The following is a 72,089-nucleotide window of genomic DNA, read 5'->3' as shown; positions in this document are numbered from 1 at the left end:
GGGAAGTTTGTCAAAATATAAAAAAGTTTAAACCAGTGGTAATAAAAGATCTTAATGGCAAATACAAATCACTTAAATTCACAATTACCAAAAGTGGTTCAACGATTACCAAAAGTGGTTCAACATTTTAAGAGAACTTTGTACTCTTTGAGAACCAGATTCAGGTTCTGTACCATTTGACCTTTAACATTCATTTTCTTAATTAAATTCAATCTAATCTTAGCCAATCCTGACCATGCATAAAACCCTTTCAGTGTTCTTCCTCCGCAAACCTTCCACAATTTTCTGTATCCATACTAATCTGTCCCTCACTTTCTTTTCCATTCAGAAACAACCAGCTCGGGCTTGCCTGGTGGCGCAGTGGTTGAGAGTTCACCTGCCGATGCAGGGGACACGGGTTCGTGCCCCGGTCCGGGAGGATCCCACATGCCGCAGAGCGGCTGGGCCCGTGAGCCATGGCCGCTGAGCCTGCGCGTCCGGAGCCTGTGCTCCTAAACGGGAGAGGCCACAACAGTGAGAGGCCCGCGTACCACAAAAAAAAAAAAAAAAAAAAGAAACAACCAGCCCGAGGACAAAACCACCTTTTTCCCTTTAACAAAATACATTTTCATTCCTCATACCTTCTTTGCTGAAAACACACATCCTACTTCTTTGCATAGTGAAATGTTTCCCTCATCATTTTACTCTCAGTGAAAACCAAGAGGCAAGTAATTGTAAACTGTTTATCATACCAGTATCTCCTGATTGACAAACTTATGCTTTCGTCTTCCTCCCTGCCCAGCAACTAATGTTTGAATATTTTATCCTATTTGAAATGACCCAGATAGTCAATGAATTCTCTTCCTTGAACTTAGTTTAAAAATTTCAAGTTGTGAAAATCTGGAGAGACTATTTTAGATAGACATTTCCAAAGCATAAGTATTCCTAGAGAGTTTACCTAAAACTCTTACCTCATTTACCTCTATTTTGTTTATTTAAAAGCTTTGTCATTTTGTTATTTTTCTTGCTGACAAACTTTGTAACAGGAATAAGGTCTTATTTAACTTCTAGTAAACCTAGGCACAATAAAAGTATTATACTTAATGTTGACTACTCAAAAGACATGTCTGTATTAATCACACCAACAAGCTTAAGCTAACTTTAATACCAGATATTAATACAATACTGAATATTTCCTAGATCATGTGAACCCAAAAGTCTTTCTGGTCGGTCTCCTCCATATTTGAACATGAATATAAGCACTTAATTTCCTTCAAGCCAATCAAACAGAGCCCCCACCCCCACCCCAAATCAATTGTGGCAATGTCGCACATCTACAACTCACGTACAAACTCAAACACAGGGACCTCTCAGTTCCCATTCCAAAATTTCAGCCATGAATCAGGTACAGCAATATAAAATCCATCAGTTACAAAAGAGGTTGGATTCAAATTGGGTTTCTGGCAGATGGGACAAATCAAGGTCACGTGTCTAGATGGCTCAACCCTTTTTACTAATATTTATGGAAAAGGCACTTCTATTTCTATCTGTAGCATTTGGTGATTTGGGGAACCAAGTGGAACCTTTCTCTTCTTCCTGGGAATGTCCCACTTTTAGCCAAGAACAGACAGGGTGTTTTGTTCCTTTCCTCCATTTGCCATCAGTAAAAATTTTAAATATCAAAAAACTGATTTGATATCAATTTTAAATATCAAAAAACTCTAAATGGAGAAACAGTACCAAGCAAAATGAAATGAAAAAACCCAAAGGACAAACAGAAAATCCTAAATGAACCCTCAGGTTTGGTCTTCGGGTTTTACATATACCAAGGACACAGGAGGCCACAAATGACAGAATTAACACAGCAAGGGTAGCAGCGCATGGTGCACAGGGTCCCAAGGTAACCCTGCCTAAACCCCTTGTGCAGATCCTAACAGGTACTCTGGCCACACACGGTTACAATAAAATATCATCTTCCTCTCACCCATGGGTTCATGGCTGTTATCAGATCACTTACCCAAAATGTGCCTCACAGCACTTCAGGGATAGTTGAAACATTCCCCATTTTTAAAGACAGAAGTTCAACAGAAACAAAACACAAACTGCACACACAAATGCTAGCATACAAACAAACAAACAAACCAGTTCACAAATCAGGGAAAAGTCCAACAACTCTTTCCTCTCTCCAACAGGGCACCCCAAACAAACTGACTTATTCTGGGGAAAAAGCCTCAAACAGAGAGGAAATGCAACTATCTCCAACAGGGTACCTCAAACAAGTTGGCTTATTCCGGAGAAAGAGCCCCAAACGGAAGGGAAATAAAATTCCCAGCTGTACACAGGGGAGCGACTTACCCTACTGTATCGAGCCCATCAGTTCCCAAACGTCGATTCCTTCCTCCAACTGCCAAGCGCTGGGGTAGCTGGTGCTGCTGGTGCTGCTTTGGGGAATTTTGAAGGGTAGATGCTCAGGACAAGTGGTCCCGGCAGCTGTTGGGGCCTTATCTGAATATTTCCAAACCAGGGCCGGCTAGCCACGAGTAGCAAGGCTCCTGGCTGGCTGGCTGGCCAACATTTGTTTCCAAGTCCAAGCTCCTACTGCTTGCTGCAGGGCAAGCCAATAAATCGAGAGACGAGTTGCTGGGGCAAAGAATGGCGACTTCGGTAGGGAAGCCAACAGACCGAGAAGATGGTGGACTTGTGTCCCCAAAAAACATCTTGCCTGAGTTGGAACTCAGGTTTCTTTCAACTAAAAGGAGAGGGAGTCGAGTCAAATGTTTCCTGCCTCCCGTCAGCCTCCGGTGGGGATGTGTTACTTTCTTCCTCCCTGCAGTCATTCACAGGTGGGCCTGGTCAGGATGATTCCTGTGAGCTAAACAAGGGTATTTTAGCTTAATGCTTGTTACCTACCTGGGAGACAGGGTTCCCAGAGATGGGCCAGAATGTTTAATTTAAGCTTATAGGCAACATCCCTTTACTGATTAACTTGTATAGAATACAAAGGTTTTTCCCTATTACACAGGGACTAGGGCAAGGAAGGACACTGCAACAACTGTGGATGAGGAAGGAGAACTGTTAAAGTGTGTCCAGTGGGACAGAGGGACTTATTAAGTTGTAGATTCTCATCCTGCACTCCCAAAGATTCCCAGCAATTACCAGGACTCACCATTTCCAAAAGATTCTCCAGGTGATTCAGATGCAGGGGGGCCTATGTAAAAGTTTTTTGGGGAAACATTTCTTTAGAAACGCTACTGGGGTTCCCTCCAGGCTTGTTGTCTAGAGTGACAGAATCAGGATAAGAGATGGGAGTGGGGGGGTGGAGAGAACAAAGGGATTTGAGTAGCATATAAGTCATCTGTTGCTATATAACAATCTATCTCAAATCAACAGCACTTATTTAGCTCGAGTCCACTGGGCGATTCTTTTCACCTGTGCTAGGCTCAGCCAAGCTGCCATGGATTTACTCACATGTCCGGGGTCAGGTGGCCAGTGGGCTGGATGATTCAAGATGGCCTCTCTCTCAGCTGGGTCTTTGGGGGTCCTGGACCATGTCATCTAGCAGAATAGTCAGGGTTTGCGCACATGGAGGCAGATTCCAGGAGTAACAAGAGATTTTCAAGTTTCCTCTTGCCTCACCTTTGATATCTTCTTCTTGGCCAAAACAAGTCACCTGTCCAAGCCCAGCCTCAGGAGGTGAGGGTTCCCCAAATCGTGGATATAGGAAGGCATGAGCAAACACAGGGGCCGAAGTCTACCCCATGGAGGAATGAGAAGACCCAAAAGACAACTAATTATAAAATAAAAATAAATAGGAGGTTCCTGAGATTGAGTGGGGCAGGTGATCTCGACCCTGACTTCAGAAGGAAAGAGTACTGGCCAAGGCACCTGGAGCCCAGCTCCGCTGGAGTGAGGGTTTGGAGGAAGAGCTAGGGGAGCCTAAAGTCAGGGAAGCTCCCTCTCCTAGTCCTCCACAGCCTCTAAAACTGGAGCCTGGACTCAAACAGGTCTGAAAGAGCCACAGTAAGACGGGGAACTGGGTCCAGTCCAGGATCCCTCGCTGCTCCTGTGGGTGCAGGGCTGAGGCCGCTGGGGCTTCTGGGCTCTCAGCAGGTGCGGCCCCGAACCCGGGAGCCAGCTGAACTCCCTGCGGGCCCGACTCTCCCAGGAACAGTCGAGGGGCCTCGGCCTCCTCCGTCCACCAGACCTACCCCTCGCTGGAGGCCGCTACCCGCAGCCGGCCTGGAGGACGCTCAGGAGCGCCCTGGCTCTTGCTTATCTCCTGGTCTCGGTCTTTCTGCGGCTGGCGGGCAGGCGGACTCCCTGTCGTATTCCCTCACTCCAGGTCCTGGTCTAACAGGGCGCCTACTCCTTGACTTCCTGGTTCCGTTTGCCTCAGCTCTCTACCCTGGACATAGGCGGGACCTCTCTCTGCAACTATGGGCAACTCCAAGGGCCTCAGCCAATCCCCAACTGCCCCAGCCAATCAACAAGGGATGCACCAATCCCTCCACCCCCCCCATGGCTCTAGCCAATCAACAACGGCCACAGCCAATCAACAACAGCTCTAGCCAATCCACAACGGCCCCAGCCTATCCACAACGGCCCCAACCAAACCCCAAGGCCTGCTTCTGGCCCCCAGTGACTCTCAACGACCCTGGATCTTAACCTCTTTTTCTGGCGGGGTGGGTGCTGATGCTGGGCGGGCTCCTTAGAGGAGGCAGTGTTGAGGGGGCTGGAAGCTGACAAGTGAAGACGGTCTTCAGGGTGTCGTGTCGTAAGCTAAGGATAAGGACGACGTGATATCCTGGAGGGGTGCCTGGAGAAGGTCGTGACTTTGGAAACCTTTCTGGTCACTAGTGTGCGGCTGGACCTTAGAAGCAGAGGAGCAGGTGAAGAGAGACACGAATGGGTAGGAAAGTAGAGGCTAGATCCTGAGGCCTCCATGTCCGGAAAGAAGAGGGCTGAGGGGTGCCATCAGATGTGTGATGTAGAAGGAAGTTCTGGGAACACTGAGGGCAATGGACAAAGTTCTCAGGCAAGTATGTGACAGGAAGCTGGCCAGGAGATTGTGTGGGTGATCTAGGTAGAGGGGAGCACGACCTGGGCTAGGGATGGTCCTTACGGTGGAGAGTGGCCGACTTTTTTTTTTTTTTTTAAGCTATAAACAAGAAGTATGAATATATGTCACAGACCAATCATTCTGATGGGGGTGGGGCTGGGAGGACATCCAGCCAAGGGTGAAGATGGCTGAGTTTAGTAGCTGGCTTATCCCCTGCCCTTAGCTGAGATGGGGAGGCAGGGGTAAAGGAAGTCGGGGGTATGCTGGAGAGAAAGGGGTGTGTACAGTTCAATTTGAGAGATGCTTCATTTGTAAACAGAGATACTCTGGGCTCACCCAAGATTCACAGGGAGAGGGCCAGCGTGTGGACAGGGCATCAGAAATGGGCTGGACTCACCAACATAAATGTGGAGCCACAGAACTAGATGAGATCTGAGAGAGGTGAGCTCAGAAATTGGTGGGCAGCCCCATCCCAGGGCCAGGTAGAGGGAGAGAAACTTCGTCGGAGTCTGAGGAGGTCAGGGGAGAGCAAATGAAGAAAATCCTAAGTAAAGTTGTCTTAAAGGCTGATGAGAAAACCATCAAGTTTGGAACAAACATTTGGCAACACTCATGGAAACTGAAATGTGATCCCACTTTTCCGTATCTACCAGGAAGTAGGAGGCACGTAACAGCAGAGGTGGAGGGGAGGGCAGCAGTCTACTCCCACCGGCAACAGGAGTGCGTGGTGTAGACTATAAAAAGTCACCTCACTTAAAGCCTTTCCACTAATTATCATCATGAGAAAGAAATTCTAGAAGTCCTTGATAAACTGCTTCTCTCCACTGTAGCCAACTGCTGCCATATACCTCTCCAGCTTGGCCTGGCACTGGGTACCAGCATTATTGCAGCAGCATTTATAAGAGAGGAACTTTGGGGAAAACCTTCATGTCCATCCATAGGGGAAAGGCAGAATCACAGATGATATCTACATGTGATGACACAGGACATCCAGCAGTTAAAAGGAATTCACATACCTGTACATCTGAATAGATCCTAAAAACACTGCTGAAAAAGCCAAAGTGCACAAATATATTCATGTTGACCCCTACTAAGAGGCAGTACCTCACATGTATTAAGGAATAAACATACAAATCTGAATGTGTAATGAAAGGACTGGAGATCCTCCACGTAGCAGTTACTACTGAGAAGGACTTGAGGGCTCTGGGGTTGGGAGTGGTATTAAAGAGGACTTGACCTTGGAGTTAAAAAAAAGAAAAAAGACAAATGTAAGTTACTGGTATAATTAAGTGATACAACTGAAAGTAAACAATTTTTTTCTAAGTACTTATGAAGAATAATGGCCTAAGCCTCTTACTCCACTGTTTAGAAGTTTAGATCACTGTTTGATCCTCCCTTGTGTTTTCCTTTGCCTTTATCTTGTGGATAATTGCAAATTCATACCAATCAGGTATTGTGAACAGCAAGCAGAAATGATAAGTTCTGAAACATTTGAAAGCTGGGACTCATTGCACCAAAAAAAATCCATAACAGTATTTTTTATGCTTATTAAATGAGGGTGGATATATTTTAGATAGTCTGCTAATTTCTGGACTGTTCGATTTTGTAATTATTTTTGTTAACATAATAAAGACCTTTTGGTCTGGCATGACTAAATGCGCTAGTTAGGATTTTGCTCTGAGTTTTGCAGGCTGGAATCTGGATTGTATAATCAAAGGCAGGTTTTTCATCTGAAAGCATGTTGAAATGCTTTGGCTAATAAAGATATCCCTCAATAGGATGGGTTGCATTTTCTTTATCCCGTAACTCAGTATGCTTTACAAGGTTCTCCAGCAAAGCAGCCCCTCCCCTTTAGCCGGGGAGGAAAAGAGGAGCTTGCACTCAAATCTAACAGGGTCTGGGAAAGCAGCCCAAATAAAGAAGAATAGTATTTCTTTAAAAGCTCTTGTTTCTTTATAAAAATAAGAAAATTTACTCCATAATACATCTGAGTAAAATTGACACTGCATGCAAATGCATCATTTTATTCCTGAAATCCCAAATACCCCTGGGGTCCTCTTATGCTCCACCACAATAAACACAGCACGAACGTATTCTGGAAACTGTGTGTAGAATCCTAACATTGTTTGAGAATTTACAAAACATAGCTTAAACATCTTATTTAAAATCAGGGATAGGAGAAACTTTCTTTCTATGTAGCTTCATCTTAAACAATACTAAATAGAGGAGAAATTCAATGGTTTTTTTCCCCCAAATTCACTGAATTTGCAGAAAAGATTAGCGGGTGAATTTGAAACAGAAGCAAAATCCTGTGACAATTTGTATTTTTGAAATAACAAATAAACTACCAGCTGAGTTCTTTCTTACAATGCCAATTTGGATTACTCAATATCAACAATAATCACTAATGAATTATCATGTTAGCTATGGAATTACTATTAAATTGTTAGGTATGATAATAGCATTTAAAAAGTCATAATTTGTTAGAGATACATACAGTACATAGTGCAGATTTGTGGGTGAAATATGATGGCTGAGATTTGATTTTAAAACTTCTGATCCACCCCCAGCAAAAAAAAAAAAGTGTATGTGGGAGGGGAGAGGGTGCGTGAGGATTAGGTATAAATGAAACAAGAAAGGCAAATGTTGATAGTTACTGAAACTAGGTAAAAAAATACGAAAATTCCCCTCCTAATCTTGTGTACATTTAAAATTCTTCATAATAAAGACAAACTACCAAGTTATGTTGAACACTGTCATTCACTAAAATTTCCTAAGGAAAAAAATAGAATTAACCAATATCAAATATTTAAATAAAAATACTCACCATAAAACACAGCCTGCACAGTGGGTTTCCTGAAATATTCTGTTTTCAACCGAAGTATTTGTGGGATCTTGGTTTTTGGCCTTTTGGGTGCTTTTTAAAATCAACCACCGCAATTAAATAATATTCAAAATGGTAATAATTTGTGAAGAGATTAGAATCCCATGTCATAAAATGATTATGATTGCGACTTGCTGGGCTCAAATCTGTACAAAGGCTGATGGCACTTGTAATTAGAATGCAAAATCACACTTTGTATGATTAACAAAGACACTGCAGATGCAGAGAGATGCAACAAGTTCCTTATTTGCAAGCCTGGATGCCCGGCCTTTCAGTGTTCAGTTCTTCCAATCACTGGTTCCAGGAGACCAAGTCTATAGCCTCACATGTGAGGACTTAACTGCTTTACTTGTATCACTGGAATTGGATATGCACTTATTTGTAATCTCCAAATGGTCAAGCATAAAGTTATTTTCCTTTAATAATCAAAACGAACATTACATATTTACATACATATGCTATATATTTACATATATACTATACAATTTAGTATACACTGTATGTATAATCTGTTCATATTATTTTAAAAAAGAGTATTTTTTGACGCTAATAAACTAAAACTGAGTGGCTGGGTAATACTTTCATAGGGAGATGTCCTGAGTTTCAGCACCTGTTAACGGACTTGCTAAAGCAGAAGCTGCTAATAGGAACAAGGCATCTGATTTGGCAGCAAACACTTGCCTAAATCATGCCAGACTTCAGGATGACCTGGGGCTAGGTCAGGGTTCCGGATGGGGAAATCTGACTTCCCATACAAGGTAGATACAGACCCCAAGTTCGATGAGGCCCCCAATTATATGAACAAATAAAGGGCAAGGCTCACAGGAAGACTGTCCTGTGGTCTAGCCTTAGATTGGGTCCCACCAGGAGCAGACCCAGGGACAAGGAGTCTAGTACAAGTAAGTTAGTGGGGAGGTGATGGCAGGGGGCCCCCACAAGTAGGAGAGCGGGGAAGGGAGACGGAGCTGGGCACCTCACTGAGCAGGCAACCGGGGCTGCAGCCACTGGGAACTGAGAGGCAGCGCAGAAAACGAGTATCTCAGCGGAAGTGTGATGGCGCAGGGGAATAACAAGTTTCTCGGGTTTAACGATAACTGTGATTTGCTGAAACTTCAAAGACAAGTTTTCAGTGCTCCATTCTTTGAATATTTTACTTAAGAAGTTCTAATTCATTTTGAACAGAACGCAACCAAAATTTAAAGTAATTCATTTACGAAAGTGAGTAGGGACACAGTTTGATTTATAAAGTAGTTTTTCAAAGGCTCAAACTTTTCTAAAATATGATTACCAGCAAATTGCAAATGAAAAATGAGCAAACTGAAAAGGGCAGTCATTTGATCTTCACAGAATGCTCTGTAAATGCACGTCCTGTAGCTGCACCTGTTTAACTGCCATTCTAGGACGCAGTCTTCTTAAAATACTTACTTTTGAAGTGGACACTGATGCTTTGTCAGCGGATTTCTCTCATTTTTGGGGGGTGTGGGAAGATCAACGACATTACCACAGAGTCTACAGTGGTACGTAAATTCTTATATACATTTTGTGCAAGTTACAGATTCATCACCACCTTTCTGGAGAAACTGAGATTCAATGCTTAGTTTTCTATTAAACCTTGGCTTTCATTTATTTGAGCTCTTTGTCATCAAAAACTTTACTGCAAAATGCAAAAGCCATTGCCAAATAGTTAAATAGTTGCATATTTATATCATACAGAGAAATCTAAAAACCACTGTAGCAAAAGCCATCAGACTGCTCTTTGTCACTGTGCATCTGGCTGGTACTCAAGTCTCCCGCAGAGGCAGCAGCTTGGAGTACTTCTCTCACCATCTGAGATAAGTAGGTATTGACTGTCCCCAGGTCCTCGAGTCCCAGCTCACTATACTTTCAGCAAGTGTCCTGATGCTGTTCTTGAAAGGGAGGTGTTAGTTAAGCTGCTGTTTCTGGAAAGAGTAGAGAAAAGAGAGATAGTTACTGGGATCATCTTTCAGACTTAAGCACGTCTAAGCGAGAGTTCCTTTCGCTGCACGCGTGTCTCACACGCCAGCAGGAGAGATCATGGCAGAATCGGATGTACATGGTGGAGGCCTACCAAACTCGTCCTGGCTTATTCCAATGTAGGGATTAAAAATAGTATTTTGTTAGAAAATAAAAATTTCACACACATGATAAACCAGAAGGGACACAGGGAAAGGAGACACAAACTACTCCTGCCCAGGCCCGTGGGGATGTTTGCTCACCTGTCAGGCATGTCTTCCAGCTACAGCTGCTTGTGAGCCTTGGTGGAGTGAGGAAGGTGCTTTGGCTAACACTTCACCATTTCTGCCAGGCTGCAATCTAGAAAAATCCCATTCCCAAGCCAGTAATAATAAGTACTCCTTATTCCATACATTTTATCATCATCCTCCTGGCAGTGATGACTTTCTGCTGTTTCTTCCGGCTCGGCCTGGTCACATCCCATATATATAGCCAGGCAGATACAACCTATTATAGCCATGTTCCCAAGATAAATGATAACTGGTCCTCAAGTAAGAGGGCTTGCCAGCACCTCTTCAGACAGACATTTGATAAAAAGGACATTTGATTCTTGTCAGGGGTGAAATATTTCAGAAGAAAGAAAATGACACTGTCCCAGAACTTTCAAAGATATCACAGGCGCATTTGGTTTGTGGACTTTGTCACACACAGTTCATCCTATATTCAGCTGGTAATTGGAGTGACCATCCGTATCAGCTAATTGGCTTTATCCAAAGGAAAAATAAAACTTCCTGTATCTTTATGAGAGGAGGTTGGGGCGCCATCTTCCTTGGTGACGATATTTCAAGAGTCGGCTCCCAGGTCCCCGAGGAAGACACTCCTGAGCTGGAAAGCTGGCAAGAGGCTTAGTGAGCTTTTAAAAGGATTTATATACATTTTGAAGAGACAGAGAAAGAACGTATATTTACACATTTTCTAAAGTAAATTCTCTAAGAAGAAGGGGTGGGGAGAGTCCTTTATTTTCAACAAGTAGAATTAAGTCTCTTAAAAAAATCTGGGACTTCCCTGGCAGTCCAGTGGTTAACACTCCACGCTTCCACTACGCGGGCCTCTCACTGTTGTGGCCTCTCCCGTTGCGGAGCACAGGCTCCGGATGCGCAGGCTCAGCGGCCATGGCTCACGGGCCCAGCCGCTCCGCGGCACGTGGGATCTTCCCGGACCGGGGCACGAACCCGTGTCCCTTGCATTGGCAGGCTGACTCTCAACCACTGCACCACCAGGGAAGCCCCTTGTTTTTAATTTGTATTTATCCTTACACAAGTAATGTAGGCAGCCTCCTCAAGGAACGCAAGCTGGCAAAGGTAAGGGAACATTTTCTTCCCTAGGGTCTCCAAAGGAATGGAGAACTCTGGAATGCCTTCCAGAACTGTAAGATAATAGATTTGTGTTGCTTTAAACCACTAAGTTTGAGGCACTTTGTTACATTAGGATTAGGAAACTAATAAACTCCTAATCACATGATAAGAAAAGAAATACTATGTATACAGAATAGATCACTATTATATTTTATATATTTAGAATCTATACTAATATATATATATATATATAACATGCTAACATAGTATATATGAAAATCACTTCAGAAATATATTTGACATTTTTGTGATTGCTAGTGTTTTCATCATCGACTCTGTCTGCTGAAGTAGATCACAGAGTTTTAGGTGAGATACATTTAATTTAAAAATTGATGTATTAAAGTTATATAACACGAAAAAATTTGGGTTTTTTTTTTAACATCTTTATTGGAGTATAATTGCTTTACAATGTTGTGTTAGTTTCTGCTGTATAACAAAGTGAATCAGCTATATGTATACATGTATCCCCATATCCCCTCCCTCTTGCGTCTCCCTCCCACCCTCCCTATCCCAACCCGTAGATGGACACAAAGCACCAAGCTGATGTCCCTGTGCTATGCGGCTGCTTCCCACTAGCTAGCTATTTTACATTTGGTAGTGTATATATGTCCATGCCCCCTCACTGTTTAAGTTTTATGACATGAATATTTATTACACATAGGAGTCAGTTCCAACCATGTTGCCTCTCTTCCATTCCCCGTGGAGACCAGCTTCTATCACCTAGAAATTGTTTAGCTGCTAGTTACAGAGGCCTCAAATAACTGTGCCTTAATTAAGATGGGGACATATTTTTCACTCTTTTAAAGTGACTTCCAGAGCTAGGCAACCTGGAGATTGTTTGGAGGCTCTGTCTGGCTGCTTTCAGTGTTCCAGGGTCCTCCTTTGTTGTTTTTGGGGGTGTTTTTTTTTGTTGTTGCTGTTGTTTTGTTGCTGTGTTGTTGAACTGAGCGGCTTGTGGGATCTTAGTTCCCTGACCGGGGACTGAATCGGGCCCTCAGCAGTGAGAGGGCGGAGTCCTAACCACTGGACCGCCAGGGAAGTCCCCAAGGTCCTCCTCTTTGCGCTCTGCTGCCTTGGTTTTTATTCCCATGGTTGTAAGATGGCCACTGTGGCTCCATTTGAAATACCTCAAGTTACAGGCAGGAGGAGGGGGAAAAGGGAAGGGACAAGGGCGCCTGCCAGCTGAGCAAGTCCCCGTAAAGAGCCCCCCGAAGCCCACCAAGGTGTCTGCTTCCACAACAGGGGACCACCACGGGTGGCAAGGCTGGGATGTGTAGGTTCTTTTAACAGCTGAGCACATGGCTGCTCCGATATTAGAAGGGTTCTGTGACAAAGAAGGAAAGGTGGAGGAGGTCTTGGGGGGCAATTAGTGGTTTGTGGTACAGGGTTCCTCCCAGGTAGCCCAGGACATTTCAGATGCTCTGCCCTGCCCGCCAGCTGTCACACCCAGGTGGGACTGATGTGTCTGGATCAAGGGTTTAGAACAATTCCTGTCTGTTAGTTTTTTGTGCTGTTCTCTGTGTTTTTCATACTGCTGCTCTAGGAGGAAACCTAGGGCTCTTCAGAGTCGCTTCAGGGGTTCCACAGATAATACACATTTTTCTAGTAAAAGTAAAGACAACGTTGTGTGGCACACCTCTCTCATTTTTGTGTTTTATATCAGAAATTCTTGAGCATCTCGGTTCAAGGAGCTTTTAGGGTTTCTGTAATTTTTTCACAGCACCCATAGGCCAAAAGAAATCCCTAACAGTTCTTTTTATGAAACAGTTAGGCCCAAATAACTTCATAAGAATTTATGTTCTAACAACTAAGCAGCAATTTGAAAAATACACATAAATTGAAAAGAACAGTAATATTTTTATTTTATTCTTAGATAACCACAGTTACCTACTAACAGGCTATGTGCAGGAATCAAATTGTGACAATGCCATTCTCATTTCCTGTTCCACGTGACTGGCCTGCAGTACTTGCTTTTTATCAAGCAAATATCTAAAAACCCACCTTTATAAAGAATATGACATCATCTAAAAAAACACAGTACAGGGAATTCCCTGGCAGTCCAGTGGTTAGGACTCCGCACTTCCACTGCAGGAGTCGCAGGTTTGATCCCAGGTTGGGGAACTAAGATCCTGAAAGCTGCGCAGCGTGGCCAGAAACCAAAAACACCACAGTGCAATGTACTGTTAAAATGGTGAACTATCTCAAGCTGCTGGTCCATGGGGTGTCGGACAGAGGTCTGTTGAGTTTTTCTTGACATTTTAAATGTTCCATGGCACACTGTGAGCCTGCTGTGCACACCAGGGATTCCTGCAGTGTTTGAGAACCATGGGTTTTATACATAGAAGTGCTCTGTGACGTGTTACCTGGGATCCTGCAGTGGCCCATCACAGCTTGTTGGCTTGGGAGGAGCAAACCCTGAATAAAGGGCACACCGCGGAGGGGTGAACAGGACGTGGCCACGAATGCACCCGTGTGCAAATAAATCTTTACTTTCCAAACAAACTTATTGTACTTTCTAATACAACTCTAAACCTGGACACTCACTCCATTTGCCCTTGTCACTGTGAAGATATGGACAGCACTGTGTGAGAGAAGAAAATGCCACCCAATGACAGGACTCAGACAAAACCAGAGGAGTTAAGTCCCCACCATTATTTTACTTGGAGTGAATGAGGCTCTTCTTTACAAACAACAGCTGCTTGTGACAAATGTTCAATATATGAGTTTGACCAAGGACAGAATTTCATTCTGCGATTTCTTTTTATGAAGTGGAGAGATGTTGCTCTTCTCTTTACTTCAAGTACTGTGTGAAATTCTCTCAGGTGCTGAATGAGTTCAAGGTGTGGTATGTCAGGCTCCCAGCTCTTACCTTCCTCAAAGTTATGGTGAAATAACTACTGCACACGATCTGTGAGGAATGATTGAACGTTTTCCCCTCACATAGCACTTTAAAAGTAACTGTCCATTTAAATTTTTTTTTTCTTTTGGTGGTGCCGCGGGCTTGCGGGATCCTAGTTCCCCCACCAGGGATCGAACCCGTGCCCCATGCAGTGGAAGCCTGAAGTCCCAACCACTGGACCGCCAGGGAATTCCCAATAATGGTCCATTTAATTCCCTCTCTGGGATTCAGGGCACACTCAGCCAAATTTACCGGAAATGTAAACCCACTGGTAACTGGCCTCACCAGGCACTGAACTTTGAGAACAATTTCGATCAGCGGGGACCCTTTTAATTAAAAAGAAATCTTGCAGAAGTCTTGTCATACTCTTAGCCCTCTTTGAGAATTCTGCCCAGTGGAACTGATGAGGCAGGCACTGCTGAGAGGAGGGGGAACCTGAGAGGGAGCAGACGAGGACGGTGGGACGGAGGATTACCACAGTGAGATGGTCTTCTCCCTGGAGAGCGAGACTGGCACTGGTCCCGTCTCACCCTAGGACAGGATGCAGATCTTTCTCACACCAGACCACACCAGCCGAGAAGCTGAACTTGACATAAAAGGAAGAGAGTCAATGGGAACTTTGGGTAAAAACTTCAATGAAGGTTATATTAAATACAGGCTGTTTTCAGTTTAGTCACATGTGTGCTGTCTACACTTTATTATGGATTTCAGATTAACAGGATCAGGAATCAGATTTTTAGTTTGTGAAGGGGCAACACATTAGAGAAGGTAGCTTCTATTATAGAGATCTTACTGTGTGTCAGGCAGTGTGATGGGCATTATTATTACTTTTTTTTTAAACTGAGCCTGATAATGAATTCCAATCTATTAACTCAAATGGTGACAGATCACCCAGGATCTGTGCTTTTCTCAAGGCACTTTCATGATGAAGGGGAGCAGAATATAACACTCTAAAATGTGCCACCTTGGGGCTTCCCTGGTGGCGCAGTGGTTGAGAGTCCACCTGCTGATGCAGGGGACACGGGTTCGTGCCCCGGTCCGGGAAGATCCCACATGCTGCGGAGCGGCTGGGCCCCTGAGCCATGGCCGCTCAGCCTGCATGTCCGGAGCCTGTGCTCCGCAACGGGAGAGGCCACAACAGTGAGAAGCCCGCGTACCGCAAAAAAAAAAAAAAAAGTGCCACTTTGGCTTGTGAGTTATTTTGATAACATAATGATAGGTGCTTGGCAGCTTGGTAAGCACAGAACTAAAACAAAGATAGTTCTCTTTTTTCAAAGATTATTTCCATTAATAATAATTAATATTATTAATAATTAATATAATAGTTGAGTCCTTCACTTCACCCTTGTCTCTGGATAACTGACATCAGGATTTAGAATCAAAAGGTTCCGCCACTACAACATGCTGACATCTGACAAAGACCCTCCTGGACCAACTTTAGTCAGGCCAACTCTGAACCCTCTTCCCAACTAGGCCTTGACCTTGGGACCTCAATGTCTGTCTTTGTATCACTTAGTTTTAACAAGAATCTTGCTAAGTCATCTTAGCAAGAATCCCCCACCCTCAATATCAGATCATTCTCAATATCTGGTCCAATTCCTCATCCCTCATCATCCACCAGACGATGTCTGGTCACCCTGGCCTGATTTCAGCAAGAATCCTATCAAGTCAGTTTAGCTAGAAATCCCCTCCTTACCACTGATATTTCCTCTTAGTAATTTTCCAACCACCAGCTCCTCCTCCTCCAACGTGCTCCTTGGCTCTTAACCCCCACGTGTCCATACTGTATTTGGAATTGAGCCCAGTTTTATAGTGAGATCTCTTTTTTCCTATTATAATAGCTCCTGAATAAAATCTGTTTTTAACACTTTAATTACTATTCAGCTTTGGTTTTCTTTAACACATCACAACAATATATTCTTATTCTGAATCTCTCCTTTTGCTAGAATCCTTGCATATTGCTACCCTGTGTCCACCCTTTCCTTTTCTAATGGTAATATTACAAGGGATAAAATCGCTGGGTTAGGTCCAGAAAGTTGAACAGCAGAAGCATGTCTTGTATAGAGTTGAGTTTTAACACAGCAAGTTGGATAAAACCCAGTCCCTTAAGTATGGAACATAATGTACATTTACACAGGTCACCACTGGCCAGAACACAATTGTAACTGAGCCCAAGCACAGTAGAAAGAGAGAGAGAGAAAGGGAGGGAGGGAGAGGGAGGGGGAGGGGGGAGAGAGAGAGAGAGAGATTCGGTGGGGTTGTGGAGCTTGGGAACACACAGAGGCTTTGTCTGAATGGCTGGCAGCTCAGAGGGTGTCTATTCCTCTGATTACCATTGAAAGCTGGGGACTGTATAGCTCAGAATCTGTGAGATCCAGGTCAAAGTCTTAGAGGAGACAGATTTGCTCTCAAAGTGAGGATTGAAGGGCAAAAAATGAAGAAACGTTTTGGTTTCTCTCAGATTTGATCAATTCATTATTATTTACCTTGCAATAATTAAATGGTCTTATAGCTATTTATAAAGGTCATTTTTTTCATATTTCTACAGGAAAAATACGATTGTTGTCATTAATCTGAACATCTCTTGGCCTTTTAAATTTTAATAAAAAACACCATTTACAACACATATTTTGGTACGTAATTTTGTTAGGTAAACAACAATTGTCTGATTGTGGATATGAGTTTATGCACATTTAACTTTCTAGGAAGAATATGGAGATGTCCTTCTCTCACCAGTGTCTTTCCTAAGGTAACGTTTTTCTGTGGATGATTCACTCACTTTGTACTAACTTTCAGTGATTCCCCCTAACACGATGCTCGCCACACCCTCTAACCCCTTTTATGCTTGACTCTCTATGTGCTGATATAAACTAGTATTATGTTTCACTGCTACAGTATGGATTTATTTTTAGAGTGATGAAAATGTTACGGAATTAGATAGTGGCGATGCCTCCATAACCCTGTGAATTTATTAAAAGTCCCTAAATTTTACACTGTAAAATTGTGAATATTATGGTATGCAAATTATATTTCAATAAAAAGCAATTACTTCTTTTTTTTTTTTTTTGGTTCAAAGTGGCAGGTTAACTACACGTGCTTATTTTATCTACTTTTATCTCCCCCCAAATTACTAAAATTATAGTAGTAAAATATTTTTAAAGGTAAAGAATTAAAAACAATTTTTACTCCCACAGGGGCAGTAGAGAATTTTCAAAAAGGTTTTAACCCATCAAAGAAAAGGAGACACCAAAACATGAGTGATTATAACACAAGTTGGGGGGTAGAAATGAGTGGAGGGCAGTAAATGGCTTGGCCGACTGGAGGAAGTTCCATTTTAAGAGCTGGCAGGGGCCATGCCCGAGAAAAGCATGTCAAAAGGATGTGTCAAAAGACCAAGCGTCTACAGGCTTGGGGGACCAGGTATAGTGGAAAGCAGGATTAGGTGTGGGGAAGGTGCACATTCTGAACAAATTTCCAACTTCACTGCACAGCTTGCCCTAGTTCCTGGAAGTTTATTATGCAGAAATTTCTAGACTCAGAAACTGTGGAGAGCAGTGTGATGGGCAGGGCTTAGAAAAGGAAACATCCACATACTCACGTGGGTCCCTTGCCCACCCTGATCACAGAATATCAGCAGTAAGATATTCAAACTCCTCCACCTTCCCTACCCTGCCAGGCTGGAAAATGGATTGCTCTTTCTTGAAGAAACTGAATGACCCCAGGGGAAAATCTTCCAGCTACTTGGATTTTGAGGTCTGCCCATGTGAAGGCCAGCATGGCTGCCCATTCCACCACTCATCAACAAGCCTCGGGCTTGTACTTGGAGTCATAGTCCTGTGACCATCCAGTGTTCAGGACCACCAGAGCCCATGCTCTGAACCACCTCACTCCACGTAGCCCTCAAGCACATCCACGGCAGCACAAGCAAAGCCCTGGCTTCATCGTAGGAGTGAATCAGCCAGCACACATTTATAACGCGTTAACTTGCTACTCAGAGAAAGACGTTACCGTACAATGAGATTTCTACTGGCTGTTTGTAGTCTCATTGGATGCCTTTTCAGGGTTCCCTAGGTGATTCTTTTTTGCATACAATGAGACGAGAGTCTAAAAGGAAACTTGATGGCAATGTTGGCATTTTTACCTCACCCTCAAGCAAGGCGTTCTGGGAATTCAAGAGGCAAGGCTGCTGTTGGTTGGATTAGTTTCAGAAGTGTCCTTCCATCTTTCAAATCATTAGCGTGTAGTTCTGCATATACAAAATGATGTTTTGCAGAAGCACAGGGTTATAGGACCCATGAAATTTAACAGAGTCACAGAGCTATAGGACTCAATAGTGTGATCCCCAAATTTTAGGACAATGATAAGAAAATGCAAATGTCTAAGACTGAAGCCAATATTATCATGTTAATTGAATGAGATTCATCATTTACAGAAATCATGTACCAAAAGTGGTGATTTTTTAAAAGTTTTCATATATTTGAATGCAAAGGGTAATTGTCACAGAATCTTCCAAATCCAATCTCAATTGTGACTAGACTGGGGTAGTCTTGCTATGAGGGTATGTGTATATGAGGGTAGGCGTGTGTGAATGTTAGTCTTGGGGGCATGTGTATGTAGGTGTGTTAGCGAGGAGAGTGTAGATGGGTATTTAATCTGCATAGAGTATGGAAATAGAAGCCTAAAAATAAAGATCTGTCAGTGTGACTCCAACTCTGTTCATGGCTTGTGGGTTTGGCATGTGGTGTGTGGCGTGGCATATAGTATGGTGGGGTGAGATGGTTGCTGTGGTGGGGTGGTTCATTGGTGGAAGGGTGTGTGGTTTGCTGGGGTGAGTTGGTGTGGACTGAGCTTTAGTGAGGGGCTTGACATGGGGTGTTAATTATGTGGGCTGTGGGAGGTGGAAGACCGAATATGCGAGTGTGTGTGGGGATAGTGTGTAGATATGGTGTGTGTGCGCGTGTAGATATGGTGTATGTGTGTGTGATACAGTTGTAGCTTAGCTTAGCTTTTGTTTAGATTTTCTTTTGCTCTTTGTTTTGGTCTTTGTTTTTGTCTTTGTTTGGCCTTTGTTTTGTCTTTGTTTCATTCTTTGTTTAAACTTTCTTTGGCTTTTGTTTGGTCTTTCTTTAGCCTTTTGTTTAAACCTTGTGTGGCCTTTTTGTAGTCTTTGTGCAGCTTTTGTTTTCAAGTGGATCTTGGCTGAGAACTCATCAAAAACACCTTGTGTAATGAAAACCCCGGATATATAATCTGTCCCTATATATTCTGCATGCATTGAGGTAGCCTCAACCCCCCCAGGGACCTGGTGCAGACGTGGAACCTGTTTCACACAACTGCTACTTGAAGGTAAGGTGATGCCACTGGTTTTCATCTCCCTTCATGTTCTGCTTCATCTTCAGGTGGCAAGTGCACATTTTTGTATGGGCTGTTTCTTTATATCCCAGGGGAAACGAGGTAACAACAGTCAAGAGTGGGAGGAGATAGAAGAATGGAGGAGATAAGCACAGAGGACACCAAGGTTATTCCACTGCGGGCAGAGGGCCTTCCTGGAAGGTTCTGGCTAGTGTTCGGGATTGTCTGAGACTCAGGAGAGTCTCCGAACCTTAATCCAAGTTCTCCTGGGTTTAAAGTCTCATGTTACTGGAGCTAGATCAATAGCATTTACTGGCTTTTTCTTCTTTCCCCCTATTTCTTCTTTTATTGCTTGTCATAATTTGAAAAAGAGTTTTTCTTCTTATGTAGGAAGAGTTTCTTTCCTCATACAGCCGGGTTTATGTGTGGGGAGTACTAGTGGAACAACAAAGCCTAAATCTTGCTAGAATTTCGATCCCTGTAGACTCGCAGCCTTCAATGGAAGGATGCTAATGCTTTGTCTTGTACAGAATTTCCTGAAAATCACAGAGTTTTTCAATGTTGTGGTTGACAGAAAAAGGAATGAAAAGATTATGTGTCAGGGGAATAAAGTAATGAACCTGGCTAGAATACTAGGAGGAAAATGGGGGAAAGTATTTTGAATGCTTTGTGAATAAAACATGAGAGAGAACAGACCGCCCTCAGATGTGCAGCTATATGCCATTTTACGTTCATCTAGAAAAACAGGAGAATGCCTTGGTGGGTGGATTTAAAAATTTTGTCGGATTTACAAAAAAATTACCAACAGTACAAAAATTTCAGATGTACCCCCATCAGCCAAATGTTGACATTTTACCATATTTGCTTTATCACTCTCTCTCTGTATGCACATTTATATATTTTTTTCTGAGACTTTTGAGACTATATTACAGACATGATCCAAATCAGAAAATTAACATTGAGAAAATGGTGTCATCTAATCTACAGACATCTAGATTTCATCAATTGTCCCAGGACTTGATCCGGGATCACCCATCACCTTTAGTTGTCATGTCTTTTTAATGTCCCTTAATCTGGAAGAGTCCTGAGACAGTCTTTCTCCTTCATGATCTTGACCGTTTTGAAGAGTATAGGCCCGTCATTTTGTTAAATGCCCTCCATTTGGGTTTGGTCTGATGTCTTCTCATGATTAGGTCAGGAGTGTGCAGTTTTGGAAGGAATAGGCTTGCATTTTAGATCAGACATAGCCAGATTCATTCTTGAATTGTACAAGCTTAAATTGTACAAATTTGAATTGTACAAGCTTGAATCTTACTAGCTTGAATTGTACAGATTTTTAATTCGAGGTCTTATTCATCTAATGGTAACTAGGATTTTAAATGAGTACCTAAAATCTTACAAGAAAATACAAAAAAATTTAAAACCCAGAGCTTTTACATGTAATTCTCAAGTATTCACCAAAAGTGTATGTGTTGTCTTTGAATTATAAATGGTACTTACAAGGATATGTACATGAACTTGATAAGCATGTAGTGAAGTATTTATCAAGATTCTTCATGTGTGTTGGATTCATGTCTACTGCTCTATGAGTATTCATTTCGTCAATGTGATCATTCTTTTCTAAGTAAAAGCATCTGCTAAAAACAGAGTTCAATAAAGAGCTGTCCTGATTAGCAACTTTGGGTTCACTGACGTTTAGCATGTTGACAGGGTATCTGGTAGAGAAAGAACTTTCATTTTGTTTGTTTGTAAGTGGGAAAACTTCTGTTTGGAGGTATCTGGCAGCTATCATTCCAGAAGTGGAGACTTTGATTTCCTAGCAGACTTCCTTTGTTTGGGGAGTATTACTAAACTGCATTCCTTAGATAAGCAAATATAAAGCATCCATTTTTTTTTTTCTCAGAGAAAACTTTGAAGTCATCATAAATCTGAACGTGGGGCAATTGATTAAACTTGATATACGACCTCTGTGGTCAAGTGAATGTATTATGGTTTTAACAGAACTGTTCCCTGGATGAGGTAGATAGCTATTTTCTTTCCTAAACATGGAGTTTGATTAGAAGTTTGGGGTTCTGCATGTGGTGCAATTTAATGTTGAGGAACTCAGCTTTCGGGAAATGTAGCATTACTTATTATGATTGTTTCATCTGGGCCATCGAAGTCACTCTGGAGGTTGAGGAAGTATTTTGACTTAAAGGGTTATGTGTTCCCATGATGAACATTTTCCTTTATCTTCCTATCTTGTAATTTTATTGTATGCTGAACACGGTAGGTAGTAGATTGTAGAGGTTCTGGATTATGCTAAATTACTGGAGGATCACCTTGATCCTGTCCAGGCTTGGTTTTAGGCCTTGTTAGGGCAGACTTACTTCATCTTTGCTCTTTCTCCTAGGCATATAAGACCCCTTTGTTTAAACAACACTTCCAAGATCTGAGATGTATTAAGAAAGAAGGGACAGATGGTATGAATAGTCACATAAATCTCCGTAGTGCATGAGAAACCAATATTGATATTTTCTAGAAGTTCTCAATGTGATGCCTTGTCAAAGCGGATCCTTCATTGAGTTTATAGTGCAAAAACTACATCATGATCCTTCCTAGGGCTGTGATTGTGAAGTTTGGTGATTAAGACACTTGATTTAACTACAACCTCAGTAATCAAAACACTAAATTAACCAGAACGCATTCTACTGCTTCAATTTTAGGGAAAAAAGAAGCCAATGATACCAAGAAAAGCTCAAAACAGAGATCTATTCACCAGATGTGTATGGATGAAAATACAGGTACAAATGAATCTATTTTACTCTTTTGGCTCGGCATCTAAATTCCGGTATAATGATTACTAGTATTCAGAATGTCAAAGTAGAATGTAGAATCAGCAAAAGACGGAGCAATCAAACTTTCAATAAGAGTTACACGCTTTAAAAAACTATTCCAGGTGTCTTTCAGTATTCTAGGTTTGGGGTATAGAAATATGAGAAAAACACTTCCTTGCATCAGTCGGAGGGACTATGACCTAAGCCACCATTTGTCCACCTTTGACGAACCCATGTACCACAGTGTGTAGTCAAATGGAAAAGGAGACTTCATCCCCTGTAGCCTCAAACTCTACTCAGGAGATTCCTTCCATCTCATTATCTTAACTGAATCCAGCCAGTCTTCTGAGAACAAGGCTTCATCTGTCAGCCTCTCAAGTGAAGGCCATTTTACACTCCAAGTAGCTCCAGATCTGAGAGTGGGGCAATGCTCTCCCCATTGCCACATTCAGGCCACTGCTCCTTCACTCTCTAGTTATTCCTCCATAATATGAAGCTTGTGCTCCATTCCCTGTGTCAGTCTGCATCTGACTTCCCAGTCACTCCTCCTCTTTCACTGATAATTTCATAACCAGACTCCGTACTCCCCCACTCCCTCTCCACTTCAGCTTCATCCATCGACTTAGAGGACTTTAGGGTCCATGAGGCTAAACTATCACTACTCCAGTGAATTATCCACTCTGTCTCATCCATCCACCGTCGTGCTGTGGAACTTAGCAATACTCGAAACTACTCAATCTCTGAATCAAACAGTGCAAACATCTAGCATCTCATTCACAACCTTCCTTTTTTCAACTTTATTTGTTAAGTGCCCCACTACGACTATTCTTTCACTAGGTGCTTCTGATTGACTTGCCCCTCCACCTCCCCATCCATTTATGAATCCACTCACCCATCCATTCAACAATTCATTCACCCATCCATTCATCAATCACTCATTTCTACCTTTTATTTTCTTCCTATTATAAATAGATGCTAGGGTTTATCACTTCAATTTTTCTCCTGCAAATTCTCTGGCAAACTCCAATCCTAGATGAAACTATATGTCTTCTCCATGTCTCCACCCAGGCTGCTAAGAACATCTGGAGAAAAACACAATGAAGCAGATTGGTACCACTGCAAATTAACGATCAGTGACCTCAACTAGGCCATCAAAAATACCCAGTAGCTTGGTCTAAAAATTTATGCAAAATCTATTTTAAGCCCATTCTATTCTTCTTAAATCTCTAACTCTCTCTCAGCTGATAACCTTGCCTCTGTTTCACTGGAAAAATGGAAGCTATTAGTTGGGAACTTCATACAGCCAGTGTTTTCCCTCTTCCAACAAAAGCCAACCCTTCTACATGTGCTCCGAACTCTATCTCCTTGGGTTTCACTCAAGAACATTAATTACTTTACCTCTTTCTTATTTTATTTCAATCTCTCCCTCTCTATTAGACCCTTTTCCATCAGCATTTATGCACGCTCTCATCTGTCTCATTACAACAAAAAATAAATCAACAAATGAACAAATCACCATTCCCCACCTCCACCCCCCCCCCAAAAAAAAGCCCCCTGGAAACCACAGGCTTCTCTATCTTCCACCAATCTCCTCCCCTTTACTCTCAAATTTCTGGCCTAAGTTGCCTATAGTTTCTCTTTCCAATTCCTCAGCCCCTTTTCCCTCCACAAACCCTCTAATCTAACTTGTTTCAACCACTCCATGGAGGCAATTCTTGTTAAATTCACCAAATATTTCCACATCACTTAAGCTAATGTACTTTTTATAGTCTTCATATCACACCACCTCTCAGAATCATTCTACAACTTTGACCACTCCCTATGTTGAAATAATCCTTCCTCTGGCTTCTATGATACCACATGCTCCAGTTTCCCTCCTTCCTCTCTGATTCTTCTCTTTTTCCTTTGCCAATCACTGTTCCTCCACCTAAACTGCAAATGTGGGAGTGCCCCAGGACATAGTCATATCCTCTTCTCATTCCACGTTCTGCCACCTGGGCAATCCCTTCCATCCCCACGGCTTCAATTGCCACTTATACTCCAACAACTTTCGAATTCTATCTCCTGCCCACACTTCTCTGAACTCTCCACTTGATGTCTCTATCTAGACGGCCCTCAAACACCTCAACTCGAATGCATCTAAAACTGAACTCATGATTTAGCCTCTTCCTTCAAAGCTTCTCCTCCAATGGATGCTTCCACCACTGACGTAGTTGCTCAAACTATATACCTTGGAGTCACCTTTGACGACTCTTGCTTCTTGAGGAGGTGAATGATTTCAGTAAAATATGGTAAATACAAATTGCAAAATGGAACAAAGATAAGTGGCATTTCATCAAACTGAGGAAGTCTACCGGTATCACTGCTATTGGCTGACTCGGTGGCCTTGGACACAAAATTTGGGAAAAGGTGTGGTTGACAATCAGTGCTTATTTCAGCTCATCTCTAGCCTGGTCCCTTTGTCTCCCTGAGACTGACGCCCTTGGAGAACACAAAGGCAGAACCCGAGGCAGATTAGAAGCTCTCACAATAGCTGTCAGTGGAGCAATGAATCAGTCCATCGGGTAATTTAGGTTCTCTTCTTTAGCACCCGCCCCTATGACTGTAGGCCAAATTAACATTTAGGTTTTTCTATAAGACAATGCAAATCTGGAAGACTGATTTCCTTCTCCATCATTCAGGAAGAAATTATAAGAGAGAGGATTTGTGTAACCTACATATGTGGGCATTCCAGAATCCCATCATTTTCACAGAGAAAGAGAAACATAATTTCCTTATTTCTTACATCACAAACACTGGATTAAGAAAGACAAATAACTTAATTTTTCGCACCTTGAAAATATAACAAAATAATAAGATGGTCTCTGTGGAGAGATCATTTTATGTTAAAACCTTAATTCTTAGAATAGCCCTGCTGGGAATCTGACAAAAGCAGCTGGAGTCCTACATGATATCCCAGGGGACAGAAGCCCCAGGGAATTTTAAAGACACTTTCAAATCAATCACGCTTAATACTCATTCATCGAGTAGAAGGAGCAGCAGAACCCTGAGGATTCAGACAGAAATCCTTCCCTCAGAGAGTTCAAACTCAGGTCACAGACCTACAGCCAATTATTATAATATAGTGGGATGTGTTCACCAACAGAAGTATGTACAAATTATAGCCCAGAGGAGGGGTGGATCCTTTGACGAGGTGAGACCTTAGCTGGGTTGTTCAGAATGAATAGGAGTTTACTACACAACCATGATGGGGAAAAGGCATTCCAGGAAAAGGAAACAGTATGTTCAGGGGCATATCTTTTGATCATGGGATGATGCTTCTGTCCTACAGCAGTTGCGGGGGGCGGGGGGAGGTGGGAGACAAAGGGGAAAGGTGGACAGGGACCAAATCATGGGGAGTCTTATGTGCCATATTATTAAAGAAGCAAGGACTTTGCTCTGTAACTGGGAAGAGTCTCCGTGGTTTTGCGTAGGGAATATGGATAGATGAGGAGACAGACTCATGTTTTTGGTTCCTTCTCCTGGACTCTCTTGTCTCCTGTCTGTAGAAAAGTATGGGATTATTCATTCACCTACAATCCTAGTGTAAGTTCTCTTGATAAGCTAAAACCATGTATTTTGAAATTTTAGATGTAAGAAAATGAAGAACACTGTGTTATTAAAATTACATTCAGAAAATTACTGTACTCCTTACATGTTTATCGAGCTCTGCTATAATAAGCAAGGTTTTCACTCCTGAAACATTTTCTAAATATATTATCTTTGTGCTAAGGATACCAACCTTGGGTCACACTTGTTTCCTTCCCTACAATAGCCGAGGGTTAGGCAGAGTTTGTTCAATCAGAAAGGGCTTTTGCATGGGTCTGTGAGATAGTTATCTGTGCGCAGTGTGGTCCTTGGACCACTTTAATTTGTCTTTATCACCTGGAAACAAAGCAAAGCAATGAGGGCTTTGTTTTGTCTTGCCAAATGAGTTGCCAACTTCAAGACAACAGTATCCTCTTATGCTATTATGTTTTCATAGCTTCAGCAGCTCCCCAAATCAGTGCTGGAGCTTGGCAAGATGATGCTCTCTGTGGAAAAGCACTCTGATTCAAAATAAATATCTGTATGAAGCTTTCCATTACCGGGGGGAACTGGTTTCTCAACAAGAATCTACTGTGCAACATTCAATTAGTCGTAAACAATTTGGTTGCCAAGGAGACAAATGAATAAATGAGTACAAATGGATAAAGCCACCCTTAGAGACATCCTGTGGACCAATCAACACGGAAGCCATTGTCTTTTACTGTGTAAATCTACTCTCAGGGGAAAGCATTAGCCCCGACCTGAGAGAGAATTAGCAAGGTTTAAGAAGCTATTCAAGATCTCTAAGGGAGGTGGTGAATGTGGAATGAATTTGCTCCTCGGTGATAGTGGTTTTCACAGCAGAGGATTTGGGGCTGTGCAGCCTTTGGTAGGATGTGGTAGGGCTACGTGAAAGAAGCCTGGGCCTGCAGTGGAACTTTTGAAGCCTCAGTTTTTTATTCCAGAAACAGCTCCTCAACAAAGCACCCAAGTGCATTCCTCACCTGCAGCAAGCGTGCCCCGTGGCAGCCTGGGACAGTGCCTTGAGCACTGAATGCACCAGCCCCTGTGCCCCTCCCTGCGCTCTGATCGGCTGCCTTTCCCCCTCCTTCAGCAACGTTATCCCCTCACCCCCTTTTCAGGCTAGTCAGAAGGGGCGTGAATTGACATTCCCTTGCTGCTATTGTCTCTTTCCTTGAGCCCTACAGAATTAAACGTATTTGTATACGATTACTAGCTTTTAAAGATTCGTCTCTTTCTATTATTTGCCCATTTAAAAATATTTGTAGCTTGTTTTTTCTTAAACATTCTGATTATTAAAACTTTATACTTTTATGTATTCATACATTTTCTTCTATACTGGCACAGGTCTTTTAACTTGTAACCACAGTGGTATCTTTTATTCTATAAAATCATAATCTTTGCTTCCCTCCTCTTCACGTGTGCTGAGTTAGAAGCTGCATACTGTCAGGATTAGGAATACAGACTAGCCTACCTTGGTTGGAATCCTGGGGCTCCCATGTTCTAGCTCTGTGTCCTTGGGTGGGTTATCTGACTTCTCTGTATCTCAGCTTACTCATTTGCAAAGCAGGGCTATTGTGAGGTCGTGAGAATTCAGTGAGTTAAATACATAAAGCCCTTGAATAGTGTTTGGCTTCCATCTCATGACATGTTTGCTATCATTTTTCTTGTTGGGGTCTTTTGTCTACTTCATTTTGTCTCCCTTTTGAGTAGTTAAACCATTTTCCATTTACAAAAAAAATGCCCCCTCTGTTATGAACCATGCTTCCATACATATGTGGGTCTGTTTCTGGGCTCTCTATTCTGTTCCATTGATTTATTGGTCTATTCTCAAGCCAATACTCTACTGTCTTAATTAGTATAGTTTATGATGAGCGTTGATACTTGGTAGGGCAAAACCCTATTCTTATTCAAAACTGTCTTGGCTCGTCTTGGTCCTTTATACTTCCATAAGAACCATGAAATCATCTTGTTAATTACATGAAAATCTGCTATATTTATTGGAATTGCATTAAATTTATAGATTAAGAGATAGCATACTTAGGATATTGGCTATTTCTTTTGCAGCCTTCAAAAGGATTTGCAAATTTCTTCATGAAAGTCTTGCGATTCCTTTATCAGATATACTTCTACCTGTAGGTGTCCTATGGTTTTGTAGTCAGTGTGAATGGCTTCTTTTACTTTTACATTTTCAAACTGGATCCTCTTGACCTACAGAAATGATTTTGATTTTGGCGCATTGATCTTGGGTCCAGAAATCTCACTGGACTTTCTTTAAGTTCTAACAGCTTGTGGAGTCTCACGGTTTTTTGTTTTGTTTTATTTTGTATTTTGTACCGGTTAGGATTTCGGGTGCCATGTTGAATAGTAATGACAGCATCCTTCTTGGGGTGTCTGATTTGGATGAAAATGTTTCTAAGATTTCACCAGCAGTAAGCTGTGATTGTGGATATTTTGGTAGCTAGCTTTTTATAATGTTAAGGACATCCCTTTCCCTTACCACTATGCTAAGGGTACTTATCAAGAATGGGAATTGAATTTTTTCCCCACAAGAATTTACACATATTAATTACTGCTTTACTTCTAGGTATCTAAAGATTTTTGTTGCTACTGTGAATAAATTTTTTTCTAGTTATTCTTTTCCATTTCTTATACTCTCTTTCTCCCTGGCTGTTCTCCTGTGTTCCCTTGGCTGTAAATCTCATCTGTATGTCAAATACACTTAAATTTATTTCTCATCCTCTCTCTCTCTCGAAATCTCCTGACCCATGTGGCCAATTACTTCCTTTCACAGCTGCTTGGAGGCTTCATAAGTTTCTCAAACTGAACACGCCTCAGACTAAATATTTGACTCTTCCCCTTCCCCATCCCTAAATCTGTTCCCATCTTAGCAAAATGATTCATCATCTACCTTAATTTCTCTTGGAGAAATCCTGTTTGTCCTTCCTTCCTGCCTACGTTCAATCTATCTTCATGTCCTGTTCATTGCTGGGCTTCCTTTCCTGCTCGCTCTCTACTCTGACCTTTAGCAATTCTGAGGAGCTGAGAGGACACCTGGACCAGAATAGGAGGCTGCTGGGTAGGGGCCCTGATGACTGGTGGCTTTGGTGGGTCAAGTGGTCAGCAGTAACATGTGTCATTCATGCCAAGGGGCCGGTGAGACCAGACAAGGTACCTATGGCAGAGTTCGGCAGAGAAGGACACCACAAAGACCAGCCACTCCTTCCCTCATTGCCACGAGGACTCTTGGCTTCCCCATACTCTTTTCCACCTTGAGAAGGCATAGAGGGAGGTAAGGAATAGTCCTGATAAGGAGCTGAACTTTAACTGACTACTTATTAGCAAGAAACAGTTTATGCCAGAAACAATCGAGGCAGTATGAATTCAGAGGTTCTCCTGCCCTGTCCCTTCTCCTTTCTTGTAGTATTGTATCAATTATACAATTATAGAGCAATGAAAAAGTTATGTGATTTTTTCTTTGGTACAACTGAGCTGAATTTTAATAAATCTGAAATTTCTTGCTTTATTAACTTAAAAATTTTTTCCCAAGTATATATTAAACCACCCCTTCCTTAATCCATGTAACGTATTAAGAGATCTTGGGACTGATCACTGTCCTCCTTTGGAGTTTTGATCTCTGAAGCCAGAATATTGTTCTCACAGAGGGTTCAGGCCCTAGGTAGTCAGTTGCCTCCTGTCCTTCCCATGTTGAGTTCTCTAATCACAAGACAAGGGCAGCCTTTGCTCATGGTTCTGAGGGATCTGATTGACAAGAATTGGAGAAATGTACTGTCTTCCAAATACTGACCTGCATCCACCCTTCACTTGGTAGAGCCTGTACCCATTTCCATGTCTGACTTCCCGTGACCCCATGGAGATGTAGCATGGCAACTTACAACTTGCACTGTCTTTCTTTCCAGAGGACCACCTGGGACTAAGGGCCACATGCTGCTTCTATTAAATAATTACCCCACACCCCAACTGCCTTTTAAAAAAGATGGTAGAAGGGAAGGAAGTCTGGATGGAAGGAAGAAAATCCGTTTTATGTTCACAGTTCTCATTTCCACCTGCAGTCTCCTTAGGGAATAGTGAGAGTGTGTTTAAAGATACCTATGACATTGGTAGGTATGTAGAGATGCTAGTGCCATCTCTAGAATATGTAATTGATTTAAGCTTGTTAATTAATTTGCATGAATTAAAAAGTTATAGTGGGCTCACAACCAATCAGAATGGCCATTATGAAGAAGTCTACAAATAATAAATGCTGGAGAGGGTGTGGAGAACATGGAACCCTCTTGCACTGTTGGTGGGAATGTAAATTGGTGCAGCCACTGTGGAAAACAGTAGGAGGTTCCTCAAAAAACTAAAAATAGAATTACCAAATGATCCAGCAATCCCACTCCTGGGCATATACCCAGACAAAACTATAATTCAAAAAGATACATGCACACCTATGTTCATAAGCAGCACTATTTACAGTAGCCAAGACATGGAAACAACCTAAATGCCCATTGACAGATGAATGGATAAAGAAGATGTGGTACCTATATACAATGGAATATTACTCAGCCATAAAAAAGAACGAAATAATGCCATTTGCAGCAACATGGGTGGACCTAGAGATTATTATACTAAGTGAAGTAAGTGAGAAAGAGAAAGACAAATACCATATGATATCACTTACATGTGGAATCTAAAATATGACACAAATGAACTTATCTACGAAATGGAAACAGACTCACAGACATAGAGAACAGACTTGTGGTTGCCAAGGGGGCGGCAGTGAGGGAGGGAAGGATTGGGAGTTTGGGATTAGCAGATGCAAACTATGGTATACAGGATAGATAAACAACAAGGTCCTATTGTATAGCACAGGGAACTATATTCAATATCCTGTGATAAACCATAATGGAAAAGAATATGAAAAAGAATATATACGTATAACAATCACTTTGCTGTACAGCAGAAATTAACACTATAGTATAGTATAGTAAATATAGTAGAGTAAATCAACTATACTTCAATAAAATTAATTTTAAAAAAAAGAAACAAAAAAGTGTAGTGGGTTCACAAAGCCTCTTATTTTTTCCTAAAGAGCCCAGTTTTATAACTTTCAAGATCAGTTAGAAAAGTCCCTTCCTGTGTTGCCTTTTTCATTCATCAGATTCTGTTGCCTGAGTTAGTGGGACTGCTAAAGAGCATCTGGGGACAGGCAGTGACAGGCTGAGGGCTCCTGCAGCCATTGTGAGAGGCATCCTTTGTTCATGCTCTCCTTACTCAAGCATCTACTGAACACCTGTTCTGAATTAGGCGTCAAACAAAGCTCTGAGGGCAGAACACTTAAGGGCAACCCTACAGGTTCCAGATGCTCTCTTAGAATTATATACAGCACACAAGGCCAGGGCACAAAAGAGGGAGGAGTGATCATTTCTCCTTGGGGGAAGGGAAGGGTCTGGAAAGTCTCCCCAGGAAGTGACTTGGCTTTGGGCTGAGCCCCAAGGTGTTAGAAGCATTTGCTGTGTAACTGTTGGTGGGAAGGAAGTAGGCGGAAGGAGCCCTAAGGCTCAAGGTCCAAAGGCTGAAATAATCCTGCCTCTTGGGGGCCAGGAAAAGCTGGGTTGGGCTGGATGTACTCACCAGGGGAGAGTCCCTCCTTGAATAAAAGCCTTATTATTGAAAAAAAGTAATCTTCCCCATGGACTTTTGCCTGCATCTCCTTGGCCAGAATGTGGTCACATAGGGAGTTGTATATATTTAACTGGGCATATCATGCTGCCAAACAAAATCAGGGTTTGTTATTGAAGGGCAGGGCAGATATTGGGTAGTTAGTAATCATACTGGCGATTATGAGTTTTCTATTATTATTATTATCATTACTATATGATTTTGGTGAGTTTACATAACTTCTTCAGGTTTCAATTTCCTCATCTCTAACATGTGGACAGTAGGGACTACCTGGAGGGTTATATTGAGAATTAAAAATGACAGATATAAAGCATCTGGAGCATAGTAGGTGCACAATAAATAGTGAGGGGAGGTTCTTGTTCTCCCTTTGGTTCCTCTCCTTCACTTCCTTTTTCTCCTTCTTCAAATACCTGCCTCACTTTCCCCTCCTCTGTAGTTTTGGAGTATATGGAGACATCTGGAAAGCCTAGAAGAAATTATACTTTACAGTTTCAAGTTCAGTCACTTTTCTTCTCCTCATTCTGATAGACAGTTTATAATGATATTTGCTTTGCAATTAGGTAGTATAGTTTGTGAAAACATCATGTAGTGTTTATAATGATTTGTTTTTAGCCACAAAAGTAAATAATGATGTCTTTACTTCATTAAGCATTTAATTAATGCTTAAATTAAATGTCATGTGAGATACATAAAAAGTGTGTCTGAAGAAGTCAGTAGAATTAGGTCAAATGAATTTGAATGAATTCTTAGTGAAAGGAAAATGGAGTTTATGAAGCAAGTTATTTGTATTTGGTAGTGCTAGGTTCTTCACCTACTTTATTTTATTTAATACTATCAAAACCCCTATGAGTTAAATGTTATTATTATTTTTTATTCCCCTGTTATGGACTGAATGCTTGTGTCTCCCAAAATTCATATGTTGAAATCTAATCCCCAGTGTGGTGGTAGTTGGAGGTGGGACCTTTGGGAGGTGATTAGGTTATGAGGGTGGAGACCTCATGAATGGGATTAGTGCCCTTATTACAGAGACCCCAGAGAGCTCCCTCACTCATTCCATCATCTATGAACCAGGAAGTGGGCTCTCACCAGACACAGAATCTGCCAACACCTTCATCTGGGACTCCACAGCCTCCAGACTATAAGAAATAAATTTCTGTTATTCACAAACTGCCCAATTTATGGTATTTTTTATAGCACCCAAACTGAGGCAGACACCCTCTTTTAGGTGAGAAAACTGAGTATATTAATTCAGAATTGTATTTGACTGTTTGTAGCTGAAATAACAGTGGTTTAAACAGGGTGTAAGTTTGTTTCTCCTGTAAAACGTGGTCAGTGTTCAAGGATCCAGGCCTAGAACCTCTGTCATCAAGGATTCAGGCTCCTCCAGCTTTGTGCTCCACCAAGTGGCTTTATCTGCAAGGTTGAGCTATGATCCAAAAATAAATCGCTAGACTGTAGTTTGTGCCCAAGAATAAACTGCTAGATTGTAGCTTGTTCACATTCTTATCTTCCGTAGATAATTCCAAATTGTTTCTGGAAATACACAGTCTTTCAAAGCACACATGGAACATTTAAAAACGTTTACTGTGAAACATGAAGCTCAACCAATATCAGAGTCATTATCATACAGACCACTCTCTGACCAGAATGCCTTAAAATCAGAAGTCAATGTAATAAAAATAACTTCATACACTTGGAAATTTTACAACAGATTTTTAAAAGGAATTGATGAATCAAAGAAGAACTCATTCATATTTAAAATGAAGAGAAAATGAAAATTTTATGTTAATATTGTGGTATTCAGCTGAAGTCGTATGAAAAAGTTATAGTCATAAATGCATATGTGAGAAGAGTTTGTCTCAAGAATACGTAAAAAGCACAAGAACATAAGCCTAAAGAAAACTGAAAAGAAGAAATAATAAATGCACTCAGAAATTAATGGACTAGGAAAAAAAAGAACAAAGACAAGCAGGAAACCCAAAAGCTTGTTTTTGAAAAGAATTGTAAAGTGGATAAGTTCTGGCAAGATTAATCAAGAACATGAGAGAAGATGCAAATACATGATATAAACCATAAAGGGGGCTGCAAGTATAAATTTATCACAGATTTTAAAAGCTATAGGAAAATGCTATGAGTGACATTATGTCTACATCTATAAAACTTTATTTAAAAAATGAATGATTTTTCCAAGTATATAATTTGAAAAGTATGTAAGGTATGGTCTGACTTTTTATTAACTATATATTTACATGTAAATATTCTCAAGGCAAAAAATACGTTCAAATATTTTTACGTGGTTAACTATGAGATAAGAATTTAGGAATTTTTATCATTTTCCTTCATCCAAGTTTTTAAATTCTCAACAGTGAATAAGGTCTTAAAACCTACTAAGGACTGGTGAGGGAGGGACAGAGGAAGCACCCATGGGTCACACTCCCCTCGCGACCCTGCCTGAGTTTACAGTGCAGCGCCCCCACTGTGAGCCTCTGTGCTCTGGCAGGAGGTGCTGGCCACCGCACTGTCCTGATGTCTCCACACGCCATCCTCTACCATTCCTTTCTTCAGGGAGCTGTTTCCCCAACTTTCAGTCTTTTTCACCCTGGGACATGGACCCATGCACTTCTGCAGCCTTATTCCCTCCTTGGACCCAACTCCAGTTCCCCAAAGTCCAGGCTGGTCTCATCGCCTGGACACCTGCTCCCTAGAGAGGAGGGCTGAGACACCTGCTCCCTAGAGAGGAGGGCTCAGACCATGTTGAGCCTGGTCAGACGGCACCAGATGCTGGAGTCACAGGGACCTGGGTTCAAATCCCTGTTCGCCTCTTACTGGCTCTTTGAACTTGGTCATATTCCTTGCTTATCTCATCTTAAGTTTGTTGATGATAATGCCATATTAGAAAAATGAGGTAAAGTATATAAAAGAACCACCAGATAATAGGGCATCAGGAAATGTGAATTATTTCTTCTGCCGTTAGTTATTTGCCTGTAGTTACAACTAATTTACTAGGAAGCCTGGTATGGTGGGAAAGGATGGCTCGTGTGTACGTTGCTATGGCTCAGCATGTGGACCTTAGCATTTCTAAACTGGGGCATGGTGTGGGGCAGAGTTGGAGGGGAGTATATATAACCAATTACAATGTACCCCAAGCTAAACGCGGTACTTCTGCTACCACAGGCAATAGTAGCCAGAGCCTTTCCACTGACTGTTAACATTTTACTAAAGGAAGGGGGGAAATGCTATGTTAAAGCTGGGTGAATTTTCAGTTGGTTAATCTAGAAGAATGTCAGGGGTCCAGGGCAGAGAACCGCTTTTCCATTAGGAACACATGTGATGAGTAACAAGCGGTTAGGCTGCTCCCTGCTGGACACGGTGGGCGAAGGCGGAGAGTAAGGAGAGTTGCCAGGGAATACTTTGAGAACTTTCCCCTGACGTGCTGGGGAAGAGATGGCTGGGAGGGGGTCTAGATAGGCATAGAGGGGGCACAGGCATCTTGTCAGGTGGGTGGGAATTGAGAATTCAGTCAGAGTAGAAATTTAGAGTCACAGGAGACTTAAAATCTCCCTCTTACCCCATGCCGGTCATTCATAAAAATTTGGGGCAAGTGCTAGATTTTCTATTATTTGTGATGAGTGCCTGAACAATCTGGGGAAAGATGACCCCAGAAGGCTGGAGGAATTAGGGATGTCTGAGTTGCCTGTGAAACTGAGTAACATCATCTCCATGTGCCGGGAGCCTGAAGAAATGACTCCTGCTGCTTAGTCCTGGAGTGTTTCATTTCATTATTTCCCACGGGAGTAGAAACTTGAGCTGGACTTTGCCACATGTGCAGGGTTTGGTAGGGCTTCAGCAGATCTTTAGGGTCGTAATTGCAATGAATCAGATCCTAAAAATCAATTTTAGTTTCTCATTGGTCTAAAAATGCTTGTTTGTACAAAGCGTTTTTTTGTTTGGTTTTTTTTTTTATATATATACTGCTGACCATCTCCTCCTCCTGCAAATTTGCAGATTTCTCTTCTAAGAGTCTGCTACTCCTCCCACCTCCCTGGCTGCCCCTGCTGCTCCTTCTTCCCTAGCTCTTCTTCCTGGAGCTTGAAGGTAGGCCCACTACTCCTCCTGGGAGCCTTCCCTGGCCTGGCTCCTCGCTCAGCTCACACCCAGTACATCCACTCCCAAGGTTGTGCCTCTTCCATGAGGTGAAGGACCCTCGAGCCGACAGCTCTAGCTCCTGAGTTTTGGATGCCCATTTCCACATGGATGTCATGAGCGCCTTAAATTCATGATATCCCAGACCAATGAGATGATCTCCCTCCCTCTCATCTATTCAGACTCCTGATCAGCTGATGGCATGACCACACTCCCAGTCACAAGGGCTAGATCCTTCGCAGTGATGGGTAGCTCCTGTGTTACCTCATCACCTGTGTCCTGGCACTGTCACCTCTCCCACACTGCCCTGAAGACCGGGTGGGCTCTCAGGTGGACTGCAATTCACCCTTCTGTATCTTTGCTTAGGAATCAACTGTTCCCAGTCCTCCACAAACCCTTATCTCTGCTGTCCAAATCTCAGGGCCAGATGTTTCTACCCATGTTTTACCTGCTTCCCCAGCCCAATGTATGGCCCCGCTCTTGTGGACTCTCCGTGCCATTGTCTCAGCACATTCTCATGTTCCACAGCATCCCTTCCTTGTATTGCACTTACTAACATTTATGCAACATTCCTCCATCTACAAGATGTCAGCAGGGTGTTTAGCTGATCCATCCCCTCAGTCTCCTCAGAGACTTGTACGTGTTTGGGGTCAATAGGTAGGTTTTGTGGCCATGAGTACACCATGGGCATCCTTGCCCATCTTCCCAGCTGGTGGATACTTTTCTTGAGGATGGGACTAAACATGATTCAGCTTTGCATCCCCTACAGAGCCTGAGCACTGTGTCTGGCACAACCTAACATATCATAAATGCTGAAGTGGATGCTTGAAGGTAACCCTATTAATAATTTAGTATTTATTGTACCTTGAAGAACTCTAACATTAAAAGTTTTGGATAAAGCAGATGAGCCTATAAGAGAAACTGAGACAGAAGGGCTAGAGATGGAGGAGGGAATCTAGGAGAACATGGAGTGACAGGACAGGGAAGCATTTACATGGAGAGATCGAGCAAGAAGACGCTGGTCTGGCAGCATGGAGGTCTTTATGAGAAACACGTGTCTTTGGGAGGTAGTAACAGAAGCCAGATTGGAGTGCACTGAGGGGAAGGAGACATAGAAATGGAGAAAGAGAGTGTTGATAACTTCTCAAGAACATTGTCTATAAAAGTGAGGAGTTATAGAGAGGAAAAGAGACATGAAAGTGAGATTCAGAGAGGATTCTCTTTCAAAATGGGATATTTATGAGTATGATTAAGAGCTTCTGAAGTAGGGAGGACTTTCTGAACTCAAATATAAAACCCTGAGTAAGAACTAGGAAACTTAATTACATAAAAATTAATTTTTTGCATGATAAAAGCAGGTGAAACATTGGGAAACAGGATTTGCAATGTAACAGGTGTAACACCTAATATGGACTCTACAGACTGAGGTGCAAAAGGTTGTATTTTCTTCTCATAACTACACTCAACTTGCTCCTCAGCCCTCACTTCTATCTGTAGCAGAAGACAACCCTATCAAAAAACAAAAAAGTTACACAACATTATAAATCAACTATACTTCAATAAAAAACAATAGAAACCAACCAACCAACAAAAAATCAAAATATCCCCTCAGAATAACTTAGTTGTTTTTAATGTATTCATCCTTAAAACCCAGATCATCTTCTCTGTCTTCAAAGAATCTATCCCCTTTTCAGGGTTTCCTTTATCTTTGTACATACTTCTGTTGGTCGATGTCACCGTGTCTTGTAATTGTATACTGCACGTCTGTGTGTACAACTTGACCTTGAGTTTGTTGAGGGGGGGACATTCTCAGTGGCCGGTATATGCACATTACCTGTGTATATTTGTAGACTCTTGTTGGTTAATAGTCATTTAAGTACTCTGTGTGCTTCAGCGTTTTGGAGTGTTAGGTAGGACTATCTCTGCATGTGTCACGTTTCCACAAAGGATGTTGTAGTAATTAAGTTTTTGCCCCCCTTTCAGAATATTTCAAGAATCAAAACTCTCTAGTCTCTCCTCTTCCTCCTCTTACTTTTCCTTTTTAACTGAGGTAAACAGTAAAATGCACAAAAATTAAGTGTAGAGCTCACTGAATTTTTACATATGTATACACCTGTGCAGTCATCTCCCAGATCAAGATCCAGAACATTTTCCGCCCCCAGCAGGCTCCCTCCTGCCTCTTCTTAGTCAGACCCCACCTCTTCCAAATACAACTATGTTCTGATTTCTAGCACCATGTACTAGACTAGTTTTGCCTGTTTTTGAACCTCATATAAATTAAATCATATAGCGTGTATTCCTTTGTGTTTGGCTTCTTTTCTTCGACATTATGTTTGTGAGATTCAAACATGTTGACCTGTGTCTTACAGTCTGTTCTTTCTCATTCTGGTGTAGTATTTCATTGTATGAATAGAGATTATGCTTTCAATAACAAAGCTTTCTTGGTTTTTTAGAGAAACGGCCATTCCTAAATCTAGAATATTATTTTGCCATAGATGTGTTTGGCTTTGTAATATTTTTTCCTGTCCTAAGTGGGTGGCTAAAAAGAGTCCATTTTCAGAAAACATGATTTAAAAATAAAAATTAACAAACTCTTCCCTTATATTGCCTAGGTACAAACTCTTAGGTGTAAGATAGGCTACAGGGATGTATTTGTACAACACGGGGAATATAGCCAATATTTTGTAATAACTGTAAATGGAGTGTAACCTTTAAAAATTGTATGTAAATTTTAAAAAAAGAACAAACTCCTAATTGAGTTCATTTCCATAGAGCTGGGCAGGAAATTGACCTTCCAGATTCAGGATGGAGGATAGCCCTGAATGTTAACTTGGGCCATGGGAGTAGCAGGGAGTGGGTTCCTTGAGTAGAAAGCTCCCTCACATGAATGTGCTGTTTTATGTCTCCCCACCTCCCCCCCCCCCGGCATCACTGATTTCCAGTGAGATGAGTCAGAAAGTGGTTAAGGAGGGCCCCAGACTCTCCAAGAACCAGAAGTTCTCGGAGCACTTCAGCATACATTGCTGCCCGCCGTTCACCTTCCTCAACTCCAAACGCGAGATTGTGGACCGCAAGTATAGCATCTGTAAAAGTGGCTGCTTCTACCAGAAGAAAGAGGAGGACTGGATCTGCTGTGCCTGCCAGAAGACCAGGTGAGTGGTCTGCGCTGCCACCTGGCGCCTGGGCTGGGCGTTGGCCTCTGTCTCTCAGCTCTGAGTTCCCCCTTCCTGCTCTACTCTGCGATGCTGGGGCTGAGGCTCTGCAAACTGCGCTTCCCCCAATCCCCTGACAGTCGGCTCCCCCGTTAGGCTCAGGCATTGGAAGGTACTGGAGGGAGACTGGAAGGTGGGGCGGGGGGAGGAGCAGGGCTGCCTTCCTATTTCCAGCTCCTGTCAGCATCCCTTAAAGCAACAGAGGAGAGCCATTGCTCCAGCCTCCAGCTTCTTTTGGCCCTCTCAGCACCAGCCGCCGCGCAACGTCCCCTCAGAGGCCCAAGCGCCAGCCAGCTGCACCCCCCGCGGTGGTCAGAGCACCAGCCAAGCCACGGTCCCCTCCGAGGTCCGAACGTCAGCCACGCCCCCGCCCAGAAGTCCGACCTCCACCAGCCAAGCAGCGTTCCCCTCAGAAGGCCAAGAAGCAGCCGCGCAGCAGCCCCCAGAAAGGGCCAGGCACCAGCCGTGGGGGGTCCCCCAACAAAGCCTCTAGGTTCTGGTAACACCACCTCTTCCCTTTTGCTCCCCAGCCCTAAGGTTAGTAGCTGCTTCCTGTGTTTACTAACAATAGGTTATCTCAGTGGCCCTCCTTCAGCCTTACCAAACCTGTGTAATCAGTTCCCTGCATTAAATCCCCTTGTTTGAAACTCCTAGTGTGGCTTCTGTTTTCCACATAGCCACTGCTGGTACAATACTTCAGATGGCAGCACCAGTTGCTTCCTTTGTCTAGTAGGACTGGAAGTGATTAATTTATAAATTCAGAGTATGGACCACAGTAACAGATTGAATAAATGAGGTCCTCGATTCCTGTCCCTCAGAGAGAGAAGGAATGGTGGCTCTAAGGGGTATCTGTGTATGTGCAAAAGGAGAGGCTCAGCCAGTTCATCCACCCCTCCTCCCAACACACTTCATCTGATGTTAACTTCAGTGGCAAGATCGTTCATTCATTCATTCAACAATCTTGATTGCATATGTATAGAGTTCCACATACTATGCTGGGGGATGGGAACGTGGCCAGAACAAGCCAGGTTGTTTGTGATCCACCAGAACCAAACAAGAGAATAGTTAGTCACAGTGTAGGGTTAAACGCTCTAATACTCTCATAATCAGTATGTGCATTGGGCTATGGAAGCCTGGAGAATGATTCTGCCTGTCTGGGGCTTCGAAGAAGTTAGGTTAGAATAAGTAGAGGATAAAAGGGGATGATGCCTGTAGAGAGAATAAGTGAACCAAACAGCATATGTTCATCAGCTCCATCTTGGGAAGGTCAGCCTGTTTTTTTTTTGTTTTTTTTTTAATAGACTTTACTTTTCAGAGCAGTTTTAGGTTCATATCATAGTTGAGCAGAAGGTAAAGAGACTTCCCTTATACTCTCTGTCCACACGCACGGCAGGCCAACTCTTTAGTCCTTTTAGTATTTGAAAATGAACCTGTTTTATAAGTTAACAATGGATATAAACTGTATTTGGGATTCTCATAAGTACTCTGATGCTCAGAACCTGCATAGCACATAATAGTGCATGCATGTCTCATGATGTTTACAGATTTAGTATGTAGAAGAATCAACTGGGGAGCATGTTAAAATGCTCCCAGAGAACCTAATTCCTTGGGTCACTTGTGAGGTTCTAGGGATCTGCACTGTCAACAAGCAACCAACCCTCCCCCAGTGTAGATCAGGTGAGGTTAATTTGGGAAGGAAGTAACAGACTGGTGAGTGACTGGTAAGTCACTAAAACTGTAATAGGAAGTTGTGCGTCAAGTTATCTGGTTGTTAATGTATGCCTTCCTGAGGGGCCTGAGTAATAAGGTCCTAGGACAGGTGAGCTTTGAAATATGGAAGTGGTTAGGAAATGTACAGAGCAGAGGAAATTAATTGTATATGAGGCATGACATCTATGGTGGTGGCTTCAAGCCCACAATCTCCAGTGAGCTATGTGATGGCTATTTGGGTGGCCGGGAGTTGAATGAACCAGGACATGGAAAGGAGATGGAAGACAATGAAAGCCAATTTCATCTGAGCCACAGATTTGTCTGGATTCAGCCTTGCTGAATTCACTTAAACTCAAGAGATATTTTAGTGTTGGTGTATTTTGACTCCCTCAGTTAACTATCCTCGGTGGGTATCAGGGAAGACACCTCTATAGTCTGTCACTGCCTCCTCAGCTGTCGTCCCTTCCCTGGAACCAAGGGACCTGACAGGCTCCATTCATAATGTCCCACGACATCACAGATGCACCATCTGAGCCCTTCCTACGATACTCATTCTCCCTTCTCAGGTTCCCCAAGGTCCTAAGGTAATGCATTAGAGACATTGCTTCGCCATGCTGTATGCGCTATGCATACATACTCTATTGACACTAAGTGACTGTCCTAAATCAAAGGGGTGGGAGGAAGATTAATGGGAAGAAATTCACTCTCAAGCAGAGCTACTAAATTACATGTGAAGAAAGGGTCAAAAAAGTTTTCCTGAAGCAGGCTTGCTTTCTGAAATGGTGCCATTCTTGAGGTCTGACCCTTTGAGGTCAAACAATTTTGACAAAGGACTTTTGTGTCCTTAGTAATTCCCTTGGATACATCTTTTCAAAAACCAGTGAATATTTAAATCTTAGGATCCAATAGGTATGATTCCTTGCATCCTGATTGAACATGCCAGCATTCTCATATTTGATGGAAAGAAACCATGGCATCTCCCTTTTAGTTTGTTTTACTCTCAGTTCTTCAAGGTTTTAGTATTTCACAGGTCATCCTGGCCTTTAGGGTTAAGACGTGTTTCCGGAGCTGAGACTCTTCTGGCTCCTTGGTGCTCTGCTTTCAGGAGCTAAGATCTGTGGTTTTCTGAAAACTTCTGTGGCTGCGGCTTTGTGTGACTAATTTGGGGCCACTCACACATATGTGAGCAGTACTGTGTGTGCCTTTGATGTGTTCTTTCACAGCGTTGTCTTGTACAAACTGCGCCCTGCACACAAGAAGCCTGGAGGCCCAATCTATTTCCACATGTATTTTCAAGCCTGGTCATCGAGACCACGTGTACAGCACTGCACCAAACTCTGGGCAATCAGGGGGGATGATGTATGCCCCTGGTCCCGCTGCTCAGATGGTATTTATGAGTGGCCCATCTCTCAGTGATGCTGCTGTTCCCCTGAGTAACAACCCTGAGCTCGGGAGTTAGCCCCCAGTCAGTGGTCGCACCTGTATATAGTTTTCGGTTTGTTGGCGATGACCAGGACTGCCAAAGGAAAATGCAATTATAAACATTTACATACTTGACAAGCTAGGATTTACTTCAGAAGAGCGCCAACCCATGAGCAATTACTGTGAGGGATCCGAGAGTATGCGCTAACAGACCCAGGCTCCGGGGCCAGCTGCTAAGTTTCAGGCTCTTAGATAGAGGTAGTCTGCCTGCTTTTCAGGTCTGCACACCCAAACTTATTCCAGACACTTTCTATGTGACTTGTCCTCCTTTTGTCTTCCTGATGCCAAGAGGTACATTCTGCATTTTCACCTTCCAGAAAACCAGAGAGAACTCTCTTTCTTTGTGCAGGATTGGGTAAACTAGCCCTTCCACTTCCCTTGATTTTTCCATCTTGGTCTTCTTTATGAGTCCTTCCTTTTCTGGCAACACTTCACCTTGGGATCCTCTAGGGTTTTATTCTGAGCCCTCTCCTTGATTTTGCCTTCTGTTTTTTTTTTTAATTATTTATTTTTAAAATTTTTATTAGAGTATACTTGATTTACAATGTTGCGTTTGTTTCTGCTGCACAGCAAAGTGAATCAGTTATACATATACATATATCCCCTCTTTTTTAGATTCTTTTCCCATATAGGCCATTACAGAGTCTCTTATGGTTTTATGGGTTTTTTTCAGTTGTAAATATATATACACATTTTTAATATTCTTTTCCATTATGGTTTATAACAGGATATTCAGTATAGTTCCCTGTGCTATACAGTAGGATCTTGTTGTTTATCCATTCTAAATGTAATAGTTTGCATCCAACAACCCCAACTCCCAGTCCCTCCCTCTCCCTTCCCCCCTCCGCCTTGGCAACCACAAGTCTATTCTCTATGTCTATGAGTCTGTTTATGTTTTGTAGATAGGTTCGTTTGTGCCGTATTTTAGATGCCACATTAAGTGATATCATATGATATTTGTATTTCCCTTTCTGACTTACTTCACTTAGTATGATACTCTCTAGTTGCATCCATGTTGCTGCAAATGGCATTATTTCATTCTTTTTTTATGGCTGAGTAGTATTCCATTGTATATATGCACCACATCTTCTTTATCCATTCATCTGTCGATGGGCATTTGGTTGTTTCCATGCTTTGGCTATTGTGAACAGTGCTGCTATGAACATAGGGGTGCATGTATCTTTCTGAAGTATAATTTTGTCCAGGTATATTCCCAGGGGTGGGATTGCTGGATCATATGGTAATTCTATTTTTAGTTTTCTGAGGAACCTCCATACTGTTTTCCATAGTGGCTGTACCAACTTAACATTCCCACCAACAGTGTAGGAGTGTTCCCTTTTCTCCACATCCTCTCCAGCATTTGTTATTTGTAGACTTTTCTTATGGTTTTAAACGTGACCGGCATGGTGATGACTTGTAAACCTTATTCCAGCCCTGGCATTAAACTCATATATGGGCTTGATTGCCCAGCAGATCAACGTGGATGTTATCAAACTCAACTCATCTCCACTTGACTTCTTTCCCATGAACACTCGCTCTTCCTCTTATCAACAACCTCAGCAAATAACACCACAGCCCCTCTAATCAGCCCTACTGGAAACCTAAGCCCCACCCTGACTTCCAACCTCTTGAGATACACACACGCCTGCCAATTCTACTTTCTAGAATTTTTTTTGTTTTTTTACCATAACTTAAAGTACATTAAGAGCTGATGGGAAAGGGTGCAGAAGTGAGGGTGAGATTGGAAACAAAGGAGAGGGGATGGAGATCGTGGATAGAGTAAGAGAAGTAAGGCTCCTTCATAGTACGTGTGGAGGGACAGGCCACTGATGGGAACAGGAAAAGCCGTTTGGTTTTGCAAAATAGAGACCCATTAAATGGTCGTTAAGGGGACTTCCCTGGCAGTCCAGTGGTTAAGACTCTGTGCTTCCAGTGCAGGGGGTGTGGGTTCGATCCCTGGTTGGGGAACTAAGATCCCACATGCCTCGCAGCCAAAAAAATACATAAATAATAAAAAATTTGAAAACATTTAAAAAAGGATGAAGGCAAGTCATACCCCGAGGATGAAAGAGCTGGAGGTCTGAGAAGGTTAGGGTAGGTTTAGAACAGGCCGTGAGGCTGCGCTGAAGGCTTGCTGAGCTCTGCCTGATGGAGCTGCATATGAACCATCTGTTCTTTCTAAGTTTATTCTCCAATGAGGGAAACAAATTGCCGTCTCTGAAATCACCAGTGGAATCATCCAACTCCACATCAACCGTCTGCTTTTCTTCCAGCTTGCTTTGTTAAGTGTGCCCACAGCAACTGTTCTTAAACTTCACCAGGTGCTTCTGGTACTCTGAGCCCTGGCTTTTCCTTCTCCATCCATCAGATTCCTTTTTTCTTCCCTGGTAGTTTGATTTAAAAAATGTTTCAAGTTATCATCATTTATTTATTAATTTAAATTATTTCCTTATGAATTATTCAATTTATTCAAAGTAAAAAACCAAATCGAAACAGTTTACCAATTTCTCTCCCCCTGCACCCCTGCCTCTCTTCTCTGTATCTATGAGCTTGTTTTTCATTTGTTTGTTTATTTAGATTCCAGATATAGAAGAGATCCTATGGTGTTTATCTTTCCCTGGCTTATGTTACTTAGCACAATGCCCTCGAGGTCCATTCATGTTGTTGCAGATGGCAAGGTTCCATTCTTTTTTATGGATGAATAATGGTTCGTTGTATGTATGTGTATATATATATATATATATATATCTCACAGTTTCTTTATTCACTTGTCCACTGATGGACACTTGTTTCCATATCTTGGCTATTATAAATAATGTTGAAATGAACATGAGGGTGCATATATCTTTTAAAGTTAATGTTTTCATTTTCTTTGCATAAATACACAGGAGTGGAATTGCTGGACCGTATGGTAGTTCTATTTTTAATTTTTTGAGGAACCTCCATACTGTTTTTCACAGTGGCTGCACCAATTTACATTCCCCTCAACAGAGCACAAGGGTTTTCTTTTCTCTACATCCTCACCGACACTTACTATTTCTTGTCTTTCTGATAATAGACATTTTAACAGGTGTGAGGTGATATCTCATTGTGGTTTTGATTTGCATTTCCCTGATGATTAGTGATGTTGAGCATCTTTTCATGTACCAGTTGACCATATGTGTCTTCTTTGGAAAAATGGCTATTCAGACTCGTTCTTTCTTCACTTTTCTCCCTCTCCAAATTAGAAACCATGGCCCAACATTTTAATCTCTCTCAAAAATACCTTACATTCCCCTACCCTTTGAATATCTATCTCATATTCTTGGGAAAACCTCCAGCCTTGTATGAAGCCAACCATCTGCCTTCACCCTGTCTGTTTCCAGGCAGTTTTGAGCATTACTGGGAAAAAACACACAGCAGGGCAGTAGTAGTTGGGTGGAAAGCAGGATTACGGTGATTATATCACTAAGCACTGTTTTCTTTTGGGAAGCCATAGTTCAGTTACCTGCATTCGGATAAAGGAGAAAGCCACAGACCATGACACAAAAAGTGTCATGTATGTTTGTGTAATACACAAGGCACATACACACACACACACACATGCATACATATATCAGGTTTACATGCATGCAGTAGAATTCAACATTTTCAGCAAACAGTTCTATGCACAGAGTCATGTAACCACCACCGCAATCAAAATATAGAATACTTTCATCAACTTCCAAATTTCCCTCATACTTCCCCTTTGAAGTCAGTCCCCAAGCTCCTGACAACCACTGATCTGTTTTCTGTCCCTATAGTTTTGTCTTGTCTAGAATGTCACATAAATGGAATCATACAGTATGTACCCTTTTGAGTCTGGCTTCTTTCACTTAGCATAATGCATTTGAGATTGAACCATGTTCTTGTTGCATGAATCAGTAGTTCTTTCACTTTTATTGCTGAGTAGTATTCCACTGTATGTACGAACCTATCAGAATTTTCCATTCACGAGTTGAAGGATATTTAGGTTGTTTCCAGTTTTTGGTAATTATGAATAAAGCTTCTGTAAACATTCATGTGAGTGTAAGTTTGCTTTTCTTTGAGTAAATAACTAGAACTGGTATTGCTGGGACATATGGAAGGTGTATGTTTAAATAACTATAAAACTGCTAAGTTGTTTTCCAAAGTGGTTGCACTACTAGCAAAGTGGTTGTATTCCTACTAGCAAAGTAGGATGCTCTGAATTCTTGTCAGCATTTGGTACTGTCAGCTTTAAAAATTTTACCCATTCTAATATTGTGTGTTGTGGTACCTCACTGTATTTTTAATTTTGTTTTTTTCTATTGACTAATGATGTTCTTTTAATGAGCTTATATATCATCCACCAAAGACATTTATTGGTGAAGTGTGTGCTCAATCTTTTGCCCACTTAAAAAAGTGGGTTATTTAATTATTATTGTGTTTTGAGAGTTTAAAAATATATATCTGGATATAAGTCCTTTATCAAATACATGTTTTGCAAATATTTTCTCCCAGCCTGTGGTTTGCTTTCTCATTTTCTTAATAGTGTCTTGTGAAGAACCAAAGTGTTAAACTTTGGCAAAGTTCAATTTATCAATTTTTTCTTTTATATATCATGTTTTTTGTATTGTATGTGTGCTTTTTGGATTGTATGGAAGAGTTCTTTGCCTAACCCAAGATCACAAAGATTTTCTCCTGGAAATTTAAAATTTTAAGTTTCACATTTATGTTATCTATTTTGAGTTAATTTTTTGGTAAATGGTGTGAGATATGGATTGAGGTTCCATTTTTTTTTTGCATATGGATATCTAATAGTTCCAGCACAACTTGTTGAAAAGATTCTCCACTGAATTACTTTTGCAATTTTGTCAAAAATCAGTTGACCATAATGAGTGAGTTTATTTCTGGACTTTCTATTCTGTTTCACTAATTTATATATCTTTTCTTTCATCAACTTGATTACTATAGCCTTACAGTAAGTGTTAAAATCAGTTTAGTGTAAATTCTCCAACACAGTTTTTTATTTTTGAAATTGTCTTTGGCTATTCTAGTTCCTCCATTTTTCCATAGAAATTTTAGTGTCAGTGTGTGAATTTCGACAATATATCCTGGTGGGATTGAATGGGATTATGTCAAGTTTATAAGTCAGCATGGGGAGAACTGTACATGCTATATCTCCCCATTCATTTAGGTCCTTTTTGTTTTGAAGTTTTCAGCATACAGATCACATACATATTTTGTTTGCTTTATACTTAAGTATTTCATGCTTTTAGGTACTATTAAAAATAGTACTTTTTCAATTTCAGTTGTTCACTGCCAATATATAAAAACATTGATCATGTACCCTGTGATCTTGCTAAAGTCACTTATTCTAGCTTTTTTGGGGGGTAGACTCTGGGATTTTCTACACTGACAATCATGTTGTCTGTAAATAGAGACAGTTTTATTTTTTCATTTCTGATCTGTATGTCTAGTTTTTGTATATGGTTTAAACTGCTATTTCACTTAGAACATTTTCTTTTTAGAAAAATATTTTAACAACATTAAGTCCTCGCCAAATTGGCTTTTTGAATCATTAAAAGGAGTTACAGCGGCTTCCCTGGTGGTCCAGTGGTTAAGATTCGAGCTTCCACAGCAGGGGGCACGGACTCGATCCCTGGTCAGGGAACTAAGATCCCATATGCTGTGCGGTGCAGCCAAAATATATTTAAAAAAAAAAAAAAAAGAAAGAAAGAAAGACAAAAAGGAAACAAAAGCAATATTTACTGTACATAAAAACAGAAGATATTTTAAAGAATATCTTTCCTAGGCTCAGGCCGGAAAAAAAAAAATTATCATATTATTTTGGCCAGATAGTTCCAGGATTGAGAAGTTTCCAGAATTGAGATTTTAAGGCTGAGTTTAGCAGAAGAGTAATAACCGCAAAGGTAGTCTATAAATTTATAATTCTATTAACTGAGCATGGAGAAAGAGCACATCACTTAGCAACGCTCGGGATTTTTATGTTTCTCTTTGTAAACCAGATTGAAAAAGAGGACCAAGCCGACCCCTCGGAAGAAGTGATGGAGGAGTTTCAAGTGAATGGACGGCCTCAGCTCCCGGACTCACTGCTTCTCAACCCACGTGCCCCGGGACAGGTTATCTGGCTTTGAATATGATGCAGGGGCACACACCTGCTGATGCAGCCACAGCCGATGCCCATAGTCCCCATGGCGCGGGGGCCACCGGGCAGCCTGCCTGGAGGTGAGAGGGGACACGTCTGTGTGTTATACTCCAGGCGGTGGGTCCCAGCAGCAGCCCTCAGGCTCCAGAGCTCTTTTGGTCTCAGCTATAGACCTTTCTCCCCCAGGATGTGCACAGGCCTCCAGGATCTTTGGCTCAGGATGGCCCCAGTGCCAGCCCACGTGTTGTCTTCCAACCTCTAGTCCCCTCCATCCCGCAGCCTGTTGCCTAGTCTGACTTTTAACCTTTGACCTCTTTCTTTGTAATTAATCCTCTACCTGGGTTCCTCTCTCCCCCTGTGTCCTTTGGTTTCCATTTGACCTCCTTAATCAGTCCTCTGTACTAGCTCACAGTCTGAGGCACAGCTGGCTTTGGGGAAGATCCAAGTTCTTTTGTAATACGATATTAGGCTACCAAATGGTCCAGAGATGCAAGGAGATTCCCAGGGAGGGTACGAGCTGTCTAACTCCACATGTCAGAGGCAGTCGATGTGCTGTGTCAGGAGCTGAGAGGAAAGTCATGAGGAAGGAGCTCTCTCCCACTCCCAGGCCCCTGTCTCCAGCCTCACACAGGGATTTGTGAGTGTCTCCAACTGATCCTTACCCTGGTGAGAGCAAACCCTCTTACCAACCCATCTGGACAGTCTCAACTCCAGAACTAATTGCTTTGCAAAATGTGTAACCCTGGGTGAGTAATCTGGGCTCACGCACAATGCCCTGCCCACTTCCCCTCTCCTGAGGGCTCCTGGAGACAAGGCTGCAAAGATGGCCCCTGTGTCCCACCCTCCCCAGCTCAAGACACAGGCAATGGCCCCAGAGCACTTACAGAGAACCAGAGGGCTGCTCTGAGAGTTGCTGTTTACAGGCCATAGAGCCCCAAATTCCTGAGAAGGGCTGAGGCCTGGTTCCCCTCCCCCTCCCCACTCTCCCTGGCTCAGCCCCTTTACATACTGTAGAGGAATCAGGAAAACTAGGAGAGGAACTTGGCCTTGGGGAGAGGATAACTAGGTCAAGGAAGGAGCGAGTTAGGCCAGTTAAGCCGTCCAAGACTTCCCTCCCTGCGTCTGAGTACATTCTGTGGTGGTGGGGTCTGAAGCCAATTATAATGGACCAGGGTTGGGGGTTGACTTCTCATCTCTTCTTTTTTTTTTTTTTTTTTTTTTTTTTTTTTTGTGGTACGCGGGCCTCTCACTGCTGTGGCCTCTCCCGTTGCGGAGCACAGGCTCTGGATGCGCAGGCTCAGCGGCCATGGCTCACGGGCCCAGCCGCTCCGCAGCATGTGGGATCTTCCCGGACCGGGGCACGAACCTGTGTCCCCTGCATCGGCAGGCGGACTCTTAACCATTGCGCCACCAGGGAAGCCCTCATCTCTTCTTTTTGATTTGCTCCCACTATCTACAGTCCCAGGCTCTGGAAAAGGACTTTGATCTTGAGTATGGGCTCTCGATCAGGGTCACAGGAACTAAACCTCCACTCCACTCTGGTTCTACCACACCCCCTATACACACATACATGCTGGGGGTCATTGCCCCCAGGTTAGACAGAGGACCCATAGATCACCTGTGTTCCTGTGGATTGGGGTGCGTGTGTGTGTGTGTGTGTGTGTGTGTGTGTGTGTGTTTGGGAACTTGGCTTTGGGAGAATATCTTTGGGCTCATTTTGTCTCCCAGGCACAAATACTGGAGAGCCCCTCCAAGTCCAGGACCCTGACCACTGAAGCTGATCATGAGAAGACTGAACTCTAACACACTCCCTTCAGGGGCTGACCTTGACTTTGGGTTCCACTGTGTAGCCAGCAGTGGCCTCGTAGGAGCTCCTCTTGGGCTACTTTCCCTATCCAGCTCAGAGTTGAGGGATCAAAGGAGAGGGGTGAGGGGATCCGTCTCTCTTCAGGCTCCAGCGGGGTCCATTCCAGAAGCTCTTCCAGCTTGTTTTAAGCTGGCTGATTTGCTTATTGGCTTCTAAAGTTGGATTTGAAGGGTGGAGGAGGCGGGCAACAGACCCTCCTCCACTCCTCCAACACTTCTACTCAGGAGGCCCGTGGAGGGGAGGTGGAGCCAGGCCCCAACCCAAAAGGGTACAAAGCTCATTGTTCTTCCAGACTTGGTCCACTTCACTTGTGGCTCAGAAGCCCTTTTCCTACCCAGCAAGAGCACACTCTCTTGCCTCTTTCTGGTCTCTCCTTTTGTACATGTAAACGATATGTTGTCATATCTATTCAGTGCTTGTGCCAACCTCAGGGCTCCGTTCTTGCTGTTTATTCTACCTGTGACATTCTGGCCCAAGATCTTTGTACTCGTGCCTTCAGCTCAAATATCATTTCAGAGAGGCTTCCTTTGGAACTCAGTGTGGTTTCCATAGTTACTCTCTATCCCATCACTCTAGCACTTATCACCTTATGGAATTATCTTGTTCATACGTTTCATTGTTTATGGCTTGGGTCCCCATCTCCTCCTAATGTAAACTCCACAGTTGCCAATACCTGTTTACTGCCACATTCTAAGTTCCCAGCACTAGTCAGAACTCAATAAATGCTTGTTGACTGAATGGATGTTTGTTTGTTATTTTTTAAATAGGAATAATTTTCCAAAAGTTTAGATACTTTTGAGAAGTCAAAGGTGTCTATTGTGTTTAGCAACAAGGAATCTCGTAGGGCGACGACCTTGAAGGGCGACCTTGTAGGGCATCCTCCCTGGGAGTCAATGGGAGGTGAGGAGAGGAATTCGTGTAGATGCAACTCCCTCAACTAAGCTCGACCATGAAGGAAGGCAGAGGATGGGGCAATAGCTGGAATGCTCCATGAACCCAGTTGATACTTGGGCCTGTTGAATGCTACTGGGAAAGAGGCAGTGGAGTGGGTGTAAGAGGCGGAGGAGGAGATAACTGATGGAGTCAGGGACTGAGGAGGTTGGCGGGAGGGATCTGGGACACAGGTAAGGAGATCAGGCATGGAACAGGGGTTCCTTCTCATTGGAAAACAGGGAAGGAGGAAAGGAGAGCACAGATTCTTGTGGGTTTGCAGGAGCCTGAGGCAGTTCCTGCCTGTGGCTTTGATTTTCTTTTGAAGTAGGAGGTGAAGTGGCCTGTTCATAAATGGGAGTGGCAGTGGTGGCGGTGCGGCAGGGGTCAGAGATATGAGGACAGTGGAGAGGGTTATAAAGAAACCAATTTATCTAAGGTCTTTGAAATCTTCTTAAAAAAACCTGTCTCCAGATGACTTTCATTAATTAATTAATTAATTTACGGCTCAAGGCAATATTGTGCCACTAAGTCGTTGCCTACAACTTCACATTTAAATGTAAATCTAAGATCTAAATCTGAGACCCACATAGTCTCAGATGGAAGATGTAAGAGTTGGAGGAAAAAAAGGCAGAGTCTAATCTTCCCAAGGAATACAGAATCATGCGGAAGCTTTCACTGTGGGAAGCTGCAAAAATGCTGACAGATCACAGCGAGATGGGGCTGTGCTGTGAGAAAGTAATTTGCTGAGCGTCCATCTGGGCTGCTGTTCGTTCTAACACCAGAGAAATGTGGAAAGTCATTCTCCCAGGAGAGCGTCTTGCCTGACTCCATAGCACATGTCTCGGCCCCATTAATAACATCACTAACAGGTACTTACTATCTCTGCTGAAATAAAATGAAGTGTTTTTAACAGACAAAGATGATGCTGTTGACCCAATAGTAGGGTGTATATTTGCAATTTGGAGGGATTTTGCATACTCACTCTTCTTATTTGTAACACAGGTACACACTTGCAAGAATGCTGCTTAAGACTACTGATAAAAATTTCTTTCTATTGAGTATCAACTGTTATCTATCTCATACCACATAGTGTTTTATGTTTGTAAATGGAAGAAGTTGGTTATGGCCTCCGTGGCCATTGAAACCATGACCTTGACCTTATTGCTACTGTGTTGTGACCTAGAAGTTGCCAAACTGAGGTTGGTGGAGCCCTGGGGCACTCGGAGATGCCACCTTATGAGATGAGACGGATGTGGAGCTGACAGGCTACCTCCATGTCAACTAAGGCAGCTTTCAGGGTCTATGTTGACTTCTAATTTTATATAGATAAAGGGTCCCACTGGGGTAAAGGAGCCCAACAAAATCCACTTTCACGGCTGAGAGCAAAAATTTTGGGGTGTGTGTGCCATGTGGCTTATGGGGTCTCAGTTCCCTGACCAGGGGATTGAACCCGTGCCCTGGCAGTGAAAGTGCCAAGTCCTAACCACTGGACCACCAGGGAATGCCCAAACATGGAGAGAATACTTACGTTAGTAATTTTCTAAGTGATTTCTTGAAGAGTGTATTCTTTGGCATCACATTGCAGGTTTGGGTTTAGTTGATGGGTATTTCAGTGACTACTTATTTCCTCTTAGGCAACAGTTCACCTACCACCAAGCTGAGTGTTTTGACTTTTGATCAAGGTTTATGCAAAGTATGGATGAGCAAAAGAACATAGATTAGCAAACAGTCATGATAATTATTCCTACACTTTTCCTTTTAAGCAAATTTATGAAAAAGTGTTATATTCAGCATATATTATATTAAAACCCATCTCTGTCGCGCAAGCTACGTTAACTGTATAAACTACGTTAGTACATAAAACAGGTTTGAGGAGAGTGGAGAAAGTGAGAGGCATCAGCTCAAGTGGTGGTCATACTTTATAGTAAATCAAATACCTATCAGATTTGAGTCATTTGGTTCAAAAAGATCTCTTAACAACAAAACTAAGTTCTAAGAGCGTTAACCTAATTACCAAAGTAACATTCACATTGGATTTTGAAACACCTGAACTATCCCAAGGGTCCATTCATAACCTGAGGCTGGAAGCCTGGGGGAGCAGGTAGTGATATCTGGAGAAGCTCCTCTCTAGAACCCAAAGGTTGTATGTATTTTGTAGAGGGAGAAAGGTAGATAATCTCAAGTAATTAGGGTCAAGAAAGAAGGTACTTTCTTAGGGCAAGAGGATCTATGTTTCTAAAGTTTTCTTTAGCAAGGAGCTGTAAGCTCACCAGGAAGAAAGGTTGGGAATGTGTGGGTCCATGTTTGAGAAGATGGCTGATGGCAGTGTTAGTGGTTTATATTTATGACAGATATTCCCGATAAAGATAGGAAGTTAGTGGCATCACCATTAGCTAAGCCAGCCCTCCCTGGAGAAAGTAAGAGCTCTTAGGGCCATTCTTTGTTAATGAAACCACACCAAGGCCAATATTAGAGGCAGATATTTTAACAGATCCTGAAAATAGTCCTTTGGTCCAGGTGGTGGTCCATGTACAGCCCTGTGTTGACCTCCAGGCAAGTCTGTTTGATGAATGGTGAAGTGGAGATATCTCGATTGTGTCCACCATCAAGGAAGGTTGGGTAGTCTGTCATTCGGAGGGTGTGGGATTCAGTAGACATTCTGGCAGTTTTTCATCAAGTCATGTTTGCAAATCAGAGGGTAAAGTTTTCCTGACACCTCATAGGTCCCTCTACCCAGGTGGCAGCCCATTCACAACGCATTCACTTGTAGGCATGCCTCTTCCATAGCAAGAAGGATGTGAAGGGCACAGTGGGGTCGAGGGCCCCAGTACTCCCAGGAGTGTGCTCAGGGAGCCAGCCTGTCTCCCAGGACCTCTCACTGATGGGATTTACTTCGTGATCTTCCTGGATTTGGTTTATTTCTGAAATCTCTGAAGTGCACCAATCTTTGGGTTTGCTATCTGCAATTTCTATCTCTGGAAGGCAGCATCTATCTTCTCTCCAGGAAGAAATCTTGATGCATCAAAAAGAAAAAGCCTGGTGTCTTGGGCTTTTTTTCCCCACAGGGTGATCCAACAGATCTTTACATAATCTATCTTCACTATAATTTCTCTTCTGTTTCTTGAACTCTCTGTGAATATCCCCTTCTGCAGCTGACAGCTTCTGTTCTTTCTCTTCTGGCTTATAAGTTTTCTGAGTCAGACCCCTTAACAGAATCTTAGTTTTCTGCTGATGGAGATCATTAAGAATCTCTACTGCCAGCTGCAAAATTTTGCATTTATTTTCAACTAGAGCTTTGGCTGCAAGCAGTGAAAAAAAGAATTATTTTCCAACGTTTTTCTTCCAGCTGATGCCTTGCTGACACCTCATTATTCGGCTTGGAATGTAAATGGTGTCTGTTTTCTTCAACTTTTGTTAATGTGGATTTTGGTCGCATTTGACTTTCCTGACTTTTCTTTCATCTTCTTACTGTGGTAATCTGCCAACCAAATCTTTATTTTTAAAATGATCCTGCTCATTTCATTCCCTATGATTTTCCTCCTCTGATGCAAAGATCATGATTAAATGGTTTTAGCTGCATAGCGTATTTATTGAGAACTTCAACTCCATTATTTTTCTAAGCCACAGCTTCTTCCTGAGACTTGAGATCGCTCACCGATCCTAGTGGGTAGGGCTGGGAACACAAAAAAAGCTAGGGGCAGAAGGGGACCACTCTGCCCCCATTGAACTGCTACCCTTCCTCTCCTTCTAGCTCCTGTCTTCCTTCCGTCTCTTCCCCTCACCCATCTGTTTTCTCACAGCTTAAGTTCACAGAAGATCTTGGTGTTTAGATTTCTAGCAGAGCTACTAACAATTTTATGTATTTTTATTGCTCTGTGTTTCACACTGTCTTTGCTGCCTTCTCCAGATCTTGTTCTTAGCTGCTAACTGAGATTCCACCCAAACCAGCACCACTATGATTCATGCAGGTCCCCACGGTCAGGTGACCAAGAATGACCCTGAGAGGGGTGCTGACCCACATCCAGGTGCATTCTGGCTCCAGGCCTCTCCAATCCCAATTTTCTTCGCTTCCGCAAGTGGCCTGGTACAAAGGTACCATCATGTCACGCAGATGCGTTCTCTTGAGTTAGGATGGTTGCGTCATTGCTGAATCTACCTCTGTAACTTGCTTTCACCTACAGTTTTAATTTGCTGCTACTTTCATTGACTCAAGTCTCCAAAAGTCCTCAAATACTTGAATGCAGCTTCTCACGTGATACCTTCCCTTTTCTTCTGGTGTTAGTTTCCCTTCAGTTAGTTTCCCTTCCCTTTTGAAGTCCTCATAAGAGAATCTCTGGAGTCCTACTGAAGAGCTGGGAGTATTTAGCACCAAGCATGTGTGTGTGTGTGTGTGTGTGTGTGTGTGTGTGAGAGAGAGAGAGAGAGAGAGAGAGAGAGAGAGAAAGATTCTTCCCTTTTTGTGGCTTCTTTCCTTCTGCTGCTTCATGTGCTCTGGGGGAGGTTGGCTCCCTTCCTTCCATCCTTGATTCCCTGTCACCCCTGCACGCAAGATCACATGCAGATGGGAGGTACTGAGCTCCTGGCAGGGTAAACCCAGCGGTGCTCCTTGCCCAAACAGCACGAAGGTTTGGTTGGCATATCATTCCAATATCCTCTCTCTTTCGACTTGTGAATGGAAAAGCATTAGTGTACATGTATCACCCAACAAAGCTTTATAAAGCTGCTTCTTAAGGCAGCTCTGTTTTCTGAACACTTCTAACCCCTACTGGGATATAACTGATTTAGAACAGGGTTATACAGTGACTTTCTCATACAGGGAATTCATTATGCCAATGAAATTGTTTAACCCAGGACATTATTTACACAGGGGAAAAAAATCAGGTGTGTGTGTGTGTGTGTGTGTGTGTGTGTGTATTTTCCCTTCCTAAATAGAGAACTCATTTTGTCTCAAAATCTAAGGCCCCATTTAAAATTTTTAGAGGACTACCTGACCTTTGCTCTCCACCCATGTGTTTTAGGAGCTCTCCTTTCACATGGGACCCTGGAGCAGTAAGCACTTTTTAATTTATATCTAAGAGATCAAAACAAAAGGGTCTGTCCTCAAGTTCATGGACCAGTCTTCTCATCACCAGTGTCACTGGTCAACAAGGTCAATATTTTCTGACTGAGTAAATAATGAAAATATACTGAAGAGAAGATTATTTAGAGATTTATTGAGTAGTATGTAAGTAAAGACTCAGAAATGAGAATTCCAGCCATCAGGCAGAGGGCCCAGATGACAACTTCAGGTGCTCAAGGTCACACAACTATTCCAGAGGATAGCTGAGCACACCTAAGAGTACGCTACCATCTCCTCCATCCATATGGGGCTGGATGCCTAGATTCACAGGGGCATTTAGTACAGCCTGGGTCGGCTAGCGCTTGCGTTATTGGTTGATGGGCTCATGGGTGGGAGGGTGTAGGGACGGGTCTGGGCCAAGAGCACAGATCAGGGCACCTCTCACACTCTCCACGGAAGTGGGAGTTGACTATGGCAGCTATCACTTTACCATTGTTAGGAAAGGTGGTGTGTGCAGTGATTCAGAGTGAGGGAGCTGAAACACATCTGTGGTCAAACCCCTGTCTGTTATTGGTTGTGTGAACTTGGATAAGTGACAAAAGCTCTTTAGGCTTCATTTTATAGATAAGGACAATTAAGTAGGAAGAACATGCAAGGAATGAGCGTAGAGCTGGCACGTACAAAGTACTCACTCAGTAAAACCGGGAAACACGACACTCATTCTCATAGTCATAGTTCTCTTCACTACTTGTATTTACCTCATGTACTTATTTGCATACTTATCCCCTGTCTTTACCCCTAGAACGCAGTCCTCATAAGGTCAAGGACCATGGTTTCATATCCCTGCGTTGTTTCTCATTCCCCTCGATTACATGATATGGACAACTGTCATTTTCTAGGATTTATGGAAACAGCTTTGAAAGCATGGCCTTGAATCTCCTTTTGGCCCCTTTTTAAACCTTCATTTCCACTATGCTATTGATTTGGCAGAGTGTGGATGTGGTCTACTTTCCACTCTGCTGTGGTGAGCAGACTCTACCTAGAAATGTGCCATGTTTGCAATTCCTTTTTAAAAGATAATAATAATAGTAAGAAAAGCATCATCATTAAAATAAGTATGTCATTGTCTTTCTTAAGGTGCGCTTAGTAACAGCTTGTACACAAAAGGTCCCCTATGCTGTATGACTTCCTGTAAGACACTTCCTCCTAAAACTTTCAGGCTGCTCTCATCCTCCAGCTCATTTACTCAGGGATTACATCTGTGTCTTAGAGAAAAATGTGATTATTTTCCATACCCTGGCCCTAGTGAGGAATAAATCATTTCATCTGAGGAGCTGCAGCTGCAGACTCTATGCCAGGGGAAGACTAAATGTGAACTCATGTAATCCACTCAGAAAGACGAAATGGGCAGAGTCCTTCCTCTGTTGCAGGGTCCTCTGCCTTCATTTGTCAGAGTATCTAGAAGTAGATAATGATATAATGTCAGGATCCCACAAGGATCCTTGCCACTATTCCAGAGGGTAACTCTCATGATCAAGGTATTCGATTTTACTTAAGCTTTCAGAAAATAATAATCTATTGAACTGAAATTCTTTGATTTTTCAAATATTTTTTTCCTCTGCCCTGAGCAATATTTCTGAGTATTCCTATTTAAGCTTTATCTGCAATGAGTATTTATAAAATAAGATTTCATTTGAATATGCTAACCTCTCAGTATAATATACATCTTGATTTTTAAAAAATTAATTAGCTGATTTCTAAACATACACTCAATTTCTTGATATTTCCTATCTTGCTGTCTACATTTGGCTATTTTGCAAACATATAATACCTTCACATAAGAGTGAATATAGGGGGCTTCCCTGGTGGTGCAGTGGTTGAGGGTCTGCCTGCTGATGCAGGGGACACGGGTTTGTGCCCCGGTCTGGGAGGATCCCACATGCCGCGGAGCGGCTGGGCCCATGAGCCATGGCTGCTGAGCCTGCGCATCCGGAGCGTGTGCTCTGCAACGGGAGAGGCCACAACAGTGAGAGGCCCGCGTACCGCAAAAAAAAAAAAAAAAAAAAGAGTGAATATAGTAAATTAATACGTTTTCCAATTGTTGGCATTGAAAGTAGTAGGTCAAAGAAAGTTTCAGGAAAATGCGCAAAAATCCCTGGATTCTGGAAAGGGCAATTATAACAAAAACTGGGCTCAGACATGGTTTTGTTTCTCATTAGCTGTATGACTTTGGTCAAGTCATTTGACCCATCTGTGTTGTGATTTCTTTATTTGTGAAAGTGAAAGGATGACGCCTACCTCACCTTCCCTTTCTCACAGGGCTACTGTGCAGACCAAAGAAGATAAACTTTTTGAATCTAAAAGATTTAGCACACTTAGATGGAAATAAATTTTCAGAGAGGCTTTTGTAAAGGAGGCTAGTTGACAGAGGTCAGCTAACCACTTTGTAGTCATCTAGAACTCTAGGAACCTGACTGCTGTGATGACTACTGTGATCAGATAGAGTCTAGGCAGTCTATTTATTGATATAGAACAAGGTCTGGAGCCAAACTGGGCTGAGAAAAGGATATGTTGGTCCCCATCTCTGGACCTAGAACCATGTATGCACTAGGGCTAAGCAAATTGAACAAAGCTCCCTGAGGTGGGGCAGGCTTTAGGAGCATGAAATATTTGGTTAACCAAAGAACTCTGCCTTGCTAAGTGGTATTTACGATCCTGGGGTAGAGCCAAAAGGCTCCGGACAAAGGAAGGGATCAATCATATGACCAGAAGGCATGAGGTTCTAGGATTTTCCCAGCTTCAGACACCTACCCTCAGTATGTATTTCTGAAGAAGGTGGGGGAGGTCAATTGAGGATGCACAGACACAACCACTGGGAGAATAATACAGAGTTTTAGTTTGACAGGGTTTTTTTTTCCTCCCAACAGCATTTTGAAGATATTGTCCTATTGTCTCCTGACCTCTGTAATTGCCAATGAGAAATGCGTTGCCAGTCTGCTGGTCCTTCCATTGTAAGTAAGCTGTATTTTCCCTTTGGCTGATTTTGAGATTTTTCGTTTTGTCTTTGGTGTTCTGAAGTTTCACTATGACATCACTAAGTATGGATTTATTTTTATTTATTTTGCTCAGGACTCAAATTTCTTCAACCTGAAGATATGTGTCTTTCTTCAGGGATGTGCAGAAAAAAGATATTGTTGTACAACCACCATAATGGCAAAAATTAAAAATTATCAAGTTTTGGCAAGGATGTGGGAAAAATTCTCATAAGCTACTTATGAGAATTTATAAACTATTACAACATTTCTGGGCTGCAATCTCGGGGTACTAGCAAAACAAGATATATCCAAGAAATATAATCCAAGAAATATCTATCGTCTTGGAAATCAAAAAGAAGATATGAAATAATTCCTGGTTTGAAGAAAGAACAGAATTAAAAGCTATATGGAAATGGTCAACAGTATTAGCCAGACACAAACATGCTTGGGGAGGTAAGGGAGACTACTGATTAACCTGGGGTCTCTCCAAGGTTACAAGTCTTAGAAAACAAAGATACTTGTTCAGAGTCAATTTTTTATCTGGGTTGTACTGTGGTTTCTGCTCGTTTCTGACATGGCAAAAGGGGGAAGAGTTAGAATGTACCCCTCCCTCTCTCCCAACTTTCCTTTGGTAACAGGTAAGAAAGCACAGTAGAAGATAATGGAACGTAGTAGAATGTGGAGGGATGTAAAATGGACAGTATTAGGTGGAGGGAAACTCAGAGCACAGGAGAGCGAGGGCATTGGGGCCGGCATTCTGCTGGGAGCTGGGGCGGCCAAGCACAGGCAGATGCCTGAAGCACCAACCAGGCCATGGATCTGTGTCCTTGAAAGAGCACAGCCAGACCTAGCCAAGCTTAAAGGGCAAGTGAGAATCTGGGGGCAATGCCAGGGGAAGTCCTGCTCGAGGTGTGGGGCTGGGTGAGAGGGAGTGCCAGAAGTAGGGAGGAAGCATGCTAGACTCAGATGGGCTGTAGCTCAGAACGCCATACTCCCGGAAAGAGGAAGCAGGACGAGTACTGTCCCAAGGCAGCTGGAGGGACAGAGTGTCCTGGCTTCCTCACTTGGGGAGGCCACTTCTCTGTGGAAGTGGCAATAACAAGGCAGGGAATCAAACTACACAGAGCCTTCAAGTAGAAATGTTCCCTGCCTAAATTCAGGTGCTAAATGAACAACAAAAAGAGAACCTCTACCATGAACAGTTTCCAACGAGGAGATACCTGAGGCCATTACAGTCCTGGGAATAACACCAGGGGTGCCATGACAGACCACCTGAAAGAACAAATTAGTGGGCCAGCCCCACTCAGACCCAATGAGGAAACTTCACATTCCTTTAGCTCATTTTAGATTTTGGTAAAGCCAGACCCCATGCTCCAAGTTTGCTGGGTTCTATCCTCCATATCGTCCAGATGATACACAGTTACTACAGAATGTGACGTCGAGGAGAGAGCATGGTGTGTATTAATTCATGTAAAAAATTGGATATCAGCACAGAAATGTTAATAACTAGAAATTACTGAATTCTCTATGTTGTCTGTTGTGGAAATAAAGGCCTCTGGGGAATGGATCAAAAGTATCTGGAAATTACTTGAAACTGGTGAATAACTAAATGGAATTATATATAACTAAAATGTACTATAACCCAATTGTACTTTTTGTCTTTCAAGGGTTGGCTCCAGGGAGCACTACGCAGTGAATATTACAAAAATTACATAAAGCTCCGAAAGCTACTCTATGTAAATTTCTTGAGTGGGAATTCTCAACCATAATGTTTGGCATATTATTCTGATAATTCTATATCAGAATATAGAATTGTATAGTATATCAATTGATTTTTTGTTCTGACATTTTGACCGGTTTTGGTAAAACTGAGGTGTGTACCCAGAGTTGTCCTGATATATGCTTAAAAACCAGCCCTCTGGGTGGAAAGTCCTGGTTGATAGTGTTTGCCTATTTCCATGGTGTAAATACTTCCATTATGGCTGATTGTAAGCTACAAACGTGATATCACTGAGTGCAGAATTGGGAAGAGATGTGCAAAGTTGACCCTTGTGAGTCGGTACAGGACACTGTATATACCTATGGGCCTGTATGAAACTACAATTTTTTACTAAAAATGTTGCCCTGTAAATATATGAAGGCACTAGTGAAAGAAAAAATATAAAGAGAAAATAAATTCCAATTGGGAGCTCAAATGGAAAAAATTGACAGAGGATTTTTTAAACTTTGTATTCTACGTTTTATTATTATCTTTTATTAAGCAAACAAGCCATCTATGTGTCACCCTGAGTGTTCCAAAATCTTAGTTTCTTTGGTGTTCCCCTAGATGGAGGCTAGGGTCTCTCTCCTTTCAGATACTGGTGCTAAGACGATGCTGACCAAAGAATCGATGGGACCTGCTCACCGTGAAGCTAGTTTCAGGATGGCTGAGCTGAGGGTGGAGACAGAAGAAAAGATGTGGAGGCTTCTGAATTTGGGGAGGCAACACTGATATTCAGACTTCTGGTTTGGTATGATAATATATTGCTTTTAAGAAATTAATACTCATGGAAACAAGAAAAATCAGTTGTTCAAAAATTGAAAAAAAAAAAAAGAACGGATTGATAACCTCTTCTGTTAGAGCAAGCCAAGAAGAACTTATTAAAATTGAGATGAATTGGAAATATCAATGGACATGTTTTTAAAGGAGGCTTTATCTGTTCCATCCCTACAGTGATTTATGCCGTTGGATATTTTTGCTGCCATCTGCCAAATTCCAGTTGGAATGTGGGACAAGCTTATTTGTGGAACTAGTGCTTGTGGGTTCTAAAACTATTCTCCAGTGAAAGGAACAAATGCCCTTGGAGGATAGTTGACTCCATATTTCTGGGCAGGGAGAAAAAAAATCAGGATTAGTTTGTAGATTCTAGATGTTGAAAGAAAACAAGGTTGCATTAAGGTATCAGAGAGTCATAAATCCATAATGATGCAAAAGAGAAGATAAAACAGAATTGCCTGAAAAACACACTCTCTGAAATTGTTTACTGAAAAGGCTGTGTATCAATTAATAAAAATTATGTGAAACCTACACTTAAGTTTTTCTAAGCAACCGTTTGCTTTTGTTTTTTTGTTTTTTGTTTTTGCGGTACGCGGGCCTCTCACTGCTGCACCACCAGGGAAGCCCTCTCCTGTAGTTTTTTGACACTGCCCTCCTTCTTCTTGGTTCTTGCTATCACCATCTGAACTCTGGGTTGCCTAACCCAGCTTTCCCTCCAGGTCCTGGGCAGTGGCTTCTTGATACTGAGAATCTGGACCATCTCTGCTCTGGCTTTGCTCCTCTACCTGAATTCTATTACATATGGGCTTCCATGCCGCCCTCCCAAGATACACACACAACATACTGATCATCTCTCAACATGCGCTCAGTCTCTCTCTCTGTATTCTTATATATAACAGAGGGCGTTTTGCCCCAATGAATTCTTCACTAACATTATTTTTACACAGAATGGATCCCATAGTTTCTCATAAGAGCTGGTGACATTTTGGAGTCAGAAATATCCTCATGCACAGTTGTCATCTGAGTCTATAAGAAAATGAAGGTTGTAAAACCACTCCCTTCATCCAGACCTGCAGAACAAGTACAGACATTAGACTTTATATAGTCCAACATGGCTAATTTATAGGTGAAAAATGGAGTCCCTGAGAGGCTAAATGATCTGCCCTGAGTGTCTCAGAGAAACTGTGATGAAGGCACACACCCAGACCCACTGTTCAAAACTCTTTCCATCGTGAAGAGCAAATTAGTAAGTGACATCATTCTGGAGGCTATGAGGACAGAGTTGAACAGGGAGAGACCAGCAGGAAGAACATACAGGAGGCTGTTTAAAAGTCCAGAAAGTAGTTGAGGGAATGGACTCTAATGTCAAAAAAGCAGAATATATCTGTAAGAGTAAATCACCTCACCAGCAAATGACACAAAGACCCATCTGCCCATCCCTACACTCCCCAGGGACCAGGCACTCCTAGCTGAGGCAATACTGTATATGGTCATGCAGAGGCAGGAAGGTGGTCTCCGAGGGATTAGCATGGATGAGGTTTAGGAGGCATGAAGAAGCAAAGCAGGAGATAAGGCCACTTCCGTAGAATTAGGACTTCCCTGCAAAGTCTGGAAATGTTCATTGTACCTAAGAACTCAGCCCGAGGTGAAGTTCCAGAAGAGGATCCAACACATGGTGGAAATACTGAAAGCCCAGTAATAAAAGGAATGCAAACACAATCACCCACGGCTTCCGTCTGTGAATGAGGAGCCATACATAACACACGGGGCAGAACCATGGAGAACCATGATGGAAGCCACGAGGAGGCCCTGGAGTAAGGTGTCCCCAGACCATGGGCAAACCATAGAGCAGTACTGCTAATGCAGAAGAACTCAGGGAGCAGCCCCTAGAGTGCCATGGTACGCCCACTAGACCGAGCACACACAGAGTCTTAATGATACCTTACAGCACCAGAATCAACTCACCACACGCTGGACATAATTAAATGTTTAATCACAACCAACAATGCTTCCAAGTGTGGTTTCTGGAATAAACTAAAGTGTTCACATGCCCACCAGCCACTCACCCATCAGCACACACCGTATAAACACCAGTTCCCTCCTTCCACTGACATGTGTTAAAGATTTATTGAGCTATGCCCTATCAGGTATTTCATAAGATACCACATTACCTTATTTATTCATAATGTAGCAATTTAAAATAGCATTTTAGATGAGAAAAGAGTAAAGTTCAGAGACTCACCCAAAAGTCACATAGCTGATATTTAGAGGATCTGAGATTTTGACACCCATGCAAGTTCTATTCCCCATCTCTCTTCTCCTGGTCAATCTCAATGAACTGACTGGTGTCCCCCCAGGAGGCCTTAGGGGTGTCTTCCCTCGGGACGGGCGATTCCTGCTGTTGCTGCTCTCTCTCCCCCATGTAAGGGGCCAGGAAGCTCCTACATGCTGTCTGGCCAGTGGTGGCCACTGGTGGTGAGTCACGGGGTGTTGTAGGGTAGTGGGATGACCCAGCTACTCCCCACTTCAGATCCAGGTAGGCCAAGACTAAAAGCCACAGGCCACAGCTTCAGATGGGAGTATCTGTACTGAGGAGAGCCTGGTGCTCAGCCCTTTCTGGCCAGGCTCCTGGTTTGCACTGGATCCTGATCCCCACAAGACGTACTCCACCATCCTCTGCTTCGTATGCATGAAAAATAGTCATCATTTCCTGAAGGCTTACTATGTGCCAGGCACTGATCTAAGCCTTTTAGATATACTTAATTTTCACAATGACCCTTTGAAGTACATAACTTTATTACCCAAGTTTTGTAGAAGAAGAAATAAATCGGCCTGGAAACATTAACAAGTTGCCCAGGATTCCATAATTAGTCAGGAGTGAAGCTGGGATTTGAACCCAGCAGCCTGGATTCTGGCTTTCTTGACTTGCATATTGACCTGCCATCCCCTGGGGTTCTTGATTTTGCCAACTTGACCAACTCCAGACACTGACCTCTTCTTCCTGGTTTCAACTCAATGACTCACAAACAACGTGGGCTCCTCAGTCTCCATTTGTGATCCTGTGGTTTTTGAACTGATGATGCCCTGCAGCTGGACACTTCCTGTCCCCGAAGTTTCCTGAGGCTCACTGGCAACACTGCCAAAGTGTTCTGGGCTTAACCCTTTGGAGGATTAACTAACCCCTTGTTCCAGCTGAGACCTACTCCAATGTTGAAAAGAAGGACTAACTAGTTCTAAAGCCAGGAATGCCCTGAATTGCTGTTTGCTGGGTGAATGTCTGTCTAGACTATTTCCCATCTGTAAAAAGCCCTGCCAAAATCCAAATAGAAAATATGGGTTTACTGTGCTTTGTGTCGATCGCATGTATTATTTAGGCTATACTAGGCTGAAGTAACAAACACTGATTGATGGATCAAAGACAATCAAAATCTGTGCCTTGGCTCAGGTGACAGTCCTGGGCAGGTGTGTGGATTGGCTGGACCCCTCTCCCCCACATAGGCATTAAAGGACCTAGGATGAGAGAGGCCCTGCCATCCTCAGAACAGGGCTTCCAAGGTCACTACTGTCCTGTTCTTCCCAGTCAAGTGGAAGGAGGAAAGAGTATGGAAGAATGCAAAGGAAGGGTTTCATGGACCATGGCCACAAATGGCACATACAACTTCTGTTCACATACCCTTGGCTGAAAATCAAACTGCAAGGGAGGTCAGGGAGTGCAATCCAGTTGTGTGCCCAAGAAGAAGAAAAACAGATTTTGGTGAACAATAAACTGTTCCTGTCGCTCTACTTCTGATAAGTAATAGTCTGCACATTCATATTTTGACTTTCTTCTTCAGTTTGCTCTTCTGCATTTTCCTGAATTCAGTTTTTATTTCTATATTTACTTTTCTACTTTACTGTGTTTTTTCTTTAAGTCTTCTATGGAAGGTGGCAGAAAAGAATTTTTTTTTTTTTTTTTTTTTTTGCGGTACACGGGCCTCTCCCACTGCGGAGCACAGGCTCCGGATGCGCAGGCTCTGCGGCCATGGCTCACGGGCCTAGCTGCTCCGCGGCATGTGGGATCTTCCTAGACTGGGGCACGAACCCGTGTGCCCTGCATCGGCAGGCGGACTCTCAACCACTGCGCCACCAGGGAAGCCCAGAAAAGAAATTTTTAAAAATGAATGTAGTAGAATGTAAATCAATGAAGTTAGAACACCCGCTCTCACCATACACAAAAATAAACTCAAAATGACTTAAAGACTTAAACATAAGACATGACACCATAAAACTCCTAGAAGAGATCATAGGCAAAACATTCTCTGACATAAATCGTACCAATGTTTTCTTAGGTCAGTCTCCCAAGGCAATAGAAGTAAAAACAAAAATAAACAAATGGGACCTAATCAAACTTACAAGCTTTTGCACAGCAAAGGAAACCATAAAAAATCCATAAAGACAACCTACAGAATAGGAGAAAAGATTTGCCAGCAATGTGACTGACAAGGGCTTAATTTCCAAAATATACAAACAGCTCATATAACCCAACAACAAAAAAAACAAACAACCCAATAGAAAAATGGGCAGAAGACCTAAATAGACAGTTCACCAAAGAAGAAATACAAATGGCCAATAGGCACGTGAAAAGATGTTCAACATCGCTAATTATTAGAGAATTGCAAATCAAAGCTACAATGAGGTATCACCTCACATGGGCTAGAATGGCCATCATTAAAAATTCTACAAATAATAAATGCTGGAGAGGATGTGGAGAAAAGGGAACCCTTCTATACTGTTGGTGAAAATGTAAATTGGTGCAGCTACTATGGAGAACAGTATGTAGGTTCCTCAGAAAACTAAAAATAGAATTACCATATGATCCAGCAATCCCACTCCTGGGTACATATCCAGACAAAACTCTAATCCAAAAAGATACATGCTGTCCCTAGTTCACAGCAGCACTATTCACAATAGCCAAGACATGGAAACAATCTAAATGTCCATTGACAGATGAAGGGATAGAGAAGATGTGGTACATATATATAATGGAATACTACTCAGCCATAAAAAAGAATGAAATAATGCCATTTGCAGCAACATGGATGCAACTAGAGATTATCATACTAAGTGAAGTAAGTCAGACAGAGAAAGACAAACACCATATGATATCACTTACATGTGGAATCTAAAACATGACACAAATGAACCTATCTACAAAACAGAAATGGACTCACGGACATAGAGAACAGACTTGTGGTTGCCAAGCGGAAGGGGGTTGGGGGAGGGATGGAGTGAGAGGTTGGGGTTAACAGGCATAAGCAATTATATACACAATGGATAAACAACAAGGTCCTACTGTATACCACAGAGAATTCAGTATCCTATGATAAACCATAATGGAAAAGAATATAAAAAAAGAATGTGTGTGTGTGTGTGTGTGTGTGTGTGTGTGTATGCATAACTGAATCACTTTGCTGTACAGCAGAAATTAACACAACATTGTAAGTCAACTATACTTCAATAATAATAAGAATATATATATAAATATAAATGAATGTAGTAGAAAATGACAGAGTATAAAATGATTTCTCTTATATACATAGATGGGAAAGAAAAGGGGAAGATAGCTAGTTTTTGCTTTTGTTTTTGTTCCTAAGGAAAGGCCTACATTTGGGTAACATTTGCCAAGATTTTACAGATCTTAGGTCATACCCTGGACACAGTTCCCTTCTACACAGATATTCCCTTAATTGTAATATGGGTAACCAGATTCCCTTCTTGTGGTTATGCACATTATAGATGTAGATGACTGAAGAATGTCAGTCCATCCATGCTTATCTGGAATTCTAGTTACGATTTTTTTCATGAAGACAGAGCAAATAAAAATCATTATATTTATAAATATTTTGTATAAAAAGAACATTAAATGTAGGGTCTTTGTGACAGCTTTAAGTATTATTCATCACTAATTAATATATTCTATTCTGCCTTCAGACTTGAATAAAGATTTCTGGACTTGAATTTCATTAATAAGATGTCAAATTAATTATTAGGAATTCACATAAGGGAATAATGTATAATACTTGGAAAATGAATGAAAGCTTTATTCATTATTATTGAATAATCTCCAAGACATATAAATGAAGAAAGCAAGGTCCAGGGAAACCGAGATGATATAGAAGCCTAGTTTAAAGAGTAAGTCCTGGTTTTTATTTGTAACATTTCCTGTTCATTTTCAGATGCAGGGGAATGGTAACATGGGTAGATGGTGGATCATTTTTACTTCCTTCCCAATGATAAAGTCAATACTTTTGTGACAGCCACATAATTGGGTTTCCACTCAGGGATTTCTGGGAGAGAAAGGATCAAAATAAAACTCTTTGAAAAAAAAAAAACCACCTGGAATTCCAGTATGAACCTGTTTGTGTGAGACAGTAAGTAATCTTCTTCTCTTGTATATCATAAGAGCCTGGAATTGTTTACATTCTGCTCTAGGCTACTGAACCAAGTCAGCCAGAAAATAGCCATTGAAGAGCATGTTTTGGACTGAAAATCATCAACAGCCTCTGTGATTAGTGAAATAACTGGAGAGGCTGTCTTATTGGTTTGTGGCAGAGAATGACTCAGAGTGACATTGTGGTTATAATGGAAAAGCCACAATATTAAAGGTCAGTTCTATCTGCGGGGATCAGGGCATCAGTTCTATCTGTGTATTGAGCTCGGGATATTGGCTCTGTCTCTCAGCATGGCAGTGAGGATCCCATCAAATGAGGTAGTAAATATGATATGTAAAATGCAAGATCAATAGAGCTGATATTACTTTTATTGAATATATTTATATTTAATATTATTTTATATGATATTTTAAAAAAAATCAGTGGTCACAGATCTCAATTTTCTTGTGTTCTTTACTGTCAGCATGACTTGACAACTAATTAGTCAAAACCACCCATGAAGGTAGGCAGACTTATGCTTCAAGGAGAACTACCCCACACTGTAACTGACTGTGTAATAGCAGTATTTTTTTCATGTTTTTTTTCAAAGTGCCTTGAAATCAATTGTGTTAGTCAGAGTTCACCAGAGAAACAGAACCAATAGATTGTGTGTGTGTGTGTGTGTGTGTGTGTGTGTGTGTGTGTGTGTGTGTGTGTAATATATATATGGAATTGGCTTGCCTGATTATAGAAGCTGAGATCTGCAGCTGTGAGCTGAGACCCAAGATTGCTGATGGTGTATCTAGTCTGAGTCTGAAGGCCTGACAATCAAGAGAACTGATATTGTGGGTTTCAGTCCCAAAGCTGCCATGTTCAAGACCCAGGAAGAGCCCATGTTTCAGTTCCACACCAAAGGCAGGAAAAACTGATGCCCCAGCTCAAGAGTCAGGCAGGAGGAGTTCCTCCTGAGAGACTGTCAGCCTTTTTATTCTCTCCAGGCCTTCAACTGATTGGATGAGGCCTACCCACCCTAGGGAGGGAAATCCACTTTACTCAGTTTACTGATTCAAATGTTAATCTCATCTAAAACACACTCACAGACATACCCAAAATAATGTTTGACCAAATATCTGGGCATCCTGTGGCCCAGTCAAGCTGACATATAAAATTAATTATCACATCAGGTAAGTCTTGTTTTAAAATCATCTAGTTGCAAAGGTAAATAATGACTCATTAAACTATAATTTTTGAAGTCCTCAGTTCTAAAAGAACAGGGGTTATTTCATTTCCCCCAGACTTTGTTCTCCAAATAAATAGCCATTAGAGGGAGCTCTGGTTGCAGCATAGAAACAAAATTATCCTCCATGAATTGATAATGTTAACTTGAAACTGTTTCCAGGTTTTAATGGAGAGACAGAGAATATATATATATATAAAACCCAAAACAACACTAAACTAAGAGGTATTAAGTAAGCTTTAGCATCACGATTTTGTATATCTGAACTGAGTGAGACCAGACTTGCTTCATGGAGTGCAAGAGATGAAATGATACAGCGACAAAGCTGGGTGGAATGACATAGGCTCTGAGCTTGAGTTCCAGCCATGCCACGGAAGCAGCTGAGTGCCCTTGAGTCAGTTGTTTCCCATCTCTCCTGGCCTATTTCCTCCCCTGAACAATGAATATGACAGAGATTAGTGTTTATCACACATTGGTATCTGTGGATGGGAGAATTTAAAAAAATTTTCTTTTCCCAAAAGATAACCTTGAAAATGTTATGTTCTTAAAAGCTGATGCTCTTGAAAGAATTATCTTAAGCATGCTCTCAGTCATATGGATGATACACTCACAGCCAACCCAGCTTCTGCCATGCAGTTTATGAGCTATGTTGACATTAGGTGGGTACCAAGCGATCCCTGTCTTGAAGTGACAGCACTGAACTTTTAATCTGTTGCTAAGTCTCTTCTGGATGACTTTAGGTTGGTGTTGTCAAAATGACAACAGTTGACTTATCACCATTGTACCGATAAAGACAGATTTTCTCTTTCGCAGAGATAATATTGAAATTGAAATATTCTATGACAATGCAATTGAAAGCACTGTCATAGAATAATATTTTAGAGTCATAAGTCATCTTGCAAACCGAAAAGGAACCCTCCTACACGTTGGTGGGAATGTAAATTGGTGCAGCTGTTACGGAGAATAGTATGGAGGTTCCTTAAAAAACTAAAAACAGAGTTACCATATGATCCTGCAATCCCACTCCTGGGCATATATCTGGAGAAAATTATAATTCGAAAAGACACATGCACCCCAACATTCACCGCGGCACTATTTCCAATAGCCAAGACATGGAAGCAACCTAGATGTCCATTGACAGATGAATGGATATAGAAGATGTGGTGTGTATATATGTATATATAAAATGGAATATTGCTCAGCCATAAAAAAAGAATGAAAATGGAGGTATTTTAGACTGAGGAGCACATATGTATTTTTTCTTGATGGATTTTTTTTTTTTTTTTGGTACATTGAGAGGAACTCATGATTTCACATCACTACTTCTGAAGACCCTGTTGGGAATGAGAGAGGAAGCATTGGCTCTGCACAGATATGTACACATGCATGTACCCACACATACATGCAAAAGTACTGAACAAGTTGTTACCCCCATCTTATCCAAACTTCCCTTTCTCACCAGTATGTACAGCCTACTGATGTGAGGAGGTAAAAGGAGGAGAATGATAGAGAAAGAAAGAGACAGGGGAGGCAGGAAGGGAAAAGGAGCAGCAAGGCGTAGACCTGGGGCTGAAGCACGAGTAGCCTTTGGCTTTCTTCTCGGTTGGGCGTAAGCCTGTTCAGCCACAGTTTGATGGTTATTATTAATGTATCTCATCTAATCTAAGATTCCTTCAACTGTAAGTCACACCATTATTTTATGTGCCACTAAAAAAGAGAATAAAAAACCACTGTCAAGTACGCTAGGACACAGCCTTAACAATGTTGCCACTCAATGCATGGATGGGGCACAAGAGCTTGCTGGTGCTTCGAAATGCCTTTTATCTGTTCTGAGGGACTTGGCAATCTCTCCTGCCTTTGGTCACACTGTGCTGGTGGGCAATAAGCCATCCTTGTGCACTTATCTCAGTAACAAGATGTACCTCCATTTCTTCTACCTGAGGGTTTCTAAAGCACTTGGTTATTGCTTTGAAAGAAATATGAGATTGCAATCATTCCTTTAACAAAAATACCGGCTTCATTAATATAAAATATATACTCCACTGCTCCATTTCCATGCCTTTCTGCGAACACAATGACTTTTTCGCTTGCCAAATTACAGCGAAATCTTTCTGAAGATATTTTCAATAACAAATTCAACATTTGTAGCTCTGACAATGCATATAACTCAGTTGAAGTGACAACATCAGGAACAGCCCTGGCCAAGTTTGTTCATGATAACTACAATGATTCTAGCTGCCAGACTGTGAATTGTGAGACACATCCTGATTTCACAAATGTTAAACTATGAAGAAAAAACCACATGTTTTAGAAGCAAAGAAATACCTCAGATGTGCTTCATTTTAACAGTTATGCTTTTCCTCCTTGAGCACTTTCTCCAGCAGCTCTGCCTTCCACCAACAGCCCTCTCACGTGGCCAGTGTGTGCCTGCACCCCTGAGACTCAGCATCGGTTCAGGGGACGGTAGGTGCTGGGGCAGCCTCCTGCCCTCGGCGGCAGCATCGCTTGGCATGACTGCACATGCCGCTGTCACTGACCTTCATGGTGGGGATACAGAGCTGTCTTGTTCTGGGCACACAGAGCAGCAAGAAAAAGTATCCTCCTTATGGAGGTTTAAGAAAAGGAGGATTATTTGTGAGGCCTTAACAGGCAACTGCACAGGCTTC

At 42.2% G+C, this 72,089-nt stretch overlaps 1 protein-coding gene across 2 annotated transcripts; it reads left to right on the top strand.

Moving 5' to 3' along the window:
- The first annotated feature begins 19,479 nt into the window (after positions 1-19,479).
- On the top strand, positions 19,480-62,696 carry MOBP (myelin associated oligodendrocyte basic protein). 2 transcript variants are annotated; one of them, XM_060022304.1, is made up of 7 exons: positions 19,480-19,556; positions 22,268-22,345; positions 38,737-38,946; positions 39,254-39,543; positions 48,207-48,426; positions 59,133-59,216; positions 59,335-62,696. In XM_060022304.1, exons 3-4 carry the CDS (start codon positions 38,741-38,743, stop codon positions 39,507-39,509), a joined length of 462 nt encoding a protein of 153 aa, XP_059878287.1. In that variant the 5' UTR covers positions 19,480-19,556; positions 22,268-22,345; positions 38,737-38,740; the 3' UTR covers positions 39,510-39,543; positions 48,207-48,426; positions 59,133-59,216; positions 59,335-62,696. The 2 variants fall into 2 exon arrangements, with proteins under 2 accessions (XP_059878287.1, XP_059878288.1); XM_060022305.1 differs by lacking the exon at positions 39,254-39,543 and having other exon boundaries at positions 59,335-62,695.
- The last annotated feature ends 9,393 nt before the right edge of the window (positions 62,697-72,089 follow it).

The sequence above is a fragment of the Delphinus delphis genome, chromosome 10 (assembly GCF_949987515.2).
Source record: "Delphinus delphis chromosome 10, mDelDel1.2, whole genome shotgun sequence".
In the NCBI taxonomy this organism is placed as follows: domain Eukaryota; kingdom Metazoa; phylum Chordata; class Mammalia; order Artiodactyla; family Delphinidae; genus Delphinus; species Delphinus delphis.
This window is presented reverse-complemented; position numbering and strand designations above follow the sequence as displayed.

Bases quoted from the DNA above. Each gene is read 5' to 3' on its own strand.
- MOBP (XM_060022304.1), top strand. From the start codon at position 38,741: ATGAGTCAGAAAGTGGTTAAGGAGGGCCCCAGACTCTCCAAGAACCAG. The intron at 38,947-39,253 runs GTGAGTGGTCTG...TGGCCCTCTCAG, and splicing joins TGTGCCTGCCAGAAGACCAG to CACCAGCCGCCGCGCAACGT.